The sequence below is a fragment of the Musca vetustissima genome, unplaced genomic scaffold (genome assembly GCF_032173495.1).
Source record: "Musca vetustissima isolate MV318-11 ecotype Yass unplaced genomic scaffold, APGP_CSIRO_Mvet_v1 utg7762, whole genome shotgun sequence".
NCBI classification, from domain to species: domain Eukaryota; kingdom Metazoa; phylum Arthropoda; class Insecta; order Diptera; family Muscidae; genus Musca; species Musca vetustissima.
Window position 1 is genome coordinate 125,114 of NW_026887718.1, and position 72,089 is coordinate 197,202.

The 72,089-nt window shown below is 34.6% G+C and overlaps 3 protein-coding genes across 3 annotated transcripts; 1 reads left to right on the top strand and 2 right to left on the bottom strand.

The window, feature by feature from the left end:
• Window positions 1-923: 923 nt before the first annotated feature.
• Window positions 924-16,192, bottom strand: LOC133335425 (ubiquitin-conjugating enzyme E2-17 kDa). Its single transcript, XM_061543696.1, has 5 exons — window positions 15,821-16,192; window positions 7,787-7,850; window positions 4,665-4,696; window positions 1,338-1,521; window positions 924-1,256 (listed from the first exon to the last, which is right to left on the bottom strand). Exons 1-5 carry the CDS (start codon window positions 15,842-15,844, stop codon window positions 1,117-1,119), a joined length of 444 nt encoding a protein of 147 aa, XP_061399680.1. The 5' UTR covers window positions 15,845-16,192; the 3' UTR covers window positions 924-1,116.
• Window positions 16,193-28,199: 12,007 nt separating this feature from the next.
• Window positions 28,200-30,723, bottom strand: LOC133335413 (phenoloxidase 2-like). The gene is made up of 7 exons (XM_061543684.1): window positions 30,544-30,723; window positions 30,299-30,474; window positions 30,048-30,228; window positions 29,532-29,981; window positions 28,837-29,464; window positions 28,493-28,748; window positions 28,200-28,407 (listed from the first exon to the last, which is right to left on the bottom strand). Exons 1-7 carry the CDS (start codon window positions 30,721-30,723, stop codon window positions 28,212-28,214), a joined length of 2,067 nt encoding a protein of 688 aa, XP_061399668.1. The 3' UTR covers window positions 28,200-28,211.
• Window positions 30,724-37,070: 6,347 nt separating this feature from the next.
• On the top strand, window positions 37,071-39,583 carry LOC133335417 (phenoloxidase 2-like). The gene is made up of 7 exons (XM_061543687.1): window positions 37,071-37,250; window positions 37,321-37,496; window positions 37,567-37,747; window positions 37,814-38,263; window positions 38,331-38,958; window positions 39,047-39,302; window positions 39,388-39,583. Exons 1-7 carry the CDS (start codon window positions 37,071-37,073, stop codon window positions 39,581-39,583), a joined length of 2,067 nt encoding a protein of 688 aa, XP_061399671.1.
• Window positions 39,584-72,089: the final 32,506 nt, after the last annotated feature.

A 72,089-nucleotide genomic window follows, 5' to 3' on the forward strand; every position in this document is an offset into this window, starting at 1 on the left:
TACAATAAAAAATGGGAATTGTAAAAAGTGTTGACTGCAAATCAATTGCTAGTCAACGCTGCTAGCTTGCATTCTGCACGGTATTGGTTTCTTAAAATTTTTTCTTTTTTACACATTTTCATTTACTTGCTTTTTCCTCTTCTCTTTCTTCTTTGTTTTTTTTTTCTTCTTGTAAATTGTTTAAACTGAATAAATGAATTTGTTTTTTATTTATTAATATCATTATTATTAATTGTTTAATTTTTGTTGTATTTTTTTCACATCATTATGCCATTGTTTTATTATTATTTTTTTTTTTAATTAATGATGTATTTTTAATCATTTTGCGTGTATGTGTATGGTTTTTTTGTTTTGTGTCTGTAATAAGAGGACCTTGGGGGTAGGGTATGTGTGGTATGCAATGTCGCTGTGTTTTTTGTTTGTTTTCTGTTTGGTAGTGTATTTGTATTTCTTTTCATTATAAGTAATATATGTTTACTTGTTGTTTTATCTTTTGTTTTTGTTTTCTTTTACTTTTAATTGTATTTCTTTTTAAGAGCGTTTACACATTACATAATTTTGTTTATTTTGTCGCTAAGTAAGTTGTTGTTGTTGTAGTGATAGTAGCAAAATTCTTTTATAATTTTTGTTTTTTTTTTTTGTTTCCTTTATTATTATTTTGTTTAATCCTTCAAATCATCTTTCTCTTTACAAAACACATTTCTTGTTGCTGTATTTATTCTCTCTTTAATATATTATATTGTTGTTGCTGCTGCGATTGTTGTTGTTGTTGTTATCATTGTTATTATTGTTGTTGTAGTAGTTGTAATAGTTGATCTTGTTGTTTTTATCATTATTGAATTGATTTAAATAGTTGCAGATGCTGTTGTTCTTCTTTATGTTGTTGTTGTAACCATTTGACGACGACAATAATATTATTATAATTAAGTTGAAATATAAGAATAATGATGATGACGACGACGGCGGCGACAACGTCGGCAACATTAATTTTGTCAACGACGACAACGATGATGGTAGTGATGATGATGATGTTGAAGACTGTAACGATGGCAACAACAACAACAACAACGACGACATCAACACCGACGACGATTCAATTATACAAACTGGAACGCATCACATAGCATACTTCCTAGTCCATTCTCGTGCCAATTCATTATATTTTTCCCGATCAGTTTTATATATTCTTGCAATCTCTGGAACAAGAGGATCATCTGGATTTGGATCACAGAGTAGAGAGCAAATTGATAATAAAACTGTAAGAAAACGAAAATAAATGCAATTAATTATTTGTGTGTTTAAAAAATATATTCATTTATTGTTTTTATTAAAACTACCTTTTGATATAGTTAGTGCTGGCGACCACTGAGATCTCAATATATCGAGGCAAATAGATCCATTACTGTTTATATTTGGATGGTATATGCGCGTTGTAAAAGCCACTTTTGGTGGTTTGAATGGATAATCTGTTGGAAAGTGAATTGTTAAGAAAAACACACCACCTTGATACGGGCTGTCAGGCTAAAGAGAAGGAAGAAATAAAGGAAAAAAAGGAAATTAATAAAGTCTACATAATATAATGTAATTAAATTTGTAAAAATTGCAAGAAACACTTTATATTTATAGGCCACGATACATTTATTAATATATAAGACTGTTCTAACAAACTACACTTTGTTATTGGGTGCAAGAACCCTCAAACGGAAAAAAAATTAACATAGGCTCTTATAGTTTCTGATCCAAATCTTAAATGAATAATTTTAAAGTAAAACAGAAGTCGATTTTTTCTTTAGCTTTATCCATTTCAGTGTCAAAAAAAATTTTTGTCGGAATAAAAATCTAAAATGTTGTATTTAAGAGCATATAAAGGCACAGAGTTTAGAAAAAATAGCAATGTTCATTTCAACCCTCGGCCAGGTTCGTCTGTTTTTCAGCAAAAACAAAAACATCAATAGTAACGGTACATAGGATAACCGAAAAATCGCAAAAAAAAGAGTACTTTTAAATGTCGAATATATTCGACAAAAACTCTGAAAGGATTAAACATAAACCTTATTTATAATTATAGTATATAAAAACCCTGGTTTAGAAATAAAAATGTTTAGGGTTTTTTATGTAGTGTATGTGTTTTATCTACACAAACAAAATTTAAATTTATATATAACGACTGTTGGTTAGGTATGAGTGTTATCATTTGTTGTAGTGATTGAAAGACATTAAACTCGTGTCATGGCTGATATGTCTGTTTCCAACAAACAGAAAATTATAACAATATACCTATCTTATCAATTATGGATTTTAAGACAATGTATTTAGAGATGACTTCAAAATATGTAATGCAATTTGCTAAAAAAAAACCTCCCCACATTGTTCCCTTCAAACATAAGATGAGTCACTGATAATTGGCTTACAAAACATTAGACATTTCTTATTAATTATTCTAAAGAAGTTTAGAACATTATTTTTCAATAATTAAGCTTTCAAAATATTATTCATTTAATTGAGTAAACAGAATCTAGTGATTCCCTAAAGCTGTGGGGTTACGTGACAATGTGCCCATCAAAATTCTTATGGTTTACAGTAAGATACCGACAGTTTTGGAATGAAACCCTGGCGCATCATATATTTTTACCATTAGTTGCTTTATCATCACTCTAAAAACAGTCCTTTTCAACGCAAATTTTGTTCTAGCTATAGCTATTATTGACAGTAAGTACTCCTTCTCCTCCTGTTGTAGGAAAACTGTGCAATCTGATATAGAACAAAAGAAGTGTCAGTGGGTGTTTGCCGACAGATAGCCGAGATCTACGTACATTTATTCAGTCAAAATTTTTGCATTTGGTCAATGAGGTTTGTCAACACCAGCGATAATTCATGTTTTTTAAGAGAAAATTGGTGGGTATGTCGATTTCAAAAGACTTGTAACTGTATTAAAATTTTATTTTTGTTCACAAGGATATTTTTCGTAGTTGTAAAGAACATAGAGGAGAATACTTTAGAATTTAAAATCATTAAAAAATATTTCCAATTATGCCGATGCCGCCCTTAGGAACAAAAAATGTTAAGGTTTTCCTATAGTCGGCATATGTGGGAAGGAATAAGAAGCACCTTCTCGATCATTTTGTCTCAAAATTAAATAAGGGCTCTAAATAACGATTTATTTATAAAAAATCAATTTTGAATGGTTTTACATAATGAAAGACATTGTTTTAATCTTAAATTTGTTAACCTCTGAAATGCCTTATTTAGCCATGCCGAGAATTGGATAACAGGTTCCCAAAGTTGGCACCATGTTTTATATTTGCAATATTTTAATAAATAATATTATATAACTTATTGCAAATAGCAGAAAAATCCACAACCCACAACAACGTCCAATTCCCTGTGATTTACTATTATTATGAATAACAAAATCACGAAGAACGAAATAAGAACCTCACAAAATTAAGCTTGCAAAGTTTGGACACAATTGGATACTCCATTCCATATGAGATTTACAAGTTTTCAAAATGTTGACCTGTTGTGGGAGTGGTACTAGAAGGAGTAGATCGATAAGTCACATTTTCTAACATTATACATAAAATATTAAATTTTGCAAAGTTTAGTTCAAATTGGATATCCAGTTCGTATATTATAAAAATAATTGTCATCAAAATTGTAACCATTTTGTGGGGGAGGTAACAGAAGGAGGGGACCGAACTTGAACTAAGTTTGGAAGTAATATTGTGATGAGAAATTGGTTACTCCTTTCGAGATTTATCGTGCACAACAGTCAGAGATTATTATGAATAACAAAATCCCGAAGAACGAAATAAGAACCTCACAAAATTGAGCTTGCAAAGTTTGGACGCAATTGGATACTCCATTCCATATGAGATTTACAAGTTTTCAAAATGTTGACCTGTTGTGGGAGTGGTACTAGAAGGAGTAGATCGATAAGTCACATTTTCTAACATTATACATAAAATATTAAGTTTTGCAAAGTTTAGTTCAAATTGGATAGCCAGTTCGTATATTATAAAAATAATTGTCATCAAAATTGTAACCATTTTGTGGGGGAGGTAACAGAAGGAGGGGACCGAACTTGAACTAAGTTTGGAAGTAATATTGTGATGAGAAATTGGTTACTCCTTTCGAGATTTATCGTGCACAACAGTCAGAGAGACACCAAATTATCTAAAATAGATTTTCTTCAAAGAAACATGGAAACATTAGCCATAAAGCTGAGGGTCTAATGACAAATCCAAAAAAAGTAGATATCTAATATTCTTTGAGTACAATGTAGGCATACACGGTCTCTATAATCAAGGATAATCCTAGGATTCGATACACATTTTTACTCATATAGGCATAATTACAATAATGATATGATTCACAATAATATACATTCGAAAATCAGATTTGTCCCACCCTCGTGGGACATTTTCTTAAGGCTACTATTCATCAATTTAATACCTAATTAAGAAAATAATTTAATAAATATTTGTCTAAACAATACTAATACTATCACTATAACATCGTAGTGGCGATGAGAAATTACAAATTGTAAACAAATTTAGTTTGAAATTTGATATCTTATCGAAATCATTTTAAATTAATGAACCTAATTATTGCGATTAATGGATCAAAAGCTTTGTATGTTACACAATATTATCATATCTTACCGGTCCCATTATTGTAGCTTGCCAGTGAAATACTGAAATAGAAAAAGAAACACAAATTAGTTACAAATATAAAATTTTTGCTATGTAAAGTGTAGCCTCAAATTGGACATATTACACCTCCCCACTATCTTTACATTTATTCTAAAATACTATAATATATTAAGCATTTTTCCTATAAATGTTTGCAACGTTTATAAGTTGTTGTTGTAACAGCCCTATTGTTTTTACACAATGGGCTGAGGTGACAGACGTTGGCCGAGTATAACTCGGGTCGTTTCGGATCGTAGACCCCTCTGTCGTGGAAACGACGTTTATAAGTAATACTATTTGATTGAATGTTAATATATATATATATATATATATATATATTCTAATTTCATCTTTATTTACTTTGTAATTGCAGCCAAAATGTTTTCAAATGTTTGTCGTTGCCGCAATGTCTTGATAGTATAAATTCCCAAGATAAACAGTTGTGCGGCGTTATGCCACCGGTACTTTACATTTTATGGTACCGGCAAACATTTAGTTTTTATACCATATAGGAAAACAGGTTGTGTGCCAACCGCATTGGTCGGTCCAACTACCATTTGGCGAAATACACAAATTTTGATTTGGTTGCCTTCTTATCATTTAGGCTAGCGGCAGACGGTAGCGATACGTTATCTATTTATATGGGTACCGAAATGAGATTATTGTTAATTTAAAATTTTGCTTGAGTACCATGGTAAAAAATATTTAACTGCCTGGCTAAATTTGTAACGTAGTCTACAAATTTAGCACAGCACAAATATTTCAAGCACATGTGTTAATAATCCTTATAAAGGATCATAGGGATTTTCACACTATCAATATATATTTTTTATCGAAGGACTGAATTGATCCGCCTGACTAAAGGACACATTTTTAAGCGTTAAACATTTTTTATGTCGATCAGACATATACCTTCTCGCAGAAAATGTTTAGTGATTTTTACATGCAATTATTATGAAGATCAATCTAAGATTTGGTTCAAAGTAACTCAAATAAATGCTTCTTCTATTAGAGGGTTAAAGGAATTCAATAATTGTATTCAGTATGAGAATTAAGTAATTTTGCGGTACAGTCCATAAACAGAGGCCGCTTGAAACTAAAATGGCCGATGACCGCACACGATTTGAAATTAAAGAAGCGGATTGAATTATCTATGTCACAAGTTTTAATTCTGTACTGCATAGCAGCACTTCAAACTCCTCTTCAGATTTTCTGGTCTCCTGACAGTGATCGCAAAGCACCCATTAGAATTTATTATAAAGGTATTTGAATACTTGGATGTCTTATTGAATAAGTTGTAAAGTGACATCTGCCATTTTATTTTGTTCAAGGCGAGATAAAAGGAAATGAAATAGTTGATGCTACCATTTGATAAAACAATCTTAAAAGGATCCTTAAAATGTACTTTAAGAAAGCTAGAATTAGTTGGCGAAGGGAACCTTAATGCAAATTCTAGAATTAAGTAATAGGGGTGCTACAATAACAACAACTTTATATTATTTTTTCAGGATAAACACAATGGACCACAGTTCTGCATCCATTAACCTAACATAGTGGTAAAGTCATTGTCAGTATCTGGATCTAGACCCCCAAGAGTTTGTAAAAAATAGAAGGGAATGATATTGCCGATGAGCTTGCTCGAGGGGGTTCACAGTCGTTCAACCTTCCGATAGAGAGATTTGTGCAACCGCCCGTTGACTATTTCATTGGCAGAATCCGTTTGATCTACGGCGAGGTAGTCGGTAACAGATGGTAAAGCGAACCAGGTTACAAAATATCGAAAGCTATCTGGGCAAAATTCTCTCGCCGAAATCAATATAATCATTGTGGGGATCATAACAGGTCACTGCAGGAATCGATCTCTCAACATCAACGGAGAGGATTACTGCCGTCTATGTGAGGACGAAGATGAGCTAGAAACAATTGAACATATCCTCTGTCGGTGTCCATCGCTGAGTGGCAGAAGACACAGTATGACAAATATGAAATTGATAACCTAACATTCTTCTCCAAAATAGACAACAAGCAGATCCTAGGCATTGTCAAGAATCTGACATGGCTAAATAACCATATCTTTCTAAGCTAATTAGCAACCTAATAGGATTCAAATATCGGGAAATATTGCCCAGGCTCAGAAGATAGAACCGCAGAAAGTTAGATTTTCGTGGTAGTTGCGTAGGATATCATATGGTCTGGCCTGTCCGACTATACTACTTTGCTCAATGTGTTTATTGTTGATTGACTTTACATTGTCAAGTTGTTTTGCTAGATAGTCATACCGTCTTATACCGTTCTGTTTCGGTACTAAGATCAACTGTCTAGTTCTAATAATATAAAGTCGTATCCATATATTTAGTATATATTCACCCTTATTACGGTTGGCGTAGTCGTGTTGAAAATTTGGCACATACGACTAATCGGTATTACGAAAGGCGTTAAATCTGTAATGAGAGATATTTTTTTGACGACAGCATACAAAAAAATATAAAAATGTGTTAAAATTGCATTTACTGATTAACTGCTACATTAGACTATATTTTGTTGCATTCCTCAATATTCATAAGAATTACAATTACCAGAAAATTAATTAGAAAAGAAACAAAATGACATAGTTTTTCCAATGCAATATAAAAAGAGTTCTAAAAGTAAAATTTTTGCTTTGGTTTCGTAACAGAGTAAAAGAAAAATCTATTACAAAATATGTCGTTGTCGTAAATTTTACATAATACCGAACAAAAACAACTACAACAACGCATTCGACTACGTCTACGAGAGCTGCCGTACGCCTACCGTAATAAGGGTGATTAATATTCTTTTAATAAATTAAAAATTAACGCGATGTTTTTATAAACGATTCTGATATAAAGAAATAAAAAGATTTGTTTCAGAAGAAACTCTGTCGAATTGATTCAAGTGGAGATACAACAAACTGCATTATTTGGGGAATTATTATTTTTAACCTTGTCTTATCTACAAAGTTCAAAACCTACGAAGCACCCTACAAAATCCTTTTTGTGAACTAAACATTGTCTTGCCCAGATTATCTTATGATTTATATTTTCATCAAATTTACTTTACAATTATATACTTACAATCGTCGCCAACTGGACCAGCCGAACATTGTGCAGGTGGATCTCTGCCCAAATCTTGTAATTCCTAAAACAGAAATAAATTTTAGTTAATACGAGTTTATTTTATTTTATTTTTTTTTTTTGGAAACGATACGAATAAAATTGAAATGCAAAAATTCACATATTCGTGTATTTGGAAATTCAAGGTGATAAATACAAAAAAAATGAACATGAACATGAAACAAACGTTTTACTTCAAGAACAGTTATTTCACTTTTTTAAAGTTGCGAAACTACAAGATTTCTTTAGCCAACAACAATCACCCATCATATATCGCCCTATGGTATGGGGGCGATGTGTCATAAATCGTTACAAAAAATGTATTTGCAGCAATGAAGGTAAAAATGCAACAGTAAAAAAATGAGAAACCGTAAAAACGACAATAAGCAAGCGTTTCACACGCACGTAATATTTGTTCCACACATCCCTCCCACACCACCCCACCGCAACTAAATATATAAAATTTAATACCCCCACCACCACCAACAAAAAGGCATGTAAAATTTCTGTATTAAAAAAGTTCATTGGCCCTGCCGACTGCTGAACACACACACACACACAAACAAACGCACAAATCTGCTAATGCAAGCAAAGTTTATTTTTTGGCAAGAGATGAAAAAAAATTGTTTGCCTAACAAAACCAAAATCTGATTGCAAAACCAAAAAAATGCATGTGATGCCATTTATGCACAGTGGATTGCGTAAAATTGAATTCGATTCTTTACAATTTTTAATATTAACAGAATTCTTTTAATATTAACATAATTATTTTATCTGTTAATTACCGAGTAGAACGTTATCCATACAAAAAGGTAATATGAAAATTGGAAATTAAAGATTATGACATTCTCACTTTGTTGGTATATTGACCAGTTAACTATTTCGGATGGAATGCTTTTCCTCTCCGTATTGCACACATTTGTAATTAAAGATTTATAATAGATCACCAAAGAACTTTTTGGAAACACCAAACTTCTTAAAATCTTGCCCCAATATTATCGCAATTTGTGCAGACGACTTTATACCAATATATTGAGGCAGCATTTTGTAAACCGAATTTGAGCAATGTCGACCAATATATTTATAGTTCCATATTTCCAACATCCATGTGTGATTTAATATTACTTTTTTATTCCGTCTACTTAGGTGAATCTGCAGTTAACTCTAACAATGTTTTTGGAGGACCATTGTAATCACTGGATTAAATCCTCATTTTGTTTTGAGCATACTTCTCTTTAGAGAATGATCAAAACCTGTGAGGCTTATTGACCTGTTATTTTATATTATCTTTCCATTTAATTTTCCATATACTGATAGTATTTTCCCAGTATATTAAAATAAAACCGAGAAACACAATAAAACACAAATTATATATGAAATGAATCATTTTGGAAGCATCGAGATATGCGTATTTTAAAATGAAATAAGAATTACATATTCACAAAATAATTTCATAGACCCACTGTACGAAAGAATTAAAAACTTTAGAACATGACAATTTTAAATAAACTAAACATTTTTTTATTTCATAAAACAAGTGTAACTTTTTACACTTTGTTTTCCAATGCGATTATGCGTTATAAGAATTGTGACGACATGAGTGCAAAGAAAGCACACAAGTCCACACTCTGGTCTTGCTGTTATGTTATGCCTGCCTGCCTGTCGTCTGTTTGTATTTCTTCCTTGACGTAGAAAGAAAACAAAAGCAAAAACACAATGACATACACACATTCTAATACGTACATATTTATATGAAAAAATATGCTACGTACATATAATGTAAGATCAGGAAGAGGTAGCACCATCGTCCCTCATAATACATAGGAGTATTTATATATATCAGCATCATGATTTAATATACACACACTGACATACACATTAATATATATGCATGGATGGTTTGCTGGTTGGCAGCCGGGGCTGTATAATATTCGTCCATCACAAAAACGATCAACGTTGACAAAACGTCAGCGCAGTGACCAAAATAAAAATAACATCACGAATAAAATCGAAAGAAAACAACAACAAAAATTTTAAATATAAAAATGTTGAGATTTTTTGATTCCTGAACAAATATTGAACAAATTTTCTAATACTAAATAATGATGGGATGACGATATTCCTTGAATTTTATTGGCCCAAAGTAATGTCAGATACTTTGTAATTTTCATGCCTGTCGATAAATGTCCTTAGTAAACGAAAATTAATAAAACAAAAGAACAAAACATTCCTGAATAATTAGTTTTATTTATAAAGAAACACTTTGACGTCAGTGTTTGTTATTAAAACTATATGTATAATACAATAAATAAAATAGCCCCACAAACATAGTATTTATACAAAAGAATTCACTGGGAAGCCATCCTCCACTGTAGAAATGATTACGTGTTGTTTGTTTCCAAAATGTTCAGCCGTATACGTATACAGTCGAATCCGCCTAATTGCAAATAGTTTAATTGAAAACTCCGGTTAATTGAAAAATAAAAATGTTTGAAACCTAATAATTCTTTAAATTTTTCACACATTTTTCATCGCGAGATATTAATTCCCCGTTTAAATCGTTAAATTTGCTGTTTCCAAAAGTTTCGAAAAAAAAACTGAATTTATACTTGGTATCCAATAGCCTCATCAAAGGCCGAAGCTACCCCGGGAAGGGGCACATTTGGCGAATTTGACTTTTTATACAAAACTGTAAAAAACTAAGCTAATACTAATTGGTGCTAATTTTTATAATTAAGTATCAGAAGACAATAACCAGCCATAAAGTTTTTATATCTGTAAAATAAGTACTTAGATAAAGAGCTCTAAAAAAGTCTCCCGTACTATCTTGTTTTTATCTTTTGATATAAAAAACTGCAAAAGAGCGGTCACTTACGCGACTTCAAATATACATGATTAGACATCATTGTCAAAAAACGAAAAACTCTTCTAATTGTGTGAACATTTTGAACTTTAAATAGTCTTAAATAAATAAGAAATATCAAGAACTTCGACCTTGGTCTACCTTTAGCCGGAAATCCCTATATATAAAGTATCGCATTACTGAATAACTCGGCGAATTGAAACAAACTAACTGCATGTGGCCACTATTAATTAATCGGATTTGACTGTATATGAACAGAACAAGTTTGTAAGTAGGGGTTCTACTACCCTAAGCCTATTGAATTTATACGCAGACCTTTGTATACTACCAGGAATTTTCAGATAATATTTATCAGTTATAGGTGTAGATTATTAATACGCAAAATTTTAGTTCTATCATCCGCCGCTTGAAAAAAACTATTGTCTAAGCAGTTGCTCAACTGATCGGTATAAGTTATATAAAGTTATATAATTCGACAATTGAGACCAACATAATTAACAATATCTGGATTATTTCAACCAAATTGTTATTCTTCTTCTTGTTATTTCAACACTTTTGCACTTTCTATATGTTGTGAGAAGTATGGTATAAAGGAATATGACATTTAAATTTTTATGATTTTAATTTTTTGTATGTCTTAATATCCATCTTCGGAGTTTAGATCAAATCCAATACACTCGAGGATACTGATAGGATTCATACGTTAGAGATGGCTCATATTCATATTTGTTTCTTCTACATTTCAAATTTGTCGTAGACCATCCATCACATTGCGAATTCCATATTCTTAACACGTTGACGGACCGTTGCGTCTATAGGCGTCAAGTTCAAGTTCACTATGTGACATGACGGCTGTAGCAGCACAAATGTGCATTTACCAGCGTACAAGTAGAAGCCTAGTGTCATGTTTTCCAATTTCATTTGTTTCTACTGTCCGTCAACGAGTTAATCTTTAGCAGCGACTTCTGATCAGGCAAAATTCTAAAATCGAGATGGTTCGACCTCCATTCACATTTTTTGCACATAGATTAGGGCCGCATATGATTCGTTGACTATAATTTAAACATTTAGATTCCTTTAGTTAAACAGGTGACTTAAAATCAGATATCGAATAATTACACATAGATTCTTAGTAACACAACTATCAACTATCAATTTTACTTAAATGATTTGTTGATATAATAAAACTGTTTCTATACAAAGTGATGATAAGTTCAATTCTACATTTATCTCAAATTGAAAAACGAATTAACTGAAATAAATAAGGAATAGTCACAATTATTAATGGTATATTCAAAAAATATAGATAATCATGTACATTATTTGTTTTCATAAAAAAAACTATACTGCAAACTCGCGTCATTTTAATTCCACTTCCATTTAAATTTCCAAAGTGGATGTAGAAGAGAAAATATTTTATTCCAACTTCAATGAGATATGAAAAAATCAATATAGGCGGTAATTTATTATTACAAAGTAATGACCTTGACTTGACCAACAGCAAATAACAGTAAAAGGCCGTTTAATAAATTTGTTGTTATCGCAATGGCATTTAATAAATGACATTAAAATACCAACAACATTTTCAAATCTGACATTTTATGATTATATAAAATCTCGACTTGCATTTGTTTATGAAATAAAAAGATAAACAACAGCAGAACAGTAAATTCTAAACAAATATGCTGTTTTAAAACAATTTAACAATATTAACAAAATTTGTCATATATTTTTCTCTACAACATGAAATAAAAATAATGAAGATGAAAAATGTATTATTATTACGATGACTCATCAAAAAACTTAATACAAAAGACAAAGAAAAACCTCCAACTACCGGTAAAACTAATATATGTGGAGAGGAGAACAGTCAAATGGCTATTTTACTATGCAAACACAACTATGCATACGTACAAAAACATATTTGAGTTTTTTGTTCGAGAAATCGCTGCTTTGAATATTAACCATTTTTCTGTGAAACAATAATTGACCCAACATAGAACATAAAGAAAAATAGTTTAGCTAATGAAACACTATGTTCTATGATGAAATTAATATTCTGCATACCTTTAAAAGGGTTAATGATGGTAGTGAAATAAAATGAGATGTAGATTTGGTCGCCCATGTTAATACCCTATATTTTAATATATAACGGCGTTGCTTTATACAAAACATTAGTACCGAAAATTAGGTCTTCAAATATCGTATAAAGTAGTACCAGCTCTACATTATTCTCCGGGTTAATTTTCTTCCTTCCAAATGAAATAGATACAAGGGAATTGATATACAAAGATATTCTTTAATTGTATGTTAAGCGTTTTTCAATATTAAATTATACGTTGTGGACCAAGAGAACCTATTAAACTTTGCAAGTCCATATAAAATTTCTCCTTATAAAAACTTCACGATATAACGATGTTTGGCTATAATGAATGGGCCAGGCAATATATCATTCGTTATACCGGGCGTTGATTGTATTACAAATTCTGGACTTTTGAATTTTTTCATATCATTGCTGGGTTTTGTCCCCCTGACCCCTAAATATATATTCTCGAAATGTTTGCCTCTGATGTTTAGAAAATACATATGCTCATAACATGGTTATTTATGTAACGATGAAGAAACCATAGGTATAGTTCCAGACAATAGAATAGTGGGTAATTATTTTAATGTAAGGTCATAACACATGCAACCAGCTGTTTATAAATTATTTATTACATATTTGCAAGATGTGTGTTGTCCTCTAAATTGCCAGTGACACACTCCTTCCAACTAGCTATTCTTTGTTTCGAAAGCCAAACAAAACATTCGTATGAATCACATGTACACTTGTCACTATGACGATGCCAGCCAACTGGCCCAGGCCAATCAGTTGAAATGTCCAATTAAATATTCAAACATCTGGTAACTCCTATTTACAAGGTCCTATTTTTTAATATATCATCTCAGATCTAAAGAAACACAAACCGCCGATAAGACGACTTCATTTGTGTACATTGTTTTCTTTTTGGATGAACACACACAAATATACAGAAATGAGCGTTTGTATGTGCGTTTGTGTCACGCATGAGTTTTTGCAAACTATAAATCAAAAAATACAACTCTGTGCGTTATAAAATTACCGAGTAACGTCAACGACGAAACGAAAACACAGAGAAACGCAAAAATAACTACGGGGAAGAAACACACACAAAGTAGAAGAAAGGGACAACAGCATCAGGGCAGAATAAATTAAACAGAAACAATTTTGCAAATATTTTTTTTTTTTTTTCAAAACACTTTGGAATACAATTTCACACAACTTCAAGCCTAACCGCCTCCCCTAAACCACCGCCCCCCTCCCGCAAACAAATAACACATTACAAAAACAATAGCATAAAAAATCCTATTGGATTTAAGCCGGCTTTACAAGACAACACAACAAACAAGGGCGTAAAACAGCTGCGACAACACACAAAGAGAGAGCGAACAAGGAGCTCACTCTCTCTCTCTGCATAAATGCTGCCACTGCTGGCTTTTCTGTCGTTTTGCCCGTCTACTGTTTGTGTCGTTCCGTCTGTCAAAAACAACAAAAAACAAAAGGGAGACAACACTATTTCAAGCAATTTGGCCTTTCAGAGAAAGCTATACGAATTGTGAGAAGAAAAGAAATAGAAAGTAGACCACCCGACAACGACGACGAAAAGCAAACGAAGAAATCAAAACAACAAAAAACAGCAGCTAACGTCCCTGTTAAATGTGACGTTTCCCTGCTAATGGTAATGTTGAGTTGTGCTTGCTTCGTTTTGGTTGTTGCAGTCGACGACTACGTAGTGGTCGCCACCGCCGCCGTTATTGCTGCTTATGATTGAACTATATTCTAGAAGTTTTGACTTTTTCCTTTCCCTCTCCCAGCACAGAAGCAATGGCACAAGCAAATCAATTAAAAAAAATTGCATTCAAAAATAAAATATCCTTGCACCACTCCATCCAGTAATGAGTAACACAACATCAACAGTGACAACTTGGTGTTTGCAATTTTAAGAGAAACAAATGTTAGGTTAGGTTCTTTTCATCATCTGGCAGCAGACTGTCGACTGACTGAGGCAACTTGTAGTGTCGTTCGTTCGTAGGTACCATGGCTGGCTGGCTAACTACTGGAGAGTATTCACTTTGTCTTTGCTTTGTGGTGTGTTGTTCTTGTGTTTTTGCTTTTGATAGCAACAGAACGTACGACGGACGGACAGGCGAAAAGACTGATAGCTATAATTGCTGTGTATACCACGAAAATTGGGTAACACCTTTTAGGAAAGAGCAGAAAAACCATTGCTATTGTACTTTTTCTATTTTTAATTGTGGCATAGATGGACGGGATGAATATTCCTTGTACACATCCACTTAAACCGGCTTCCTCATCTTTTGTTCAGACATCACGCTGTGGTGTAAATTCTTCTCTTCGTTACTTTCCTTCCCCATTATGAGAAAGAAGAAAAAAAAACACAAAAGTCCATCATCATCACCATCAGCGCGCACACACATACAGGAAATGAGGGGGTCCACATGCAGAAAAAATTTATAAATTCAATATTTCCCCCCTTTGTTCACCGCAGCACACTTTTTTTAACAAATTCGCACAGAATTTTTTTTTTTTGTCGGAAATCAATTCCATTTTACAAAGTAAAGATCATTGGACTTTTCACTGCATTATTTCTTTTTTTTTTTGTATCCAATCGTCACCACCAGCCAGCCACAATGTATCATTTTTCCCTTATTTGAATTGTCATTAATATATTTTTTAGCAAGCTTTAGCAGCAAAGCAAAAAATACCAAAAAAAAAAAAGAAAAAACTTCGTGCCGTGTGTGCGGTGTCTCATCGGTTGGGCTCTTCGGTCGGTCGCCCATCATTTTATTCGATCAATTTTCCCCGTCATTTTTATTCGCTTCTCATTTTTTTACACTCCGAGACGACGACGACGTTTCACATTTCTTGCATAAAATTTTTTTCTTATGCGAATTCAAAGCATTTTTTCAGATTATTTTCATCACCACATTTTTTGCATTTCAATTCAATTTTTTTTCTTTTCGTTTTCAGTTCGTCAGCTAGGAATGCATCGTTCATATTTGAGGGAGATACGTTCTCCAAAATCACATACCTTATTAATTCTTTTTAACGCCATTTTATGCTGTTAAAATTTGATTACAAATTTTCTGTGTATGATTTTTCTTTTTCCACGAGAGGTTGAAGCCGCCGCTGCTCCTCGCCAACTATTGTTGTGTAGCAAAGCTCACCAAACAATCCGAATCGAATATCAATAAAAAATTATTTAATTCTACTCAATATTTCTAATGGAAAATATTCAAAGAAAAAAAGAAACGTTGGAAATTTGTGAATTTGCTCTTTTGTCAGAATTCAGAGATTTGGCAAATGAATTCGATGTAGTAACGACGAATTCACAATTCTTTGCACCACACAAATCGCACTTGATTTTGACGACTGCCTTTACAAACGAACGTACAAAAGACTCGGTTAAACGACGAGTCGAATATACGATTGGCTCTTTTGCCAAAATATGCGGTTGTCTCGCTCCGTTAACGGATATGAATACCGATTACTAATTGAAAATTGTCGTCTAATAACCACATCATTGTTCAATTGTGAGGGCTTGACGAAGCTCGTTGAATAATGACAAGCTTTCTTACGCCAGCATGCCAAAGGGCGCATGGCGTATCTGACAAAGTGCAGTGGCAACACGTTGAGCTAATTCTTTTAGAAAACACAGCGTATGCTGAATACATTTTCAGCAACATTTTTTATGTCCAATAAGATAAAAATAGCATCCAGTAAACGGGTAGTGGTCACAAAAGCATAAAGGAAAAACTCAGTACATTTTTGTAATGTAAATAATCCGAATTAATTGCAGTATATACATCAAATTTATATTTATGTTGAGTGTTTTTTTTTTCTTTTTGAAATATTTGAATAAATAAACTAATTTAACAAAAGACCTCAAGCTCAAAGAATCTCATTACTGGAACATCAAATTTATATTTAAAAAAAAAAAATATTTGAAATTAGTTCAAAAACGTGCAATAAAAACTAATGTAGGAAGTATAAACTATATAATATTTCGTAATGAAATACGTTGATAGAAAAATGGTATTTTGTACATATTTTTGGAATTACATATCTTAAAACCTAATTAACGACGATATATATATATATAAAAGAAACATCTATAATATTAAAAGTTATGCGCTTTTCAATACATATTTGATCCTTTGAGCACCGATTTTTTTTTTTTGAGTGGCTACAGAACTATTTTTTTGCGTTCATAAAAATAGTCCAACAACTAGAAAATCAAATGTAATATCGACAAAAATATCACATTTGATTATTCTTTAGGTTCTTTTTTAAAATTTGTAGAGTCAATTCGAACATTTCGAATACGAAGCGATTTCAACAATTTGGACTATAAGACAATATGGTGCTGTACACATTTTTGCACTCAACTATGTATTGAAAAGGGCATAACTTGGTATTAAAACCTTGGTGTCTAAAACATATAAATACAAGTTGTAACCACCAGAGTTAAATGTTGAGAACAATGTGCGGTTTCAGAAATTATATATTTTTATTTTAGTTATGCCATGTTAAAAAAGAAATATTATGGAATCCCCAAATAAAATATGTAAATGCTGGAAATTGCGAGTTATTCCATGAGGAATAACCCTACAGGCATGTTAATCTTATATTAGTTTCTACTCTAACGTATTATATTGTGTTTAAGGCCCGTACCTAAATTCAGTGCGTTGCGTACTAAAATACCCACCTTCTCACCTTTATAGGGTTCGTTGAGCGTCCGTATTACCCAAATACGCAAGGACTTTATTTACTTGTGTGTCAATTGAAAACGGCGAAAATTATTGATAACATTTTCAAAATTAACCGAAAAACGTTTACGTTTATAGAAAAACAAAATTTTCAATGGCTGGAATTATATTTTCAAAAAATAAAAAAATTCAAAATACGCATTGTCAATGTTGAAATTTTTCAACTTTATATTTTTATACGCAATGCGTATTTGGGTAACATTCATTGAAATACATGTATTTAACTTTTGAGGTGAATAAAATCGTACGCATACGCATGCATTTAGGTACGACCCTAATTTTTTTAAGTAGTCCATGAGCCTTTATATTTATTTCATTTATAATAGTATTCTATGAAATAATTTGTATGTATCAAGGTAGATATATAAGGTAGCCGCCGATATGGTATATATAAAATGTTTGATTATTCCATATACTCGAATCTTGTTGTGATTGTTAGAGACTCAAATATCAGATAATTGTTGCAGGATTTTTGCACAATCAGGGTTAAGCTCCATAGAAAATTTAAGAGCAGTGGATCGTCCGAATACACCGCATTGCTCACAAATTGTTAAATATTTCATAAAATTGATTTCAAAATAATTTTATTAAATTTTTGTTTGAAATTTGTATTTTCCTACGTCGAATCCAAAATTATATTTGACATATAATGTTACCATCAGCTGCCTTGATACGGTTACCTTATTAATATACCTTTGAATGTATATAAAAGACAATCCTTTTATTTCGATTCATTCCGTTAGTTAAAATTGAAAGGGAAATAACAAATGTAAGTTCTTGTCATTGTTCTTGTCATTCTATATATATATATATATATATATTGTTACGAATATAACATTAGATTTAAGTTAATTTAGATGAATTCCGTTAATTTAAGAATTTGAATTGTAACGTAAATTTCTACTACGCAATTTATTCGAGTAACTTCACAACAACAACTACTGTATAGATTTTTCTACATCCGTCCATTTCCTCTTTCATTTTCTATTTTGTTAATGTCGTACAATTCTTGTTAAACGTCATCATTGATGATCGCTTAATTCCTCTTTCTTTGTTACCCCCTCGCCTGTATATGTGTTGTTGTTATTGTTCGCTCAATGTGTTGTTGTTATTGTTTACTCAATGTAAGTTTGTATGTGTGTTCGTTGCATTGGTAGATTGTTCGTGATCTAGGTGTTACCAGATCGTCTAGAAACTTCTGTAGCGACAAGCAAGGCTCATATAAATAGGGGAAATGGAAAGGCAGTGAGTCAGTTGTGAATCAGATCGCGAATTGAAACCGTCGAGTAAAGTAAAGTGCAAAGTAAAGTTGTGTGAATAAAATCATTGTAATAATCGTAATCCGAAAGAACCCGCGTTTTATTTGGTACGAATTGTATCGGGAAATAAAACAACGTCTACACGGGATTAAGCAAAATCCAAGAACGTAACAATTGGTGTCGGAAGTGAGATTACGATAGTACTACGATGAAGTTTAAGGATCTACGAGTGGAAGACTTGAAGAAGGAGCTGAATAAATTGGAATTGTCCTCTACTGGCAACAAGGCTGAACTCCAAAAACGTCTGTTGGATGAGTTCGAGCGCCGTGGTATGAACATCGATACATATGAGTTTGACAGTAAGGATGAAGTGGATTTATCGGAAATGGGCGAGTCCAACGGTGGGGAAGTCTCGTCAGTAGCTGCCAGGGGTGACGATTTAAGAGAAATGCTGGCTAAAATGTTTGAGGAAAATTCCAGAAGGAGCGAAGAGAATTCCAGAAAGTTAGAAGAAAACACGAGACGAATGTTCGAAGAGAATTCCAGAAAGTTAGATGAACTCAAGGCAGAGAATTGTAGAATGTTTGACGAAAATTCGAGAATAATGAACGAGAAACTCGAGAACATTACAGAAGTTATTGGAAGGAGAGTGGAAACCGTGGAGGTCCAAATTAAAGAGTTGGATAAGAAAGTGCAGTCGGTTGACGAGAAGATTCTATCTGTGGATGAGAAATTTCTGGCCCACGACCACAGGTTTACGAATCTGGGGAAGAAAATGTCGGAGCTGGAAATTAATGGTGGTCCGGTGCGAGTTCCTGATAACACACTAAAAATCAAACCTCCTGTATTCGACGGCTCTACGTCATTCAGTGTTTTCAAGTTACAGTTCGAGACAGTGGCTTCTAGAAATTCGTGGAACGACAGCGACAAAGCGGTTGCACTACTTCTGGCATTGAAGGGCAGTGCTGCTGATGTTATACAGAGTATTCCTGTCGCTTCTAGAAACAACTATGAAGATGTTATTGCTGCACTGGAACGTAAGTACGGAGGCGAACATAAACAAAACATATACCTTATGGAATTAAGGGGAAGAGTACAGAGGGCAAACGAGACGTTACAAGATTTTGCAGCTGAGGTGGAACGTTTGGTGCTAATGACGTATCCAGGAGAGAATCACCCATTGCTGGACCGTATGAAAATCGAAACCTTTGTGAATGGCATACGTGACCCTGAGATTAAATGTGCAACATATGCGTCACCAAAAGCGTCGTTTGCCGAAACTGTGTCGTTTGCCCTTGCCCAAGAGACGGCAAGAATGATTGTTAAGCCCCAGACCCACAAGATTAGCCAACTGGAGACCGAATGTTGCGAACACAAATATCTCGTTAACTTGATCAAGGACGCCATGAGGCGGGTAATAGAAGAAACAAAGTTAGTAGGGATGACTAAGCCCAGGGTTAGATGCTACAACTGCGATAAAGCAGGTCATATTGCGCGCGAATGCAGAGCTAAGCGCAAACGATCCAGGTCATCGTCACCACCTCCAACGAAAGATGGTAGAAGAATGGCTCAACAGTCCACCAATGAGTCACCGTTAAACAGAATCGAGCACAGAGAAGGCGGAAAACACGGTAATGCTGATGCCCTGTCTCGTCGGCCATGCAAGGTAGAATACAGGCACTGCTCAAAGGCCGAGTGCAAAGAGAATATCGTTGATGTCCGACTATTGCAGTTTGAGTCGGGTGAAGATTGGTCGACGGAACAACGAAGAGATCCCATTCTGGGCAAAATAATTTCGGCCATAGAAGCGGGCAAGCGACCTAGTCGCAAAGAAATTACCTCCGAAAGTCCTTATTTAAAATCATATTGGGCCCAGTGGGACAGTCTACTGATAATAGATGATTGCTTATATCGCAAATGGGAAGGTGAGGACGGTAAATCTCACCGGAACTTGATCGTCGTCCCAGACTCCAAAATAAGAGATGTCTTGTCGGAGTTTCACGATGGTCCAAGTGGAGGACATCTTGGCATAGCAAAGACCGCTGAAAAGGTAAAGCAGAGATTCTACTGGGTCGGCTGTCAAAAATCCATTGCCGACTGGATCGCCAATTGTGAAAGGTGCATAAGAGCTAAAGGTCCAACACGGAAGAGTCGAGGCTACATGCAGCAGTATAATTCAGGAGCCCCTTTTGAGAGAATCGCAATGGATGTAGCTGGACCGTTCCCCACAAGCGACTCTGGGAACCGGTATGTCTTAGTGGTCATGGATTACTTCAGTAAATGGCCAGAGGTTTATGCTATCCCGAATCAAGAAGCCAGGACAATTGTGGATGTGTTCAGCAAAAATTGGATTTGTCGCTATGGTGTTCCATCTGAGGTTCATTCCGATCAAGGTAGGAATTTTGAATCAGCGATCTTCAAGGAAATGTGCGACTCCTACGGAATCAAGAAAACCAGAACGACGCCCCTACATCCACAATCAGATGGCATGGTGGAAAGATTCAATCGCACCCTGGAAGAACATCTACGGAAAGTGGTGGACAGTGGCCAACGAGACTGGGATGAGCATATTCCAAAGTTTTTACTGGCTTATAGATCGGCCATTCATGATTCCACATCCCGGACCCCAGCCAAAGTTCTGTTCGGAAATGAATTAAAGCTACCTGGCGATTTGATATTCGGTGCTACCCCAAACGACGATGTGAACCAAGAAGAAGACAGTCAAAACTCTTTTAGTAAAGTCCACGATGCAGTCCGACATCGAATAAAAATGGTTAGCAACCGCATGAAGGCAAGGTACGATCGAGCGGCAAATACTGATGGGTTTCAAGAAGGGCAACTGGTACTATTGTTCAACCCACAACGAAAGAAAGGACTATGCCCCAAATTGCAAACGCACTGGGAAGGACCCTACAAGATTGTCACGAAAATAAATGACGTCGTTTATCGCATCCAGAGGAGCGACAGTCCCAGGTCGAAGATGAAAGTTGTACATTTGGAGCGGCTGACCCCCTACGGAACGGGAACTGTGCCTATTCGGGACGAACAGGCTTAAGCGGGGGGCAATGTTACGAATATAACATTAGATTTAAGTTAATTTAGATGAATTCCGTTAATTTAAGAATTTGAATTGTAACGTAAATTTCTACTACGCAATTTATTCGAGTAACTTCACAACAACAACTACTGTATAGATTTTTCTACATCCGTCCATTTCCTCTTTCATTTTCTATTTTGTTAATGTCGTACAATTCTTGTTAAACGTCATCATTGATGATCGCTTAATTCCTCTTTCTTTGTTACCCCCTCGCCTGTATATGTGTTGTTGTTATTGTTCGCTCAATGTGTTGTTGTTATTGTTTACTCAATGTAAGTTTGTATGTGTGTTCGTTGCATTGGTAGATTGTTCGTGATCTAGGTGTTACCAGATCGTCTAGAAACTTCTGTAGCGACAAGCAAGGCTCATATAAATAGGGGAAATGGAAAGGCAGTGAGTCAGTTGTGAATCAGATCGCGAATTGAAACCGTCGAGTAAAGTAAAGTGCAAAGTAAAGTTGTGTGAATAAAATCATTGTAATAATCGTAATCCGAAAGAACCCGCGTTTTATTTGGTACGAATTGTATCGGGAAATAAAACAACGTCTACACGGGATTAAGCAAAATCCAAGAACGTAACAATATATATATATGGGCAATATTGCCAATTTTTTAACATAGCTGAAGCGGAGGTTCACCCCTTTATAACTCGGGAATTACTTAAGTATATGAAAAAAAGTGAATAGTTTTGGGTAAATTGAACTGTCGTTGCAAACTGTTCATGATATTGACCTCCAAACTTTATTTTGGTGGAAGCTGTGTCTACTTTAATGTAGAAAAATGTGTAAAAACACGTTGAGGCGAACCAGTTTTTTTATGTTCTCTATCGATTTGTGACTAAGCCACTCATTGCACGGTCTTCGTGTCAAAATAAAACTAAAAGCCAACAAAATGGAGACTACGCCCCTTATATATCATTTTTCAAAATTTTCACTGCATCTACCTTTAAATGATGCTGACATTTTGAAGCTCGATTTTGAGTGTTTTTTTAATTTTACTTCTAGCTTTAATACGCAAACAGGAATTTATAAAAATCGATTATAAGATTATTGTAGTCGCGAATCTGCGTAATTTGATATGTATTTTGTGTATGTAGTATGCACAGCTTCAGAGTAATACTCATCCGAAGGTGCGAATTTTGTGCGATCAAATTTCTAAAAAACCTATTTTTCGGGCCAAATTTTTAGATCTGTCAATTGAATGACATGGGTACCCGCGATCAATAAGGTTTTTTACGTTTCGGATGATATAAAATCTTCTTCGTGAAAATCCATCTACTAGAATGGCGGGAACTGGCCTTCCAAAAACACGAAATTTGGAAAAAAATGTTTTTGAAAATATCGCGGATTTATTTGCGTTTTCTGTGTATCATTTCCGCTTCAATAAATGACCTCATACGGATTTTGATCTTTTTCGAAAAGATAACTTTAAAAACTTTAGCCGAAAGAGAGATGTACGCAATTTATCTCAAAAATAGATTGTGCTGGCACATCCATGGTTCTTAATGGACCACATTGAAATGGTATAGATCGATGTATTTTTTTAGGGTGCACACCGAAATCGGATGCGCGTTAATGGCATATGGAGTTTTCGGAAATTATTCGCGTTTTACGATTTTTTGGGTACTTCAATGTAACGTGCGGCACATCTTAGCCGTCAAATGAAATTTCGCAAAATATATATGGATTGGAAGATAAACTTCAGTACTTCCTGGAAACCGCATGCGCATCAAATGATTTTGAGAATTACGCGATTTAGACTCAATTTATCTCAAAAATAGTGTGAGCTGCCAAATCCATGGTTCTTAATGGACCACATTGAAATCGGTATAGATCGATGTATTTTTTTAGGGTGCACACCGAAATCGGATGCCCGTTAATGGCATATGGAGTTTTCGGAAATTATTCGCGTTTTACGATTTTTTAGGTACTTCAATGCAACGTGTGGCACATCTTAGCCGTCAAATGAAATTTCGCAAAATATACATGAAATGGAAGATAAACTTCAGTACATCCTGGAAACCGCATGCGCATCAAATGATTTTGAGAATTACGCGATTTACACGCAATTTAAAATGTATATTTCATAATATTATTTTATTTTAAGATTTATTCCTATTTATAGAATACTAAGATTTATCGGAAGGGTCTTGATATAATCCGCAAGGCGTATACTTATACACAAAAAGTTATTATTATAATATATGTGTAAATTTTTCGGCGAAATTCGGGTAAAATAGCAGAATAACCCCAACATTTTTTTCTGAAATTTCATGTATACAATTAAAAAAATAAATATGATGACATTATTTTTTCGAACCAAAAACAAATATTTTTCCTCAATATCTTGTTTTGTTGCCGCTGTGATTTAGAAACCGCTACACGGACTTGTGTGATTTTGATATCATTTGATTCATCATGGTGTTTAGATTATGTAGATATTTTTAAATTGATTTGTAGATGTGTGTATGTCATTAATATAATGAAAATATTGATGTAATCTGCTATATTTTTATTATTTTTCTCATATTTCGCGAAGATGTGCAACTATATCGTGATTATTATAATATATTCATATTCTTATTTTACGGAGGAAGATATATATCAGCGTTTTTGGTCAATATAATAAACGGCGTAATTTTAAGATTTTTTTCTTATGCCCAAAATTAAAACCTCAATAACTTTTGCGCGCATCAACCAAAAATTTGATCGCGAACGGTTTCGGAGTCAGAACATTTTTCTCTATATGTGTACCAAAAATCATTGATGTGCCACAAAAACAAAAAAGCTGATTTTTTGAAAATGGAATATTAAAAAATTGGCAATATTGCCCATATATATATATTAGATATTTATTGTTCCAGTGAATAAACAACGCCGTTTTATCAATATCCCGATTATTTCAATTTTAACAAGGCATATTCAGTAAATTGAATACGGGAGGACATCTAACCCTTTGGCGTCCAATGTTGCCCACAGGCAATAACATGTTTAAGAGCTTATATTTAATAAACAACTAGTAAATATTTATTTTTTTAAATACCTATAGACAACATATATAAAAAATATAGTAAAGATGGAACACATGTGCACAGTAGTAATTTGTGTGTAGAGTCCAAATGGTTTAAATCGCTTCGCATTAGAATAGTCCGAATTGCACCATCAGCATTATTTATGATTCTTGTAAAAAATACAATAGAGAATAATTTAAAACGATTTTTTCGTCGATCTTGCATTTGGTTATCTTGAAATTGGACTTTTAATTTCCAGAAAGAATTTACTGTATCTCCCGACATTTTGTCAAATTTTGTTCATATCCTCTTTAGGACAGTTGCATTAAACCTCTGTTTACCAATTTTTAACGAAAAAAAATTAAAATTAATTATATTAAAAATATAAAGTTTATGAATTACTCAACTAAATTTTAACTAAACTTTATTTTTTTACAAGAATCAAAAATAATTCTAATGATAGAATTCGTACAATTCGAATACGAAGCGATTTAAATATTTTGGACTGTGTACACAAATTAGTACTGTACACATTTTTGGCCTCTTCTCTATACTGAAAAGCTCATAACTTAACCAATAATAAGAATTTTTAAGATTTTTCTTTTGATATATGTTGTCTATAATCAGGTCTTGACATATGAAATCCAAATAATAGGTATCTACTTTCTACATATTAAATAGAGGCTCTAAAATATTTTGTTGCCTGTGGGCAACATTGGGCCACAAAGGGTTAAATATTTATTTACAAATGTAAAAATGTACTGTACCTTACATAACACATCTTCGATGAAGGACGTATGGCGTATTTGTCAAAGTGTTTTGGGAACACATCAAACTCGACTGCATTGCCAACACTCAATTTTCGTTTTATTCCGATTTACTTGACCAATTTATTGTCGGTAATTTTCAGTTTTTTTTTCATCGCATAATTATGGATGGTAGTCTCATTTGAGAAATTGGTAATGGCAACCCTTTTTAATTTGGAACTCATCTATCATTTTTAAATAATATGAAAAATAAATATCATAAAATTATTGGTCTGTTCCAGTACTTTTTTTAATAGTAAATCTAGTAAAAGGAAAACATTTCAAAATTGCTCTCAGAGTACAAAATAATTTGAAAAGTTCGGGAACACAAATCTAGTAAATATGTCAAAATTAGATGACAATACTTCAAAATCAACATAACAGCCAATCAGAAGTAGGCATTCCTGTTTACCATTTTTACTCGACCAAAGTTCTCGAGTTTACAAAGAGAACGCCATTTTGTTTTGTGCTCTCTTAAATTTGAGTCAATGTTTTACCAGTTTTGTTGGTTGAGGAACGGTTTTCGAGTAAAAAGTTGCAAAACATGTAAAATGAGTAGAATCTTTTAGGTTCTGGAACGGAACTTGTATGTATGTCGATTGGCATATTTTCAATAAATTTAACAAAATATATTTTCTAATGCTGAATATTGTTCTAAAGATTTAACCATGATTGTTACAACTTATATTATAAGTTTTAGAGGCCGGGAATTCAAAATATTTATAAATATAAATGAGCAATTCTTTCCACTGAACACATGATATGCGTACATTTCGAAGGAAGACATTTTCATTTAAATTTTGAAAGCTAATAGCCTGTTTTTGTAAAATTCCAAACGAACGAATTCGAGTGACTTACGACCAAACCTTTATTTATGTTTATAAAGGTTTTCTGATTCAAAACAAAAATACATGACATATTTTTCAAAACCAAGGAGTTTGGTCGTAAGTCACTCGAATTCGTTCGTTTGGAATTTTACAAAAACAGGCTGTAAGTGTTGTCAAAAACAAATTTACGAAAAAAAAAATGGAAACATATGACTGCATAAGACTACCTAGTTTAATTATATCCTGAGTTTTTTATTAGAGCATTTATTAAATTATTAAGTTAATATTTTTTTCTTTTTGTTACATATATTTCGTATTTTTTGTGTATAAAGACAAATCCTAAGACCCCAAAATTTCGATGACCTAAACTTTACACATCATAATATTTCATCCAAACTAGGTTAAGTTCGAAGATGGGACATATCGGCCCACTCCTTCTGGTCAAAATTGTGCTAAAATTTAATTTTATTATATCATGCGAACTGACTACCCGATTTGAACCAAATTTTGTGCAACATATTATCTTTACCACGTCTACATCAAATTCGAAGATGGTATCCATTGGTCCACTCCTTCTGGTACCTACCTCACAAATGGTGACATTTTTCAATGTTTATAAATCCGATATCAGGCGATTTGGACCAAACTTTGCACAACCTTTTATCTTTGCCGAGCCTAAATAACAACGTTACCTATAATCCGACGGAGCGGACAGAAAAATTCAACTTCCCCATTTTTGCAAAATGTTGTGTACGGCCGTAAATACGTCGAATCCATATCTTCAGGCGAATAATACAAACTGCCAAACAAAATTGAATATTTATTAAATTAATCCAAATATTTTATGTTCACATTCGAAATTTCATTTTTTCTGAATGTTTTGTTTTTATTTTCAACAAAAGAAAAAATCGAAAAATACGTTCTGTCAAAGTTGAAATTGTTCAACTTGGAATTTTGTACCCTCGACGTATTTCGGTAACATTCATATAAATATATGTGTTCTACTTCTGTGGTGAAAAACGTCGAACGAGCTAGTTGAATTTTAGGTAGGGCTGTAAAGTACAAAAATGGGACCAATTGAGCCACTCCTTCTGTTGCCTCCTCCATAAATAATTAAAAATTTCAATATTTATAAATTCAATATGAGGCGAATGCTTCGACCGATTTGGACCAAACTTTGCAAAGCATATTATCTTTACCAGCCTAGATCAAGTTCGAACGTGGGATCCGTCGGTCCCCTCATTCTGCCACCTCCCCCACAAAGCTTCAGTATTTTATAAACTTGAAAATTTAATTTGAAGCCAATTGAATAACCAATTTGATCAACATTACCATAGGCTGAGGGTACATACCTGTCGGCAAACCGACTGACTACGAAATCCACGCATACTCAAATTTAAATTCCCTAACGGATTTGAGTTGTCGTATACGTCATGGAATTTCCATTTGAGAATGAGTGGATTTCGTAGACTATTTTTAGCGTTGCCCCATCAGAATGAATATCATCCCATGAATATCATCCTGATGCTAATAAACGAAATCTATACATGAAAATAGAACTTTAGAATAATAAGACATACATATATGTATTGCATTTTAGAGTACTTTATTCATTATGTATATGATCCGAATAGAAAAAAAGAACAACAAACAAATTAAGTCCTATCAACAACCTGGTCATTGAAAATAATTTTCACATCAGTTTTCATCAAATTGGTGAACGATGATGTCAACGCTGTCAAAGTGTTGCCAGGCAAACGTCTATCGAATGGGAAGCCCATGGTACGTCTATCGGGATACAATTTATCCTTCAAACCACAGAACGAGTAGGCATCTCCACAGACATCGGGACTACAGAGAAAACAGACACACACAAATCAATCATAATCACATTCCAACAATAACTATTGGGAAGTGAATCTTCCCCTGTTCTTACCCGTTATTGGTTTGTTTCACAGCATCGTTGGCATAATCCGATATCATCACAAACAAATCGAATGTCATACCCTCAGGCCTGCCCTTGGGCAATAGAAGATGATCGGGCCATCCACAGCCACAGAATTGGAACGCAGCCAAAGCATTGGCTTCGGTTGGTTGAGCGCTGGGTCCAACACGACGCAGGGACCTCTCGAATGGAATTGTAACAGATGATTCATCAGAACGACGGCGGATTGTATTTTTTCCCGGGGTCACTGTGAATGGGAAAATGTGAATTCGTCGTCATTACACACTGTAATAATTGTTTCAAACTCCCACTCATCTCCAAAAATAAAAACTTACAATTTACAGTGAATTTATCCATTTCAATGGCCAAAGCACGTTGATCCTCCAGAGTAAGTTGTGTTCCACGTTCATCGGTTTTAGGGCAGAGGAAAATGCGACATGTACCCTTCTTGGGTGTGCCGTTGGAATTCGTCACATTGACAATGTATTCGAAGGGGGCGTGTTGCAAATGGGTGAATGTGGCGAACACACTACCATTGGGTCCAAAATCTAAACCAGCAGCCAAATCTACATTGGATTTTTGCCAATAAGTCAAGAGCACATTTGGTGCGGCCGTACGAGAATTGATTCTAGCCTCAACGTTGTTAATAGTAATGCCACTATAACTCAAATGACTTTGGTCGTAGGGTGGCAAAAGAGACTTATGCCTATTGAACATGACATCCAAGAAGCCATGCCATTTGTAGAACACTGGATCACGCATTGCCGTTGTAACATCGCCCATTACACCATAGTCTTCCAAGTGACGACCATCGGGATCATGAGCAAAGGCAATCATATCATGGACCGTGTTATGAAGACTGCCATAGTACTGGCTATTAATCGAGAGGCTAGAAGCCTCAACAATATCACCGAGAAGATCAATGCCCTTCACCTCATCCAAAGGATAACGTTTTCCAGCAGTCTACAAGGCAAAGGAAAATTATTAATTGGAAAATCTGTATCGAGCTATACAACAAAAAACAACTTACGTCTTGAACATATCCTTGGTCAATGGCGGCCATAATGCGATCACGCCATCTTTCAAGGTCAGCAACATCGACAACATTATTTGGCCGTTTCATGTCGCGTAGAACTGCGTTTGCTACACGACCGGGATATGTGCGATTGTTAACGCTGCTCAACAGTTTTGGGAAATAACCATCAGCAATGGGTGCCCGGAAGTTGTTGATAACTTCGACACGTTTTAGATGGTTGCAGAAACGTTCGACATTGTAGCGAGCAATAATCTGATGATGCATATAATAGAACAGTTCACCGCGGCGATCCTTTGCAACAATTTCGCGTGGTCCGCTTCCGGGGTATACCAAATGCCAGTGCCAATGATGCATGTTCACGCCGATATCCTCACGGAAATAGGCTAAACGTTGCTCATCTTCTGCATCGGTGGCGGTATAGTTCCTTGGAATTTCAATGAGAGACTATGGAGAGGAAAGGCGAGACTTAAAAATAGCCTAATTTGGAAAAGAAGGACGACCGTTACTTACACGTTTGCTGGGATCCGGTACAAGTGATGCTTCTTGACGTGCTTCCTGCAACAGTGAGGGTTCCACAAAGTTCGACGGGAATGTCTCTGCAATTGGTGGAACACGAATATTGCGAGTATCACGACGATGTTGAATTGCAACGGAATAACAATACTGGAATAGCATTGGATTGACACGATCCCTGTGGAAGAAAAAAAACGCAATTGGAATACATGAAATTGTAATGCGTTTGGTTTGCATTCTCCACTTACTTGGTATAGGCACAGAGAGCAACAAAGCTTTGTAGATCAGGACTATCCATAAACATGGTAATCAGTTGACTGGCTACCCTCTTATGTTGGTCTTGGAAAAGGGAGAATTGTTGTTTCCTTCCAATAACTTTGGTAAAATCCAAGTTGGGTTTCCTAGCCAAGTCGCGCAATGGAATCTACACACATTATTAAATTGAATGCTTGAGACGGCTAAATTTTAACTTCCACCACTTCGACTAGCTTACCTTAATTTCGACATTATCACCGTAACGGGTTTGGAGCTCTACATTGGAACTACTGTAACGATCGGTATAGTAACTGTCGGGCAAATCAAATGCGGTCTTGCCATTGTCACGTGACGTAAAAACTGGTTCCAAAGGACGTTGGAACAACAGTTCAAGGGCTTTAGTATCGCTCGAAGACATTTTAAATTCTCAATGGGGAATATTGTTGAAACAACGAAAACAGTCTTTCAACTGATGACCATTCCCAGTTCTCTACGGTTTTTATAGTGTCAAACTCAATGAAACTAACAGTGATAAGTGCTGGAAATCGCACTTTAGTGGTTTTCCATGTCACGCCCATGTCAAAAGAAATGTTTTGGGACACCGTGGTCTGGCCTGTAACCGCAGAAATTGATAATACATAGTGCGTTAGCTATTAATTGATAGCTAAAAAGATCACCATACTCGCACATGTCTATGCATGTACATACGAGTATGTTTAGTATTGATGATAGTGATAAATCGTCTAGAAAGGTTCACTTATCTAATTATGTTTAGTTTTCATGTGTAGATTCCTTAAAACCTACTTTTATTATTATTCGATCAACAAAATCCCGATTAATAATATTTTGTCTATTTATGCATCTGTCATTGTCTACCTATTCTATCATAAGGCCATTAAAATTAACTGAAAATAGCCGATTTGTAGATGAGGATGCCAATAATTGGGATTTCTCTAGAAATAATACAAGCGTATTTGTAATTGGGTACTAAGGGGAAATTGAGGATTTTCTCAGTAACATAAAAATCCAATATTGATTTTAAAACATGGTACAATTATAAAAGGTAACAGCAAGTCCCACCTGATTTGATTCCAACGTAATACTAGTGTCAATATGAATTTGACAAATTATGTTTTTAAAAATCACCCAACAGGAAAATTGGGAACGCATACAATTTGTAATTGTTCTTTATTAAATGTGCTCCGGTATTCAACTTATTCAATCTACCTGCTGGGAAAGTTTGAGGAAGCAAATCTTTCTTCAAGGAACAACTCGCTATTCCCTGCATTTTCATATGTGTTACACTTATATACACATAGAAGCGATAGAAATATAAATTTGTTTTTCAATTTTTATTTTGAGGATTCGAAAATTTTTCATTTTCAAAATAAAAATAATTTGATGATAATTTGTTTGTTTGTTTACATTTTTCTGTCAAATGAGTTGACACTAGTAGAACTTACAACAACCAATTTCCATGTGGTTGTTGTATCGTTTTTTGTACAACAACACTTGCTGTTACCTTCTATTATTATACCATGATTTTAAAACATAAATACCTATTTTTTAATCATGCCATAGTTTATAACAATAATGCCACGGAATTATAGAAAAACGAAAAACCAGAAATAAATAAGTAACAGAAATGTAGTAAAATAAATGTAGTTTTTTAATTATATTGACAATTTACAGTTATAAAAGTAAATTACAGTGATAGAGTGTTGATACAACGCGTATATGCAGATTTTTGAAAAATACCGATATTCCTAAATGATTTACCGAAGGTAATACGAGTATGACACACTTAATAAATAAATAAATTATTATTAATACTTGTGACCAAAACTACAGCAACAGAAATTGCAAATTTAAAAAAACTTATACTGAAATATTTTGGAAATTAATATGTAATTTATTCACTTAAAAAACAAACTCATAATTTGTTTTGAAATAAAAATACTCTATGGAAAACTAAATAGACCAAATTTTTGCTTGGTCAAAACTAAACCAACTTTTTGATTTTTTCTAATAAATAACAACATTTTGCTGCAATCGACAGTATAACCATTATTATTGATTACGTCAGCACACCTACGAGGTGTTGGATCTATAAGGTGCTCAATTTGATCCTTGGGTATACTATTCCTCGCTGAGTGAACCGTTGGGAAGAGGTTAAGTCTGTTTGTGAATCTCTTTTCATTTTGCTATCATTGTTATTTTCATGTGAAAACAACCAAACTAGTCATATATTTTTTCGGCGCTGGGGAACCATTCCGTTTTCCAATACATTCCGATTCATTCATCTCGTAAATAGATCGAACAACATAATAAGAAAGACAACCCAATACCATTGTTGACCCGCCTACATGCTTCCCAGTACCATTGCAATACTGAGGCATCAGCCTTTAATTTTTTTACCTTCTCACGGTAGTCCTAAATTAAACTTTAATTGGCTTTCCAATTCTTTTCAGAAATAAAAGGTCTTTCTTGATGGTTTCCGGGCTTGTTGGTCCACACTCTGTTCTTTGATATCCTACGACAAAATCGAAAAGAGACACATGTTTTTTGAAATATAATCATCTTGAAAATGATCTATAATAATCAAAATAGGTGTATAAAGGTAAAAACAACTAAAATTTCAGAGGTGCTCTGTTTGTACAGTAAAGTTGCTGTAGTTTTGTCCAAGCAAAAATCGAGTCAATTTCATTTCAAATCCAATATTTTTTTATTTTAACTTGAACTTTGCTTAGAAGTTGTTGTTTTTTATGATTTAAGTACTCGATATAAAACTGAAAAAAACCAAGACGATGTGTTTATGTTTAGTTTGGTATTTAAAGTTTCAATATATATATATATATATATATACTCGTTCGTGTTAATTTTTGACTATTTTTGCGGGATATACTAGAAGCAGTACACCGGTAGGCTACACATTCGGATTTGATCCTGTTGAAATGTCCTATATTGTCACATTTACACATAAATATTTCCAAGAGGTTGCTTTGTTTATTATAGTTTAATTATTTTATTAAATTAAATAAATATCGCGAAAAAAATAATAATATGTCAAATTTTTTGGTTGGGTTTCGATTTTACTTACAATAATAATTCTATACAAACCTCTAAAAGATGTTACTCTCGAATACTGTAATGTTGAATTTGAAAATAAACAAGTGGGAAATTACAAAATCTTTTAAATTCCATAAAAAAAAATCTTGAAAAATATTTTGCGAGCACATTTTGGTACTATATTTGGTACAAATTTAATTTGGAGGTAATTTATTTATTTTATTTTGATGTTAGGATCATTGTAGGGATGTAGGTTTAGGGTCAGGATTCAGTTTAACAAATTAAGACTGGTACTAAATTTGGTACATTTTTATTTTAGGTGAACCAATAGAGCTAGAATCATGAAATTTGGAATCAGGATCACTGTTGAGCTCTAAGATTGAAATATGTAGGAAGTTTTAGAAATTTGTACTAATGTGTACTAAATTTGGTAGAATTCAAATTGTGGGTGAAGCGATAGAGTTGAAATCATTAACTTTTGATTTAGGATCACTGTGGAGGTGTAGGATTGGGGTATGTAGGAAGTTTTGGAAATTGTTACTATTGTGTACTAAATTTTGTACAATTTAAATTGTGGGTGAACCGATAGTGTTGGAATCCTGATACCTGGATTTTGGATCACTGTAGGGATGTTGGTTTGGGGTAAGAAGGGGGTTCAAACCAAAGGGGGTACACTTTGAATTGTGGGTCAACCGGTAAAGTTGAAATCCTGAAACTTGGATTTTGGATCACTGTGGGGGTTTAGGATTGGGGTATGTAGGAAGTTTTGGAAATTGGTACAACTAGGATGACTGTGGGAGTGTAGGTTTTGGAAATAAGTATTACTGTGTACTAAATTTGGTACAATTTAAATTGTGGGTAAACCGATAGAGTTAGAATCCTGAAACTTGGATTTAGGATCACTGTGGGGGTGTAGGATGGGGTATATAGGAAGTTTTGGAACTGGTACTACTGTGTACAAAATTTGGTACAATTTGAATTGTGGGTGAACCTATGGAGTTGAAATCATGAAACTTGGGTTTAGAATCACTGTCGGGGTGTAGGATTGGGGTATTTATGAAGTTTTGGAATTTCGTACTACTGTGTACTAAATTTGGTACTATTTAAATTGTGGGTGAACCAATAGAGTTGGAATCCTGAAATTTGAATCTGGAATCATTGTGGGGGTGTAGGATCGGGATATACATGAAGTTTTGTTGAATGGTTGAACAGGGTACTTATGGAAATAATGTGTGCTAAATGGAAAATTTGGATTTGGGTGAACCTTTAGAGCTCGAATCATGAAATTTGGTACTAAATGGTACTCAAATTTAATTTATGGTCGATGTTAATACACGTTTAAATATATATATATATATATATATATATATATATATATATTGAAACTCTAAATACCAAACTAAACATAAACACATCGTCTTGGTTTTTTTCAGTTTTATATCGAGTACTTAAATCATAAAAAATAACAACTTCTAAGCAAAGTTCAAGTTAAAATAAAAAAATGTTGGATTTGAAATGAAATTGACTCGATTTTTGCTTGGACAAAACTACAGCAACTTTACTGTACAAACAGAGCACCTCTGAAATTTTAGTTGTTTTTACCTTTATACGCCTATTTTGATTATTATACATCATTTTCAAGATGATTATATTTCAACAAACATGTGTCTCTTTTCGATTTTGTCGTGGGATATCAAAGAACAGAGTGTCGACCAACAAGCCCGGAAATCATCAAGAAAGACCTTTTATTTCTGAAAAGAATTGGAAAACCAATTAAAGTTTAATTTAGGACTACCGTGAGAAGGTAAAAAAATTAAAGGCTGATGCCTCAGTATTGCAATGGTACTGGGAGGCATGTAGGCGGGTCAACAATGGTATTGGGTTGTCTTTCTTATTATGTTGTTCGATCTATTTACAAGATGAATGAATCGGAATGTATTGGAAAACGGAATGGTTCCCCAGCGCCGAAAAAATATATGACTAGTTTGGTTGTTTTCACATGAAAAGAACAATGATAGCAAAATGAAAAGAGATTCACAAACAGACTTAACCTCTTCCCAACGGTTCACTCAGCGAGGAATAGTATACCCAAGGATCAAATTGAGCACCTTATAGATCCAACACCTCGTAGGTGTGCTGACGTAATCAATAATAATGGTTATACTGTCGATTGCAGCAAAATGTTGTTATTTATTAGAAAAAATCAAAAAGTTGGTTTAGTTTTGACCAGGCAAAAATTTGGTCTATTTAGTCTATTTAGCAATTTCTGTTGCTGTAGTTTTGGTCACCAGTATTAAGAAAAATTTATTTATTTATTAAGTGTGTCATACTCTTATTACCTTCGGTAAATCATTTAGGAATATCGGTATTTTTCAAACATCTGCATATACGCGTTGTATTAACACTCTATCACTGTAATTTACTTTTATAACTGTAAATTGTCAATATAATTAAAAAACTACATTTATTTTACTACATTTCTGTTACTTATTTATTTCTGGTTTTTCGTTTTTCTATAATTCCGTGGCATTATTGTTATAAACTATGGCATGATTAAAAATATATGTATTTATGTTTTAAAATCATGGTATAATAATAGAAGGTAACATCAAGTGTTGTTGTACAAAAAACGATACAACAACCACATGGAAATTGGTTGTTGTAAGTTCTACTAGTGTCAACTCATTTGACAGAAAAATGTAAACAAACAAACAAATTATCATCAAATTATTTTTATTTTGAAAATGAAAAATTTTCGAATCCTCAAAATAAAAATTGAAAAACAAATTTATATTTCTATCGCTTCTATGTGTAACACATATGAAAATGCAGGGAATAGCGAGTTGTTCCTTGAAGAAAGATTTGCTTCCTCAAACTTTCCCAGCAGGCAGGTTGAATAAGTTGAATACCGGAGCACATTTAATAAAGAACAATTACAAATTGTATGCGTTCCCAATTTTCCTGTTGGGTGATTTTTAAAAACATAATTTGTCAAATTCATATTGACACTAGTATTACGTTGGAATCAAATCAGGTGGGACTTGCTGTTACCTTTTATAATTGTACCATGTTTTAAAATCAATATTGGATTTTTATGTTACTGAGAAAATCCTCAATTTCCCCTTAGTACCCAATTACAAATACGCTTGTATTATTTCTAGAGAAATCCCAATTATTGGCATCCTCATCTACAAATCGGCTATTTTCAGTTAATTTTAATGGCCTTATGATAGAATAGGCAGACAAAGACAGATGCATAAATGGACAAAATATTATTAATCGGGATTTTGTTGATCGAATAATAATAAAAGTAGGTTTTAAGGAATCTACACATGAAAACTAAACATAATTAGATAAGTGAACCTTTCTAGGCGATTTATCACTATCATCTATACTAAACATACTCGTATGTACATGCATAGACATGTGCGAGTATGGTGATCTTTTTAGCTATCAATTAATAGCTAACGCACTATGTATTATCAATTTCTGCGGTTACAGGCCAGACCACGGTGTCCCAAAACATTTCTTTTGACATGGGCGTGACATGGAAAACCACTAAAGTGCGATTTCCAGCACTTATCACTGTTAGTTTCATTGAGTTTGACACTATAAAAACCGTAGAGAACTGGGAATGGTCATCAGTTGAAAGACTGTTTTCGTTGTTTCAACAATATTCCCCATTGAGAATTTAAAATGTCTTCGAGCGATACTAAAGCCCTTGAACTGTTGTTCCAACGTCCTTTGGAACCAGTTTTTACGTCACGTGACAATGGCAAGACCGCATTTGATTTGCCCGACAGTTACTATACCGATCGTTACAGTAGTTCCAATGTAGAGCTCCAAACCCGTTACGGTGATAATGTCGAAATTAAGGTAAGCTAGTCGAAGTGGTGGAAGTTAAAATTTAGCCGTCTCAAGCATTCAATTTAATAATTGTGTGTAGATTCCATTGCGCGACTTGGCTAGGAAACCCAACTTGGATTTTACCAAAGTTATTGGAAGGAAACAACAATTCTCCCTTTTCCAAGACCAACATAAGAGGGTAGCCAGTCAACTGATTACCATGTTTATGGATAGTCCTGATCTACAAAGCTTTGTTGCTCTCTGTGCCTATACCAAGTAAGTGGAGAATGCAAACCAAACGCATTACAATTTCATGTATTCCAATTGCGTTTTTTTTCTTCCACAGGGATCGTGTCAATCCAATGCTATTCCAGTATTGTTATTCCGTTGCAATTCAACATCGTCGTGATACTCGCAATATTCGTGTTCCACCAATTGCAGAGACATTCCCGTCGAACTTTGTGGAACCCTCACTGTTGCAGGAAGCACGTCAAGAAGCATCACTTGTACCGGATCCCAGCAAACGTGTAAGTAACGGTCGTCCTTCTTTTCCAAATTAGGCTATTTTTAAGTCTCGCCTTTCCTCTCCATAGTCTCTCATTGAAATTCCAAGGAACTATACCGCCACCGATGCAGAAGATGAGCAACGTTTAGCCTATTTCCGTGAGGATATCGGCGTGAACATGCATCATTGGCACTGGCATTTGGTATACCCCGGAAGCGGACCACGCGAAATTGTTGCAAAGGATCGCCGCGGTGAACTGTTCTATTATATGCATCATCAGATTATTGCTCGCTACAATGTCGAACGTTTCTGCAACCATCTAAAACGTGTCGAAGTTATCAACAACTTCCGGGCACCCATTGCTGATGGTTATTTCCCAAAACTGTTGAGCAGCGTTAACAATCGCACATATCCCGGTCGTGTAGCAAACGCAGTTCTACGCGACATGAAACGGCCAAATAATGTTGTCGATGTTGCTGACCTTGAAAGATGGCGTGATCGCATTATGGCCGCCATTGACCAAGGATATGTTCAAGACGTAAGTTGTTTTTTGTTGTATAGCTCGATACAGATTTTCCAATTAATAATTTTCCTTTGCCTTGTAGACTGCTGGAAAACGTTATCCTTTGGATGAGGTGAAGGGCATTGATCTTCTCGGTGATATTGTTGAGGCTTCTAGCCTCTCGATTAATAGCCAGTACTATGGCAGTCTTCATAACACGGTCCATGATATGATTGCCTTTGCTCATGATCCCGATGGTCGTCACTTGGAAGACTATGGTGTAATGGGCGATGTTACAACGGCAATGCGTGATCCAGTGTTCTACAAATGGCATGGCTTCTTGGATGTCATGTTCAATAGGCATAAGTCTCTTTTGCCACCCTACGACCAAAGTCATTTGAGTTATAGTGGCATTACTATTAACAACGTTGAGGCTAGAATCAATTCTCGTACGGCCGCACCAAATGTGCTCTTGACTTATTGGCAAAAATCCAATGTAGATTTGGCAGCTGGTTTAGATTTTGGACCCAATGGTAGTGTGTTCGCCACATTCACCCATTTGCAACACGCCCCCTTCGAATATATTGTCAATGTGACGAATTCCAACGGTACACCCAAGAAGGGTACATGTCGCATTTTCCTCTGCCCTAAAACCGATGAACGTGGAACACAACTTACTCTGGAGGATCAACGTGCTTTGGCCATTGAAATGGATAAATTCACTGTAAATTGTAAGTTTTTATTTTTGGAGATGAGTGGGAGTTTGAAACAATTATTACAGTGTGTAATGACGACGAATTCACATTTTCCCATTCACAGTGACCCCGGGAAAAAATACAATCCGCCGTCGTTCTGATGAATCGTCTGTTACAATTCCATTCGAGAGGTCCCTGCGTCGTGTTGGACCCAGCGCTCAACCAACTGAAGCCAATGCTTTGGCTGCGTTCCAATTCTGTGGCTGTGGATGGCCCGATCATCTTCTATTGCCCAAGGGCAGGCCTGAGGGTATGACATTCGATTTGTTTGTGATGATATCGGATTATGCCAACGATGCTGTGAAACAAACCAATAACGGGTAAGGACAGGGGAAGATTTACTTCCCAATAGTTAATGTTGGAATATGATTATGATTGATTTGTGTGTGTCTGTTTTCTCTGTAGTCCCGATGTCTGTGGAGATGCCTACTCGTTCTGTGGTTTGAAGGATAAATTGTATCCCGATAGACGTACCATGGGCTTCCCATTCGATAGACGTTTGCCTGGCAACACTTTGACAGCGTTGACATCATCGTTTACCAATTTGATGAAAACTGATGTGAAAATTATTTTCAATGACCAGGTTGTTGATAGGACTTAAATTTTTACTAACCAGACAGTCGAACAAAATGCAAAATGTCAAATTGTGTTATTCGTAATTGCCAATACCTCTAATATTAAACCTAAATAATTGTTTTCCATTTCAATAAAAATTGATCAATAAAACCGTATTGTGAACAAAATCTATATTATTTGATAAACATTTGAATCAAAAGCTATAATACAAATCCATATATGTAATGACTAAAAATCCAAATAAAATTTCAATTGATATCAAAATATTTCTGTTTATTTGTACCTCAATAAATAAATATTGCAATAGCGCCATCTACTTGCTGGTAGAATATTCGAGTTCCGTTGATAATACTGTTCCTCCCATTACAGACTACCGAATCTAGAAAACAATTGCCAAAGACATAAAATATATAAGATGGGACATTTGATAGTCGCCAATGAAATATAGATGTCGGTGCGGTATAAGAATATGTAATGTCACGAACATAGACTAATGAAAATATAGACGACGAAATGCTCTCACCAGTCCTCTCTGAATTGAGTCTGCTGAATGCGCTACTCAATTTTAAATGCTGATTTACTTAAATGTTTGAACTTTTTAATTCGGAATGCCACTAAATATAGTTAGTTTTAAACAAACACTATATCCTCAGATAAAAACATTAAAGAAAAATAGGCCATTTTCCACAAAAAACGTCTTTAAAAATTTTTGAGTTTTTTATTTTGAGTCACTTGACTGCGCATTTTTTGAGTATTTCGTCGTCTATATTTTCATTAGTCTATGTCACGAATATGAATATGTAACATAATGTTAAATTTTGAGTGAAATGATTTTTATCATGGCATAGACTAATGAAAATATAGACGACGAAATACTCAAAAAATGCGCAGTCAAGTGACTCAAAATAAAAAACTCAAAAATTTTTAAAGACGTTTTTTGTGGAAAATGGCCTATTTTTCTTTAATGTTTTTATCTGAGGATATAGTTTTTGTTTAAAACTAACTATATTTAGTGGCATTCCGAATTAAAAAGTTCAAACATTTATGTAAATCAGCATTTAAAATTGAGTAGCGCATTCAGCAGACTCAATTCAGAGAGGACTGGTGAGAGCATTTCGTCGTCTATATTTTCATTAGTCTATGATCATGGTAGATATACAAGGCATAGACTAATGAAGATATAGACGACGAAATACTCAAAAAATGCGCGGTCAAGTGACTCAAAATAAAAAACTCAAAAATGTTTAATGACATTTTTTGGGGAAAATTGTCTATTTTTCTTTAATCTTTTTATCTGAAGATATAGTTTTTGCTTAACACTAACTATATTTAGTGGAATTTCAAATTAAAAGGTTCAAATATTTAAGTAAATCAGCATTTGAAATTGAGTAGCGCATTCAGCAGACTCAATTCAGAGAGGACTGGTAAGAGCATTTCGTCGTCTATACATTCATTAGTCTATGTACAAGGTAGCGGCATCGGCGAATTGGGAACATGATATGTCAAAACGGCAAACAAAGCGAATTTAAATTAATTCGCTTTGACATATCAATTTTGAAGCAAATTATTTTCTACCAATCAGAACACCGAATTTTGAATTTCGATTACATATGTATCTCTCTTGCTCTGAAGTGCACTGGAATTTTGACAAAAAGGCAATTTCGAAGAGACTGTCATAGCAAAGTTGAGCAGTATTTTGTTTGGAAAAAACAACAATTTTTTATGATGAACATTATAACTCACTTAAGGGCCCCATACACTATACATCATGCCGTACAGCATTTATCATAGTATGTGTTATTTTTTGAAAGTTTATTTATGTATGTGTGACACACACAATGCATGAAGAAAATCAAAATAGTTTTGATTTTGAAAATGAACCCCTATCAATCTGGTGAATAATATTCATTTTGAAAGTTGTCAGTAAATAATTTTGTGTACAAAAATAATAAAATTGTGACGGAATAAAAACAACTGAATTTACGACTAAAAAAGCAAATTTTTGCGGCAAAAATCGATTTTTTGAAATAGTGATTGAAGAGTTTGCCATACAATAGTCAATCTCACATATACAAAAAGGGGTTCATCGGCATGACGGCATGATTTATAGTGTATGGGGCCCTTTATAATTTTGTTTATTTCAAATTGTCATGTTCGACGTTGTTAAAGCCAAATACAAGAAAAATCAGATAAAGAAGGAAGGCATAACAGTGCAATTCTTTGAAATATTTTGTGACACATTCTTCCACCACGCTAAGACGACATATGTGGGAATTTAGAAAAACGTATTCGAATCAATTGAACTTTCACAGGAGTTCGATGATGCGGTTGGACTTTCTTTGGGTGTTACTAGGAACTATTGTTCAAAATTAGTCGTTGAAAAAGCTTTACAATGCACATGTCTACCGCTGAGACTGTCAACGAATCAAAGCTCATTATTCCAGCTATGCGTTACAAATTTGTTTGTGAAACTTCGTAAATTCGTTTAAATTATCATCAGAATCACTACCAACCCAAAAAGTCTCTAATACTTCTCGATAAGCTGAACTATATGTGCCGATAATGTAAGGATTTGCAATATTTGTACTAAATCCAGATAGAATCCCATTGCATGTGGGATTTATCGGGATGTTTTCTTCCCGAATTGAATTTGTTATACGCATTAGAAAACGTAAACAATAAATTTAAACTGTTTATATACGTTGAAGTCCTTGAAATATCTTTATCCATTAATTTCATCATTATGTGTCATATGGATTTCTAAAAAATATAATATTTATAATAATAATATGTTTACATATTTTTTATAAGACAAACTCGTTTTGATTGCTATACCTCGAAATAACTTGGCTGTAATTTGGCTTTTTGGGTATAGCGAACCTCCGTAACAAAAATTATTAATATTGATCCAAGCTTCGGGGTAGCCCCCATATAACGGTACTCCCAATATTCGGTATTTTTGGCTTATTTTTCATCGGAATATATTGTAATTTGGTATTACGTTTTCTCCTAAAAGATTCTATCGGATTCAGGCATTTTGAATATCCATTCAGGCATATTCAGACATTTTTAATAAAAAGGGACATGAACACGATACCATTCTGATGGTATATCATTTCCGCCTAGTGCATATTTTTGCCATCATATACGATTTGGGCATATCGTCATAGACTAATGAAAACATAGACGACGAAATACTCTCACCAGTCCTCTCTGAATTGAGTCTGCTGAATGCGCTACTCAATTTTAAATGCTGATTTACTTAAATGTTTGAACTTTTTAATTTGGAATGTCACTAAATATAGTTAGTGAAAAACATTAAACAAAAATAGGCCATTTTCTCCAAAAAACGTATTTATCAAATTTTGAGTTTTTGTTTTGAGTCACTTCACCGCGCATTTTTTGAGTATTTCGTCGTCTATATTTTCATTAGTCTTTGATATCGTCGTTCCTAGCTCTAATTATCCGCTTGAGCAGTATTTAATATACCAACGCCATAGACTAATGAAAATATAGACATAGACTAATGAAAATATAGACGACGAAATACTCAAAAAATGCGCAGTCAAGTGACTCAAAATAAAAAACTCAAAAATTTTTAAAGACGTTTTTTGTGGAAAATGGCCTATTTTTCTTTAATGTTTTTATCTGAGGATATAGTTTTTGTTTAAAACTAACTATATTTAGTGGCATTCCGAATTAAAAAGTTCAAACATTTAAGTAAATCAGCATTTAAAATTGAGTAGCGCATTCAGCAGACTCAATTCAGAGAGGACTGGTGAGAGCATTTCGTCGTCTATATTTTCATTAGTCTATGATATATATATATATATATAGTTAGTTTTAAACAAAAACTATATCCTCAGATAAAAACATTAAAGAAAAATAGGCCATTTTCCACAAAAAACGTCTTTAAAAATTTTTGAGTTTTTTATTTTGAGTCACTTGACTGCGCATTTTTTGAGTATTTCGTCGTCTATATTTTCATTAGTCTATGCCAACGCCGTTGTAAAAACAATTCATCTACTATGTCTCTATTTTGACAAATCCAAATTAAGCTTTTTATTTTTGAAAAAAGGCAAGCATTTTTTGAGACAATCTATAACATTACACTCAGTCGACTTCAACACCATCTATATAGAAAAATTTAAATTTTTCTGGAAAATGCATTTTGTCTAGTCTTTATTTTTTTAGGTCTATGTGAGTATTTTGAATACTCAATTTTAGATTTTCGTGGTGAATTTTAATTTCTACTGGAAACCAAATTTACGGCATATTCGAGAAAGAAATTAAATACGTGGTACACTAATACAAGGTAGGGTATATTTTTGCAAAGAAGGATTTTTTTCTGTCACGATAAATAAAAGGGATTGTTCTACTGCTTAATGGATTTTTGTTACTATTTACTAAAACCACGAAAAAATTATTGGAATGCCAGGACTTTCTTCCAAAATCGGGTAGTGAAATTAATAAAATATTTGTTTCATTCCAAAATTGAACAGTGTAATTTTTAATTGTATTATTTACGCAATCATAAAGTTAGTCTCATTTGAGAAATATACAATGACAGCCTTTTTAAAATTGTCACTCAACTGTCAATTTACAAAAACCTAAAAACATAACTCCATTAAATGACTTATTACAGCCCATGGCACAATGAATAGGTAGTCCATTTAGAGCAGCTGATGTCTCGATTAACTGTCAAAGTGCGTAACTTTTACTTGAATTCGATGTGCAATGTTGCCAACCATGTTGAATATTATATGGAAAAAATTGACAGATAATCGAGACAAAAACAAATGTTTTTGTTGTGATACATCACCTTATTATTGCATCATGTTGCAGCCATATATTAGTCTGTTCCCGTACTGCGAAAATTTACTACTTTTTACTAAGATAACGAATTTTCCTTTGTGCTATCGAAGAAAACAGTAAGATGGAGTAGATTCTTGCAGTACGGGAAAAGACCATATGTGTATACTGGCGTGCAACAACTTTAGTACCTAAATTAAAGCGAATTTACATATAACATCAAATCATGATTAAAGGGTGAATCAGGGTTTATTTTCTTAATCAAGCAGAATTTACCATGATTTATCATACAAATCTAAATCATCGTGCATCAGTATTGCAAAAACATTTTCATTGTGGTAATTATTATATTCTTTTTCAAATTGCAAACAAATACTAACAAACATCAGCTGATCGACATTTAGATCATGTGTATGTGTAACAACTGGGTGTATTTCTGGATTTCATTAATCGAGTCGATTTAAAATCGTATATGTAAATGTACTTTTAGTTTAAAGTTAATTTAAAACTGGTTCATTTCCCTACAGGGTAGATACTGTCTTGAATTTTTCATTGACAGTAAATATAGACAATTTTTGTAATTTTCAAACGCACTTTGACAGTTAATCGAGACATCAGCTGCGCTAAATGGACTACCATGGAACAGATCATCAGTTATTAGCTAGCTCATGGCACAATGAATAGGTAGTCCATTTAGAGCAGCTGATGTCTTGATTAACTGTCAAAGTGGTCAAATTTAGTTGAATTCGATGTGCAATGCTGCCAAATTTTTGAAATATTATAAGGAAAAATTTGACAGATAATCGAGACAAAAAATGTTTTTGTTTTGATACATCACCTTATTATTGCATCATGGGTAGTCCATTTAGAACAGCTGATGTCTTGATTAGCTGTCAAAGTGCGTAATTTCTACTTGAATTCGATGTGCAATGCTGCCAAGTTTTTGAAATATTATATGGACAAATTTGAGAAATAATCGAGACAAAAACAATGGTTTTCGTTTTGATACATCACCTTATTATTGCATCATGAGCTAGCTAATCGCACTACTGCTCATGTTCAGTTTTCGGCCAAAAAATCGATTTTTTTTCGTTACCATATCAAATCGATTGTTAGATCCCAACCACCTGATGTTCGGGGTGTATAGTGTTACCGGCGTTGTATGATATTGACATCGACTACGAGTTCTGTATTAAAGATACATAGTCGTGAGCATGATCCAATAAACAGGTCGAGTCTGAAGCAATCGTTATCGACAAAAATTTTAGTAAAATCCTTCATACTGTCAAATATTTTGTTTACGTTTTCACACAATCGAAAGCATTTTGACAGCTCGGGTGAAATCATCTGGCCTTATCGGGCAATCTTATTATTGGATCATGGCCGAGAGTATCGACCACGGTATTTTATTTAACAATTTTTACTTTTTATTGTTATTTAAAATTTATAACAATACAAATGTGAAATATCAAGAATCCGCTGTATAACTGCTTTGTAATTAAAAGAAAATGTATAAAAGTTTGAAAATATGGCAACATACAATATGGCATGTGAAACAGCTGATTATTTATTGTTTTGATGCAATTAGGTGCAACAACTACAACAGTTTACAAATAGAAGAACATTTTTTATGATGGCAAAAACCGCAACGAACTATGTCAAAGACACAACGAATAAGGGGAGAAATCTGCGATTGAGTTAATTAATTCACAGCTTGTTATTTCACTACATAATCGTGTGCCTTTTTATTTAATTTTTGCTATTACTCTTTATTTCTTCCTTCAAATCATGCACACGATAATTTTGAAAAATATTTTTTGTAGATTTATTATTAGGTGTGTCTGGTTACTTTTCCAGTAACATTTATTCAGTAAGTTCTAGATCAGAGAGTAAGCCGTTTTTACTCTCTTTTGCGATAGTACTGAGAAAAGTAAACATTTAGTAAGATTTAGCAAATATTTGTGAATTTGTGCCAAAATAAACCAAAAAAAAAAAAAAAAACAAAGAACAAACACAATTATTTGTATTGCATTACTTACAAATTTTCTGTAATTTTTATAAAAATTATTTTTAAAAAGAACTTTGCAAATTAAAAAAAATGTTTTGAATAATTTGTTTGTTTGGTAATAAAACAGCTGATCAATAAATGGCTGAGTTTGCAAAATCTTACTGCATAAAATTCTTTCAGTAAACTCTAGTAAGTTTGTTGTTGTTGGACTGTCAAACATGCTCTCTCACTTGACTCTCTTTTACTGGATTTTTGGGTAAACAGACATTTCGTAACATTTGGTAACAATTGTTACCAAATATCGAGTAAACAGACAGAGCTACTGTTTTTTTCTAAGTCTGCTTTTTCACAGGCAGATTTTTATTTGGCAAACTTTTTGTTTTCTCTTTTGAAATTTTCGCTTGCTTTTCCATTAGCAAATTTTTCTTTGCCAAATTTGCGAATCAAAATACAAAAGAAAGAAAAAAAAAGTCAAAAGTGTTTGCATTTTAAAGATTTTTTTAATATATTATTTATTTTTTATATATTTTATTATATAAATTGCAAAAATTAAAAATTAAATTTCATTTGCACAAATTAAAGCAACAGGTTTGTAAACAAAAGCCGGCTGTGTGTCAGTAAAGCGAATAGGTCCAAAGGGAAATGTCAACAAAATTGTTTTCAACGAACAGAGCAAAGCAGAATTTGCGTGTACGGCAAATTCTGAACAGGCAAATTTTTGTTTTTGTTCCTCGCACCCCTCTCGCCAACAAACTCAGTATTTGCCAAATAAAAGTTTGCCTGTGGAAAAGCAGACTAAGCGAGCGAGTAGATTCACGTGGAATTAACATCCAGAATAAGGCTGCAAGTATTTATAAGGAATATCGAAAATCGACTTTCCGATTTCTTCAAAGATCAAAAGTCGATTACGACTTTTTGACTTTTCAATACAAAAATTCGATTACTCGATTAGTCGAAAGTCGATTTACTTATCCCTATTCGGTATTGCAAATTGAAAGTTATAACTATATTAAAAATAACAAAAATACAAGAAATAGACTAATCAAAGTACATTCACTCTACAAAGAAATAATTATTGAAACCTATTTTTATATTACGGAATACAAAAGTCAGAAATCTGGCAAAAAGTGATAAATGTTCACGATGACAAGTTGTATCTATTTCGGTCGTATGAAGTGAAGCATAAAACAATGTTTTCATTGCATTAAATGTGTTTAAAAGTTATTAACAATTACAATAGTTCGATGTTATAGCGAGACGATTCTATTTAAAGTGGCAAATCCGAAAATACAACACTTGAAAGCTGTCAATTGTGTGTGAAAAAGCCCAGTCTCGCAGACTCTTCCTCCTGCTGCAAAAGTGTCGTTTTTTGTTGGTTGCTTTGCTTTGTTTGTTCTTTCGCCTTTGCAATTTTCGTCGTTTAGTTCAATTTGTTGTTGTGCCTTGGCAAAACAAGACAAGAAGAAGAAGAGTTGGAGTCTATCTTTTTTTTTTTGGTCGGTCGGTCGAACCCAGAAGTGGAGAAGTGGCTTCTCGTATAGAAAGAAGTTTTGTGAAGGAATAAATTTGCAATAGACAAAATACAAGAGGTGACACTGAACATCAGTGTAAAGTGCAAAGAAGAATTGAAGAAGAATAAAAATAAAAAATAGAAGCTCAAGGTGGTTAAACAAATACTAATGTTTTTATGACGCATGTTTGAACCACCACAACATGCCACAACAACAAAAGCGGCAACAGAAGCAGGAACATACCGTCCATCAACAACAACAGCAACTACCATTCAATAACAAAAGCAATACAAAATCTCCCCAAAATCTGCAAGTATCCAAGAAATTAGGCTCCGGGGCCACTTCGGTTTTATAGTGAATTCCATTGTTTGCTTTGCAGTACATTCTCAGTTGTTGTTTTTATTTTTTTGTATCGATTTGTTTGTGTTCTGGTGATTTTGGAACGCGTCTACATAAACTTGCCCCCTGCTACCGCTGGCGAAAAGCGGTTGTTGGCGTGAATTTCTATGGCAACATTCGCAGACTATGATGCTCATGAAGAAGGTGGAGATGACAACTCAAGTGTTACCATATGCCCAGATGTCGATGGGGATGCCGCCGATACGAGCCACAGCAGCCCCAGTCATGTTAGTCACAATGGAACACAGACGAACGCCTCCACCACCATCACCACCACAGCCATCAACAACGGTTCTGAGACAACACAGAAATTGGTTTGTAAATCAAAATCATCTCCTCCTCATCATAACGGTTCTAGAGCTGCTAACCAAAATCATAATGGCAGCAACAATAAAGAGCCAAACGTTGATGGCTCTGTTGATGATACCGACGATGTGACTGTTGTTGGCGATGAGGGCATGGAAGAGAGTGGGCCAGAAATCAGGAGGTGCGGCTCGATTAAATGTGATGTGAATAATGTGGGCTTAAATGCATCTGCCACAAACTTGAGTTTTTCGGAGACGCACCAACAACAACAACAACAGCAGCATCGACAACCGGAACCATTGGCAAACACCTCTAGCAGTACCACCAACACCACCGCGAATGGAACGTCACCATCGAGTGCCCAGAATTTGTTATTGTGTCGCCGATTTAAGGATTCGGGTGATACGTTGCGCAACTTTACCTCATTGCCACTATTCATTTATGCCACTTCGCCATCAACACATGCCACCTCAGCCGATGGTGTAGGTGTTGCCCAAGTGGCCGTTAAAGCAGCCGAAGAAGCCGCTGCAGCTGCAAATAAGAAAAAGGTAAGTTGTGCTGTTGTTGTTATTATTAGCTTATTGACTGAATGAATGAATGAAAAAATCATCCATTGCGGCGAAAAAATTAATGAACTGCATTCATATCCTGAAGAGATTTATTTTAATTAAAAAATACCTATATCATAAATATTGTGGGAAGAGGGCGACGTATAAATGTATCTACTTATTGCGGAGATCAACACTTGCACATTAGTTGTGGGTGTAGTTAAGAGTTTTCTTTGTTGTTTATTTGATTTCAGAAAAAAGGAAATAATGAGGCAAATTTAACACTCCGTTCCTGTAATCTCCATTCCAATTCGATTAATTAATTAACAAATTTAGAACTTGTTGAGACTAGGGGTTCATATCGAAATGTTTTGAAATTTTTACCACAGGTAGAATGATTTTTTTTTTTTTTGGGCGAAGTCAATACTTCACGAGAATATGGTCCTCTGGTGTTTCGAAATTAATATGCTCATAACTACATCATTTATGGACCGATGAATATGGGTATGGCTGTAAAGCATGCACATTATATTTTCACATTAAAGTCATTTTAAGAGGGGATTTAAGACTTTCTCTTATGGACAGCTGGAAAATTCGGCTACGCTATCGAGAATTTGTTTTTTATTAACATGTTTTTTTAAATAGCCTTCAATAGCACATAAATGACGAAGGTTTGAGCATATATTTTCGTCATCAGTGAGACGAGAATTAAATGTGGTAAAAATGTCACAAAATGCTCTCAAATTTTTATAATTTTTTATCAGACTTTATATTAAATATCGGTATACGAAAATCCCTACTGCATAGGAAATTTTTCTATATAAGAAATAGTCTGATTTTCTTACTGATAGCTATTGACCATCTTTTAAACAGTGGAGTCTACGTTTCGAAAGGACTTCGTCTGTCTGGCGATTCACAGCATATTTAAGGCGTTTAGCCTAGCGACAGAACCAATGCCGAATACACAAACTAAATCTAACTTAATCTCTAAATACGAGATTTGATGTCAGTTCTTATTTTTTAAAAAAAGGAGACTAGAAAGTCCATATATCTGTTATTAGTGATTGAAATTTTATTTCCAACCAAGGTTAGGTTAGATATGTACGGTTGCTCTGCTTCCACTTCGTATCTTGTGGACTTCAGCTGTTAATAGTCTTCTTAAGAAAGTCCACAGACTCCTTAGGATTACAATTAACAACATTGACACCTTTTTACGAGGTGATCTTGCGCCGGTGTAAGTTTCTAGGCTACCTGCTCCGAGACAGCGTGTTTGACTTTCATTACACCCTTGCCGCTTTTGTCAGGTTTCTCCATCGACACTACCGGCGCGAAGCAGAACTACGTGCAACTGTGTGGGTCTCTTAGCAGCAGGTTGTTGTTCGTCCGAGGACCTCATTCTCTTTACTGCTATGGGCTGTGGTCAAGATTCGGCTCCCAGGGTTACAATTGCTGAAGAGATAGACCCAGCTAACGCTGGCACCTGCTTCGCGCTCGATAGTTTTTGTGTATCTACCAACAACTGCCTAACCTAACCTAGATTTCGGTTTCGACCCTTCGGCAAAGGGTGGATTTCCAGAGGGAGGTTGGGCGTTATTAGCCTTTTTACGGGTTCCCCTTCGACATGACATCGACCTTCCCTTACCCTCCGTTTTCTTGGATGCTGGTGTCAGGGATGTCTCAGTGCTTCTTCTTTTTGGAGGGACTACCGTGGTGGTCTTCGCACTTGGTTTAGGAATGCTTTCAATCAAGAAGTCCCTCGCAATGTCGTTCGAATAGTTCCTGGAGAACTTCCGAATGAATTTGAGGTATCTCTTAATCAAAATGAATTCCTTATCTGTTATGAAGTTACTGTCCCGTCCAATGATTCGGCTCCATAGAATTTGATTTAAGTGAGGATTTGAGGTTAAACATGGCATAGCCTCTTACCATGGCAAGGACTCGGCAACTAAGCCTGAATGAACTTGTTGAGGCGCCCAGGTATCAACAAGGCTCCGTTCTAATACAGTCGGGACCCTGACTGCAATTCGTAGAACAGCGTTAACCAAGATTGGTTCGCTATGAAAATGTTCAAAAACTGATTATGTTAGAATTCTCTATGTTGAATATGTTTTACAATTTATGGATTTCAATGAAGAGACTTAACAAGGGCCCGGTCGAATTAACGACTTTTTATACTATGTTGCGCCCCGAAATATTGGTTCTAGACCCACCTGTTATTATGCCGCCCGTCATATTTCGATTAGCTGAGTCGATCTAAACATGTGTGTCCGATCTAAACATGTGTGTGTTTTTGATAATGATCTGTTAGGTATTAGGGCATGAAATGGATCAAAAACTTTATGTTTGTCTTTTTTCTGACCCGGACATCACGAAAGGAGATATGGTTTAACTGCCAATTCAATCTGAACTACATTAGAGCTATCTGAGAATCAACATAACTGATGGAAATCAAATTTGTTAATATCGTTCTAGTTATCCAACCGATGTCATTCTTAACTCCTACCGCAATTTTATTCACATTTAGCTATGACTAACATTTTTATGGAGTTTAAAATCATTTAAGGTTTTGTGAAGGTCTCCAATGATTTTGGTCTCTTAATGATTTTGACAACTCATTGTGTCGACTCTTTTAAACGAGGAAGGTTTCCTTTTCTTCGAAGGACGTAATCTTCAATGTTAATTACGTGGAAAGAAAAGATTTAATAAAAAAATTATTTCTTTTTAATTACTGCAGTTTTCTAAAAAACACATTTCCAATCTACCCTTCCAAACAGTTTACAACGCAAAAACTTTAAAATTTTGTTAATATTTTCTAGTGCGTAAAATCATTGTAACAGCTCTCTATACACCAGGTGCATGTGTCAGAACGTCGTAATTAGAAAATCATTAAAAATTCTTTGGAAAAAAAAACAAAAAAAGTCGACAACAAAAAAGAAGATAATTGATAGATTTGAAATAGTGCGAGCAAAGAATATGACGGAAAAAATAAACGTGAACTATCATGTGCTACTGCTGCTGCCGCCATACTTCCTCCTTCATCCATAATCGGGCTCATTTCACATTATTAGTATGCCATTTCTACATATTTTGATGAACCCCTTTTTTTGTTTTTCATTTGCTTTATTCATTCATCCACCCATCCGCCTATCTTTTGATACGCCAGTTAAGTTTTTGGAATATTCCGTTGCATTTCATAGACAACGATGAGGAGGAGGACGTTTAGCCATCCATCCATCCACTCACTCATTCACTCTATTTCTGCTTACCCCACCACCGATGATGATGGTTGCCGCTTTTATTCATACATAAATGTTCGGCTTCGTTGCTCACCTGTCTCATGTTGGCAAGTTGCATTATTATTATTTTGTTTTTGTTTGGTGCTGTTGATATTATTTTCGGTTTTAGCTTTTTGTCGGGACACATGTGCCTCCTCTTCTTTAGTGTGAGTGCTTCTGTTTGTCTAAAATTGTTTTTTTTTTGTGTTTAGTAGACCATTCCTCCCCCTCTGTTATTTATTGCAGTTACTATTATTTTCATTTCATCGTTTAGCTTTAGCTACTTCGTATTTTTTGTTTCTGTATTTCTAAGCTTTTTACAATGAACGTTAAACTCGACAATAACAACAAAAGAAATTAATAAATAAATTTTGTGTTTGTGGTTACTCTAGTGATGGAAAATTACATTAATTTTCGAGTATGTACCATGAAAGTAGAGGGTTGTTCGAAATTTTGGTTTCAAAAGGCAAAAAAACAAAACAATTATAAACCACCACATATTTCAATGGCATTTGAATGAAAAATTTTTGGGTTTTGAAATTTTAATTTTTATAAAAATGATGTCGGTGCATATTTTGTCGACATTTGCAACTATTCTTTGATTCAGCAAGATTAATTTGCGACAATTTTAGTTGTTAATAAAATTCCTGTCTTTATAGAAGGCTATCTTAGTTTCGGGAGATAATTTATATTAACCAAAATTCCATTCTTAAAATTATCCGTCACCGTGAACATTCGCATTAAGTTCTGGTCCCATTGACATGGCTGATTGTTAGTCTGAAATGGTTGTGAAATGTCCTTTCCCAAATTATACCGCAACAGTTTATGTCCCGAAGGCTCCTCAGAGAAGGTGATTTACAAAGAAGAAAACAGATACCACCTTTTTAAGATCTCGGAACGGCAGAAGAGATGGGAACCAGACAGCCTGTGGCAAATTATTATTCTACACTGCCATGTTGTTCCAGAAGTAATATGGAATAAAAATGTAATTTAGCCTTAAGACTCTCCTCGTGACATTGTTTATTTTTAATATCTAAAACTTGCACTTGCGGAAATGTTATTTATGGTTAGGTAATCCTTAATGTAAGGCACATTGAGGAAATGATGAATATTCGTTGTATATTTCGCAAAATTGGGGTCTCTCACTTTTAGGTACGAGGTAACTATCCTAATAGAGGGATTGTTCTCCTTTCCTTCGCATATAATGTGCTATCCAGCATGCTGTGTAAATGACTGAAGCCAATGGATTTTACCAATGCGGTTTCAGACCTCGCAAAATTCATTGTAGAACTGATTTTAATCTGCACCAGGAAAATTTCCACGAAAAACACATCGACACATTCCACCTATTCGTTGACTATAAAACTGTATTCTGCGTTCGGCATTCCTGCAAAATTAATACAGCTATGCAGGACAACTTTAACTGACACAAGGTCAGTAGTTAAAGTCGGAAATGACCGACTTTAAGTAACTAATTTCGACGTAGTCAGACGTATCGAACTACAGCAAATACGGTGTCTAGGTCATGTTGTGAGAATGGATGAGGCCGCCTCAGCACAAAAGGCATATAAAAGAGAGCCAACTGATGGTTCACCCAGAAGGGGAAGGCTACGAATTCCGAATGAATTTGAGGTTCCTCTTTATTACAAGGACCTCCTTGTCCGTAATCGAGTCTCTGTCCCGTCCGATAAACCGAATAACCATTCTACGGAAATCTTTTTGTAAGATATCTCTTTGGCGCCGACTCTTTTCGTTGTTCCTGGTTCCGATGATTCATTCATCTTTACGATGGGAAGCTCGACGGCCAACGTCCTTCACTACAGGCCGTGGAGATGGAGTTTGGATCCTCTTCCTCGCCAGGGTCTACGTCTCTACTCCATAGAAAAAGGATTTGAGGTCGGCCATGGCATAGCCTCTTACGATAGTAAGGACTCGGCGACTAAACCTAAAAACTTGGCGCCCAGGAATGAAGAAGGTTCTAATACAGTCCGAAGCCTGACTGTAACCCGTAGAACACTGATGGCATGAGGTCGCTTAACACTCCAGCGTTAGGTCACTTTGAAGGGTACATGTAAAGGCAATAACTCCATATTTTATAATTTTACAGGAGAGATAAAAACAGCCAGCGACAAGTTATAAGTTAGACTTAATGCCTTTATTCATCACTACAAAACAACAATTCAGATAATTGCAGATTTTTTAGTTTTAAATCGATGTATTTTTTCTTATTGAACATGACTGTATAAAAATCTCAATTTCATCAGCTGTACACATTTGAGATCTTGAAATTGGAGATTTCTATGATATTGTATTTCCTATTTTATACTAAAAAATTAATCATTGTTGTAGCCAATGTTTTGCCATCTCTGAGGCAGAACTTTATCGAATTATACAGAGTATTCGGGTTTACTTTGTCGTTGTTCGATTCGAGTCATATAAATCTAGATTTTAGTTGTTAATGTAACTGTTGGTTAAAATTGCCCATGAGTTGGCGGACTAAAGAAGTGTTTGTTTGTGTGTGTGTGTGTGAGTGACTATATAAATTTATAGTCAATTGACGGACGACGGAATGCACAAAAGTAGGGGGAGTGGATACCGGCTTTTTTACATTGCGCTCATTTCTGTTGTTATTGTTCTGGTTCGATGATCACCGCAGCACAGTTAGTGGCAGTGGTGGTAATACCAAAAGTACGATCACCCGATGTGTTGTTATTATTTTTGTTGTTGTTTACTTGTGCAAAGTCTATTCCTCTGCCTGCTGTATGTGAGTGCTACAAGCCAATAGTTTCATTCATGTTAATGTTGCGCTCTTGTTGTTGTTATTGTCATTATTTTTATTGCTGTTTGATTAAAACATAAAAATTTATGTACGGTAGTTGTTTTTGTAAGTAGTAGCAATGATTATGTTTTTTTTTTGCCAGATGACAGAAGAAGATACCAAGTTTTGTGGGTTTCATTGATTAGACGGATGGAAAATCGGTTCAAAAACCAATTTGGCTGTCTAGTTCCTAGACCCAAAGATTTACAATAAATTAAGTTATTTTCAATTGAAATGCTACATAAAAGCATGCTCTCTATGGGTTCTTTCGTTATTTTCATACTCTGGAGCATGCATGTGCCGGTCGGTCTTTCTCCATTATAATGGTGTATGTTGTGTTACATCAACCATATCGAAATTATTTATAATGTCCATCATAACTGTTCTAGAAAAGGTGGAGGTATTGCTTAGTTGAAAACAGGTGGTACGTTTACAAACCATACTAGCCGTTGCACCCAAAAACAAGTAGAAGAGGGAGTTATAACAGTAATGGAGTTGCCGGCCAAAAACCACATCTATTGTAATAAGGTTTTATTAAAAAAATCCCTAAAAAATTGTGGTATGGGAATAATGACAGCAACAACAGCCCATTAAAAGTGATAGTGGTTGCTGCCTGGTCGGTTGCTGGGTTAAACAAAGACCTGCTACCGGATGATTATTAATGAATTTTGTCATTAACCGGGAGTGATTTAAATTCGCCTAAAATATTAAAAAAACGATTTAGTATTGCTCGCGACACACTGGGAACATATTTTATAATATAAAAAAATTAAATTGGAAATATGGGTCATTATATTTTGGGGTTTTCACTTAAATGTGTCCACTTATCCATATATATATATATAAAAGGTTCTATAAAATAGACTAAAATGTTTACTTCAGGAATTTAATTCGGCTTTTTATATTATAGCGAGTGGGATTAATTTGTCTCATGCTGCTAGCGTGAGATCACACATTTTATTTTTTTTTGTGGTAGAATTGTGGAAATCCATATTTTTTTAGATGAAGCAACTTGTTGTCCAGCAACTGCTTGAATTTTGAGATCATCGTGAGTATGCGAAAAGGAGAAGTTAGATATTTTATCTACCCGATGTCAAAAGTCTGTTTCAGACAATTTGGAGCCGATTTACAAACGCTCGTCTGTCGGTCCTGCTGATGTTCACGATAACTCTCCAAGGGAGTATAAGACATATTGGCCGTCCTGCTGCAGAAAACCGAACTGAATTAGAATTGAAGCTTATAGCGTTGTGATCAGTGTTACCGCTGAGCCATTGAAAAAAGTTGCAAATAGAGTTACAGGACATCAAAAAGGTTGCAAATTGCAAGTTTAGTCGCACAACGGTAACCCTGATTGCGATGGTTAAGTTTGCAGTAAAGATAGCAATAGAAGTAATGGTGATATATGGATATTACACCACACTGTTCAGTACAGATCTATATCTAGTCTCAAAAGACATATACAATCGTATGTGGAACTGACGAATTGTTGCTGTCTTTTTTTACACAGCGGGATTGTAAACTCCACTGTATTGGAAACGAACTGACGAGGAAACGACATCCGCCGTACGTAAAAATGCTGCCGATTACTAGCTGCTTCTCCAATCATATCGATCACAAAGTCAGAGAACAAGCTCAAGAACGAGGACAAAAATAATGATAGGAACATAGTCACGTTCATTCGCACAACAGTAATTTACCAGATTTATATAAATTTATAATTTCAAAAGCGGTTCATGTCTGCAAAGTCACTTACGATGGGTCGCTTCGGTTGGGGAAAAAGAAATCCATTGGTTTAAAGCAGTTTTATGGTCGATTTTTAGCTCCTGGGCGATGTTACGACAGCTAATATGCCGGCCAACTTTCTCCTATTTTATCGACATTTTCGAGGACCGGCCTACCTGTGCGAGGTTCATCTTTAACATCAAAAATTCCTGAACGGAATCTACGAAACCAAAATTGCGCAGTATCTGAACCATAAACACCATTCACAATTTTAGTTCACTTCTATTTTCAACACCCTGTACCTCACAATTGAATGCACCAAACAAAAAACAGCGAAATAATTTTTTTACTGCGAAATGTCACCCTTCCAACGAAAATAAATTTGAAATTGTTTGATCGATACTTTACGAGAAATCTATCAGTACAGCCATCTGCAGAAAAAGTAATGGATTTTTTGTTCCCCAAACTAATATTTACAACGGGACGGAAACATTTTGTATTCTGTGAGCATGGAAATAGAGTTTCTTTTGTTGTCGAAAGTTTTCTAAAGAGGAAAGTGCTACTCAGCAGCAAATGTGTGTCTATAATATGAAGAAGGGGGCCTAGGAGGATATCAAAACGAATTTATTCTCGGCTGAGGGAATTTTTTGCTCTCTACCACGAGATGGGTGTTCCGTTTAAAGATATTGATCTATATTGCAATTTGGAAAATGAGCCTATATTCGAACATGGGTTGATATTAAATTTATTTAGAATATACCGAACTACAAATTTATAAATGAGGACAATTTTTGTAATTAACTCTACATTTTGGTATGTGGACTTACGATCTGTTCCAGGTTTTAGCTTAGATTCTGTGACAAATTACAGTAATAACTTCACGCCACTTCCCCACAAATTCAAATCAACAAGTATAACGCATCGTCCATTGAAATGACCATAACATATCAATGGTAAAATTTTTGACAGGACAAGGTCAATTTCATATTTTAAAACCAGTTGAAAGCAGAGGAAGTGGGGGCTACATATCAATTGACCTAACCTTAAATATTTTGCTACAGCAACAAATGCAATTACTGTTGTAATTATTTTTCTTTTTTTTCCTTTTTGCAACTGGGAGTGTATTCAATGGAATCGTTGGTGTGGTCATTCCTGTTAAACCTTCGAATAGCAAAAAATTAGTACTTTGTTTGGCTTTGAAGTGAAATGCGTTTCTACCACACCCGACAGAGGCATGACAGACAAGTTGAACGAAATTACCAATTGCTTTTCGGTTTTACTTCACAATCTTTAAGCCAAAGAAGAGCAGCTAACCATGTAATACGCTTTACTTTAAAATATTAATCACATATTTACAATTAGTTCGACCCGAAACCCTTTTGCGTGCAATGGTTTTTTCATGGTGCTCTTGTTGTTGATGTTGCTGCTAAATTAATTAAAAAAAGGCCTTCCACCGGAAGATAATTACACACGAACTTAGCCAACAATTGCCCTATTCTGATATCATCTCATCATTTGAACTTAACCTTATTTTATGCATGCTATTTCATTCATCTCAACACACACACATACACACACACATTATACCGGAATGAAGATTGCGATGACGATGCTGAAGATCATGAAGGAAATTAAGTCGACGATGCTACTTCTGATGCTCCAATGGCTTACTATTTACATGTGGCAAACTCTTGTCCTATCATACCGCATTATAGTTTATGCTCCCAGGGTGATGTTGTTGTTGTTGTTATTGCATACCGCCACACTCACTCACCAGCCAGCCAGCCGACATTTGAAGTATGTTTTGAAGTTGTTGCAACATGACAACAAACAACAACAGCAACAATAACGGCAGCAACAGCACCAACATGATTTCCTCACCGTCTTGACATTGTATGTAAGCTTTTGACATTCCATGTACACTTAAGGTCGTTTGTTTGTTTGTTGCTTGGACGCTTTATTGACAGCGTTTGTCTAGTTTTACATAAATTCAATCTTGAAGTAACCAAGACAAAAAATGCACACATTGCTGGGCTTATATACAGATAGGCCACATAAAATGTGACTATTTCACATTGTAGGTTATTTGGACCAACAACTCATAAACGTTGGCCATTATTTAGTGCACTACTAAAGGATGTCTCCTTTTTACATTTTGCATTATCAATGAGTCGGAAAATAATTAGTTATTACTAGGAGTAAACCGATTGCTGTCTTCGGTCTTGATCCAGGTTTCGTAACATCTATTACCTTGATGAACATTGAAGCACATCGAATATTCCGTTCGCATGAAATTTGGATCAAATTTTACGCACCAGCCAGCTAGAAAGAAGGGCGGTTGAACGGGGTTTTAGAAATCGGCTCCAAATTGTCTTAAAACTGATATGAATCAAAGTCACTTGGGATCTCATATTGTGATGGGTATAATTTATACAGGTTAGAAGTATACAAGCGACCCGTATTGCAAACTATAGGGGACATAAGCTGGGAAATTTTTCAATAAGTGACACTAATTTTAAGAAGGTGATTGATTGACAGACTAAACGATTCATCAACGCAAATCGCCGAACCGGTAGAGCTATAATTGTTAATTTGAAATGAGGGGAATGAAGGTTTGTTTGGAAACTCGAATTATAAGTACACGAAAAGTAGGGGAGAGGGGGGCACCTTTGAACGTGGGGCAGCTTTGAACAGCGCTCATAAAATCTTGGTTTAATATTTTTCCGACCCGCAACCACATTTTTGTATATGGCAATCCTATTCTCTATATGCGTAAACCACTTTGGCTTGCTTTTTCAGTTGTCGAAAAATTGTGCATGGGTGACCATGTTTTCTCAGTGTAATTGTAAACTTTTATTCATTTGGTTTCAAGGGCGCAGGAAGAGTTCTGTGATAGTTTTCTTTCGTCAAACAAATTTTTTGCATTCCAACAATCATTTCAAACATAACTAATGTAATTTCTTTCATATATATTTATTACAAAAAAAGTTATTTTAAATTTCCGTAAAATGCCATGGGTGGGGCACCTTTGAACATGCCTATTAAACTCGAGTAAAAAAAGGAGTTTTTAACATTTGGCTTCGATTTCTCAAAATTTCAAATGGGCTAATATGATTACGAAATTAACCGTATTTTTAACCATATTAATTTTTGTTTTTAAGTCATTTTATGTTTTAATAACTTTTGATCTAAATTTTTTAAATTTTGAACATTTTTATATATTTTTTAATGAATTAATGCATTTCTGATATGTATGAATAAAATACATACATATTTGAACATAAACACAGTAAAAAACCATGTCGTTCAAAAATGCCAACCCCTGTTCAAAGGTGACCCCCCTGGGGGGCAGTTTTGAACACTTTGAGTTCGTCCATTAAAACAGTAATAAAATATATTTATCAAGCTTATAGTATGTCATATGTATACTCATTTTAAAGGTTACATATGTACCTATTAGTTAAAATTTATAAGACACCAAAAATTATAAAATAAAAAATGTTATAAGGCTTGAAAGCAAAAAGTGTTCAAAGGTGCCCCCCTCTCCCCTACTAAAATGTACTAAATTTGGATAATTTCGTAGCATGTGAACGAATAGAGCTAAAAACTTGAAATTTGGAATGCGAATCAAGGTTGAGAAGTAGGCTCGATATAAGGAATGGTTCTGGAAGTGTGTACTTATGTATGCGAAAAGTACCAAACAGTACTAAATTTGGTACAACTTTAATTTGGAAGAATGGATGGAGCTGGAACCCTGAACATTTTATATTAACATTACATTTGGAGTGTAGAATTGCGATATTTAGGTAGTTTTTGACATTATGTGAACAAAAAGTACTATGTTTGGTACAATTTGGATTTGGTTGAACCCATAGATCTGAACACTGAAATTTCAATTAACATTATAGTTGGAGTGCTGAATTGATGTATGTTTATTTGAAATTTTTACTTACGTGTACTAAATTTGGAACAATTTGAATTGAGGTAAACCTATAGAGCTTGAATCCTGAAATTTGGAAATAAAAGTACTGTTGTAGTGTATGGATGTAGTTTCGAAAATTTGTACTTATGGGTACAAATGGTACTAAATTTGATCCAATTTGGATTTATGTGAACCGATAGATCTCGAATCCTGCTATTTGGAATTAAGATTAATATTGTTGTTATGGAAATTAAAATTAATGTATTCTAAATGGTACAAAATTTGTGTACTAAATGGTATAAAATAGGATTTGGGTGAATCAATAGAGTTCGATTCATGAAATTTGGTATTAGTATTTCCAACGTATTACAAGAGTATATAGGGTAATAACTGGTACCAAAGATGATACTCGCTTAATGCCATATCCAGACTGTATGGCGGATGCAGTAAAACTTCCCAACCAAGCTCCCGAAGATTCTCGCGAGTCACTGTAGATGTGTGTGGCTTAGCATTGTCCTGGTGGAACACGACCCTCTCCTGTTGACCAATTCTGGCTGATTCTGGTCCATTGCTATCTTAAAACGGTCCAGTTGTTGACAATAGAGATCAGAATTTTGCGTTTGACCATATGGAAGCAAATGCATAGCAGAACCTTCCTGGCCGTTAATTCTAGTTTGGCCAGCGTTTGAGGTGCTTCACCGCTCTTTGACCAAGATAGTTTTCGCACAGGGTTATTGTATGTGATCCATTTCTCATCTCAAGCCACCATCTGTTTAAGAAATGGATCTATCTCATTCCGTTTGGTTAAAGCTTCGAAGATTGAAGTTCGATCCATCCAATTTTTTCTGTTAATTCGAGCTTTTTGTAAATGTTTTAAAGCAGTTTTATGGTTGATTTTTAGCTCCTGGACGATGTTACGACTGCTAACATACTGCTCAACTTCGACCATTTAAGATTAAGATTAAAAATTCCTGAACGGAATCTACGAAAGCAAAATTACAAATAATTGGATGTTACAGTATCGGAACCATAAACACCATTCACAAAATGTAACCGCTTGGCTTGCATTTTCGCCTTAGTCAAAGACAAACTGTAAAATGTACCATTTATAATATTTTGATAATATTTGCCATATTTTCAAATATATTTTTAATACTCAATGAGCCGTTGAACTGCTCATTCCAATATAGGGACTCGTTTAGCATCAGGTCCCTTCTAACGTGCAGCCAATATTTGAAGATCCAATTTACATTTTCAAACTGATTATATCCTCAATTTGAGATACATAATAACTCCCGTTGATGTCATTAGTCTAAACAGTTCTTAGAGGCAAGAAGTTTTAAGGGCGCAAAAAATCTCCTCGCACTATTTTTATTTTCAATATAGGTTTATTTTTGATGAGGTGCTTAGGGATTTCGTAGGTCTCAAACGTCAAGTTAAGTGGCTTTAATTTGACATTTTATGTTATAAACAGATTAAAAACATATCCGTGTTTTATCTATCTATCTTCAAAAAATAAAACGTGTTTTGTTAGAGGGTCAGACGATAACCACGAGATTTCAAGGTTTCTGTCGATCGAATTGGTTATATTTTGCAATTCGAGTTATCGAAGAGAGGACTTGAATAAGTCCGTACTTCCAAAATGGACATTTTGTTAATCAGAAATGCGACATTTCGAGAATTGAGAAAAATAATCCCTTTCATAATTCCATTTTTTTTAGCGTTGGTATAGCTGTGATATATATTTTGTAATATTTTCCCTACAATTTTTCTCACTAATTATGTTCGTTGAGACCTACCCGTAAACACATTATAAATGTAAAAAAGTAATAATTCTACATGCAAATAATAACAATACTGGTGGTGGTATGGCAATGATATACATCTTCGGAGATATTCGAGATACACTGAGTGACACCAATGTGTCGATGTGTTGTGATCTGTCAGTTTACATTTTTTACAACATGGATTCCCCTCTCTGTTCCCCAACATCGTTTGTTAAATTGGTGTTACAGAGATATGCCATGCAAACATCTCTGGCCCTGCTGCGCTGCACACAACAATTAGATCGAATATGAATAACATGACATGAACACAAGTACTTACATACAATGACACATGCATACACAAACACAAACACAAACATGTTTGTATGTAAGTTAATTTATGCATTAAATATTAGATATCGAATTCAACTGAAATAAATAGCAAATTGTCTTGTTTTGGGTCAAATATAGTTTTTCTATATTTCTCTCTCTCTCTCTCCTTTATACCCGCTTCCCAACTTAGCCCTTAGTTTTGTCCTATATTTACCACAGATGTGGTTTTCTAGAGTTGATATCTTTGGTTTTTATTTCGTTGTTATTTATTTTTAAATACTACTACTGTTACTCATCATTTGATGTCTCCTTGTTGTTGTTGTTTGTGTTATTGTTATTGGTGTTGTTGCTATCGTAATAAATTTTGTGTTATTATCTGCAAGTATTGTTTACATATTTACGTATTATCTGGGCTGTGATTTAACCACAATATTTATTTATATGTTCTATATCATTATGTTTTTGATCTAAATTCCATTACGTTTACACATATTTGAATTTGATTATTTTGTATTTTTTGTTGTGATACAGAAAAATGTGATGGGTATTAGGAATTAATCAAATACTTTGAGTAAAAATATATTTCTATATACTCAAAATTTCAAATTATAGCCAAATTATTTGAGTATATTTTTCTTCAATTTTGACCAAACTGGACATGCTTTCTCGGTTTTGTCTCTTCGGGACGTTACCATTGGTGTGATTGGTTTGGTTATATATATATATATATATATATAAACCCGTAATTCGCTACTAGTTATGACCTTTTTGACGTAATCTGAATCGTCGTTGATGATATTTTACAGCTCCTGAGCGATGCTCACGATATTTTGCTCAAACTTTAAATAAACAAGTGAAATGAAAATATAGTAACATAACATGAAAATATAGGTAAATCGACTAGATCGGAGACGGAGACAACCCAAAACGCGGTAAAAATCAGTTAACTATTTTAATAAAAAAAGGGGTTATATGGGGACTACCCCCAAAAGTAGGCGAATATAAATAATTTTTGAAAGAGAGATTTGTTACCAAATACGACTACAAAATACGAAATTACAGCGAATTCGATTGAAAAACATCAAAACCCTCAAACACGGCTATGTCGTCATAGAATTTTACCCTGATCAAGAATATATATGGGCAATATTGCCAATTTTTTAATATTCCATTTTCAAAAAATCAAAAAATCATATAGAGAAAAATGTTCTGACTCTGTAACCGTTCGCGATCAAATTTTTGGTTGATGCGCGCAAAAGTTATCGAGGCTTTAATTTTGGGCATAAGAAAAAAATCTTAAAATTACGCCGTTTATTATATTGACCAAAAACGCTGATATATATCTTCCTCCGTAAAATAAGAATATGAATACATTATAACAATCGCGATAAAGTTTCACATCTTCGCGAAATATGAGAAAAATAATAAAAATGTAGGGGATTACGTTAATATTTTCATTATATTAATGACATACACACACCTAAAAATTAATTTAAAAATATCTACATAATCTAAACACCATCATGAATCAAATGATATCAAAATCACACAAGTCCGTGTAGCGGTTTGTAAATCACAGCGACAATAAAGCAAGATATTGAGGAAAAATATTTGTTTTTGGTTCGAAAAAATAATGTCATCATATTTATTTTTTTAATTGTATACAAGAAATTTCAGAAAAAAATGTTGGGGTTATTCTGCTATTTTACCCGAATTTCGCCGAAAAATTGACATATATAAAAATAATTCAATTTTTTTTACAAGTATACACCTAGCGGATTATAGCAAGACCCTTCCGATAAATCTAAGGGTTTTATAAATAGGAATAAATCTTAAAATAAAATAATATTATGAAATATACATTTTAAATTGCGTGTAAATCGCGTAATTCTCAAAATCATTTGATGCGCATGCGGTTTCCAGGAAGTACTGAAGTTTATCTTCCAATCCATATATATTTAGCGAAATTTCATTTGACGGCTAAGATGTGCCGCACGTTACATTGAAGTACCCAAAAAATTGTAAAACGCGAATAATTTCCGAAAACTCCAGATGCCATTATCGCGCATCCGATTTCGGTGTGCACCCTAAAAAAATACATCGATCTATACCGATTTCAATGTGGTCCATTAAGAACCATGGATGTGCCAGCTCACACTATTTTTGAGATACATTGCGTCTAAATCGCGTAATTCTCAAAATCATTTGATGCGCATGCGGTTTCCAGGAAGTACTGAAGTTTATCTTCCAATCCATATATATTTTGCGAAATTTCATTTGACGGCTAAGATGTGCCGCACGTTACATTGAAGTACCCAAAAAACCGTAAAACGCGAATAATTTCCGAAAACTCCATATGCCATTAACGCGCATCCGATTTCGGTGTGCACCCTAAAAAAATACATCGATCTATACCGATTTCAATGTGGTCCATTAAGAACCATGGATGTGCCAGCACAATCTATTTTTGAGATAAATTGCGTACATCTCTCTTTCGGCTGAAGTTTTTAAAGTTCTCTTTTCGAAAAAGATCAAAATCCGTATGAGGTCATTTATTGAAGCGGAAATGATACACAGAAAACGCAAATAAATCCGCGATATTTTCAAAAACATTTTTTGCCAAATTTCGTGTTTTTGGAAGGCCAGTTCCCGCCGTTCTAGTAGATGGATTTTCACGAACAAGATTTTATATCATTCGAAACGTAAAAGACCTTATTGATCGCGGGTACCCATATCATTCAGTTGACAGATCTAAAAATTTGGCCCGAAAAATAGGTTTTTTAGAAATTTGATAGCACAAAATTCGCACTTTCGGATGAGTATTACTCTGAAGCTGTGCATACTACATACATATCAAATTACGCAGATTCGCGACTACAATAATCTTATAATCGATTTTTATAAATTCCTGTTGGCGTATTAAAGCTAGAAGTAAAATTAAAAAAACACTCAAAATCGAGCTTCAAAATGTCAGCATCATTTAAAGGTAGATGCAGTTAAAATTTTGAAAAATGATACATAAGGGGCGTAGTCCCCATTTTGTTGGCTTCTAGTTTTATTTTGACACGAAGACCGTGCAATGAGTGGCTTAGTCACAAATCGATAGAGAACATAAAAAAACTGGTTCGCCTCAACCTGTTTTTACACATTTTTTTACATTAAAGTAGACACAGCTTCCACCAAAATAAAGTTTGGAGGTCAATATCATGAACAGTTTGCAACGACAGATCAATTAACCCAAAACTATTCACTTTTTTTCATATACTTAAGTAGTTCCCGAGGTATAAAGGGGCGAACCTCCGCTTCAGCTATGTTAAAAAATTGGCAATATTGCCCATATACTTTATAGGGTCGGAAATGAATATTTCGATGAGTTACAAACGGAATGACAAATGATGAGATTCGAAAATAAATAAATATTTATTTGACCACCGCTTTAGCTGTTTGAATTGTATCCTCCACGTAGTTTAGATCAACTCGAATATATATTAATAAAAGAGTAAAGTGATTGACTGACTGAATAGAATCTTGAAATTTTGGGTGAGGGTCACTCATAGTCCGAAGGTGTCAGATAAGGCTGGGTGTTTGGAAATTCGTACTAGAACGGAACGAAAAGGACTAAGTATGGTACCATTTGTATTTGGCGGTGGAGCTCGAACTCTTAAATCTGCAATGAGGATCACTAATGGAGTGTAGGATAGATGTACTAAAGGGTTTTTGGAAATTCGAACTATAAGTATCCGAAATGTACTAAAATATACTAAATTTTGTACAATTTCGTAGAATGGGAACGGATAGTGCTATAAGCTTAAAATTTGGAATACGAATTTAAGTTCAGAATTGGATCGATATAAGGAGGTGGTTTTGGTTTTGGAAATGTGTACTCATATATACAAAAAGTACTGAATAGTACTAAAATTTGGTACAATTTGAATTTGGAGGAACGGGTGGAGCTCGAAATTTGAAATTTACATTGCCGTCAGAGTTTTGAATTGGGATATGTAGGTAGTTATGGGCATTTGTATTTATGTGTAGGTAATGTACTATATTTGGTACAATTTGGATTTGGTTGAACCTATGGAGGTGGAACACTGAAATCTGGAAATAAGATTACAACTGCAATGTGGAATGTGGTAAGTAGGTAGTTTTGGAAATTCAATCACATATTTACTAAATGGTACTAAATTTCGTACAATTTGAATTTCGAATGAAACGACAGAGCTATAATCCTGAAATTTGGAGTTAGGATCACTGTTGTGATATAGAATTGTGGTATTTAGGATGTTTTGGAAATTCGCTCTAATGTATACCAAATGGTTCTAAATTTGGATTTGGGCGAACCGATAGAGCTGGAATTCAGAAATCGTGAAAAATTATTTCCATTGGTTTTAAAATACAGGTATTTTTGGAAATTTGTAATGATGTGTACTAAATGGTACTAAATGTAGTTCATTTTGGATTTGTGTGAACCGATAGGGCTGGAACCCTGAAATTTGAATACTTGCTTTTTATTGGATTGTTGAGGTGTGTACTTATGGAAATATAAAATAAAGGGATGCTTAATGGTACTTAATTGGGTACAATTTGGATTTGGGTAAACATAAAGAACATGAAATTTGGAATTAGATTTTGTGATATAAATACTACAAGAGTACAAAAGGTAATAAATGGTACCAAATTCCATAGAGAGCTAGATTTCTGCTGCGGTCAGGATTGGCCTGTGTGTTGAAATATGGAGGTAGTTTTGGTAGAACGTACTATTAGAGAACAAAGGTACTAAGCGGTATTCAAATTTTAATTATGGTCAATATGCAGTGTCATTAGTTTTTCGGACATTTTCGGCAGTTTTCGGCGAAAACAACATAATATACATGTTTAAATATTTCCCACATTCGCTAACGAAGTACCGGTCATATACTAGTAACCTGATAAAAATGTCATGCTAGTAATGTTATTACAGAGTAGTTAAGTTGTAGACATTATCTGCGCCTGCTGAGGAGGAGAGCTATTTTAAATTAACTAACATTTAAATGAACTAACAATAATTTATTTTCGCGCCATGTTTGACCGTGTCGATTTTTTTTATAATTTGCTATATCCTTCTGAGGTGGCTATGTCAAAAATTGACTTATATTGAAATTTAAAAATACAGAAATTTTAAGTGGAAAATCGTCTAGAACCTTCGAAAATACCTAAATGGGAAGGGAACTGTATTGACTCATCATCAGCAACAGACCACTCTACATTTAGACATCTGAACGCAGCACTTTTTCTGAAACATGCTAGAAAATTGTCCAATAACCGCCTCAAAGAACTGTCCACTCCGTCAGAGAGGACTACTGAGTTAAAGATCAAACTTCTCAGTAGACTCGAAGGTATTGCTCAATGAACATGATAAGTCTCGTCGTACGACTCCTCCAGACCCATCTTACTCCTCCAGATGTCTTATAAAACAATTATCCGGTCAGTGGTAAACTATGTGGTGCCAGTATGATAGGTTAATGGAAATAGTACGCAGTAGAAAAACATTTAGACCTATCAAAACTGTTAAAACATTATTGGAAGGGACATATATTGATTTCCAGTCCACAGGTATTTTATCCTTTAGAAACTTTGAAATGTCTAATTATAGTCAAGCCTGTTGGACCATGAATATAATTAAAATAGAGCGGTATCTTCATATTGGGGCAATATCAGACCAAGAACTTAGATTGCTAGATTATAACCATTTCGGTAGATAAAACCGACTAAATATCGAAAACAAATCCACTTCTTGAGATATTTGCCAAGACCTTAGGCTTAGCTCTGTATTTTCCCTTAATTTTATACATTTATGTTTATCAACGATTAGTTGTTGAACTCAAAGCGTATATCCACTAATATAGTCCATGTAATTTTCTTAACGATTACATACATTCATGAGGCAAACAGAACAATATCACTTCTTCTTCTTCTTTTACGAATAGTATAAACCGCAAAATGTGTAATATTTGTAAAGCTGCTATTGGTGTTAAACTTTTCTTATCTGTTCAAAAGCGTTGTGCATGGGAACTTTTTCCACCAAGTTCTACTATCTTTATTTGTCTTTTTAGTTAGTTGGTTAGTTAGGTGAGTCAAGGTCATTGCAATGTATTTTCATTGGCATTTGTGTGTATGCGTTGGGCGCCACAAAAAGGGGGCTGGGTGGTTACTAAATGTTTGCTGTGTTATTAACACATGAAAAGTTTCACATTTAAATTTTTCATTTCGTAGAAAAATAAACGGAATTTTCAAATGAACTTATTTTACTAAGACTTGTGTGGAATTACTTTAAGAAAAAAAACATATATTAATGAAGATATGGACTTTAGTAAAGTATATTTAAAAAATAATTTAAATTGCAAAATTCATTACATTTACCTACATTGTTTCTTACCAATACGTATGTTTCCTTCTTTTCTATAATTTTAATTTTATAAAAAATAGAAACCTCCATCTACTACTTTTACTGACACTCAAAAGAAGATGAATTTCATCTACTTCGGGGTATTGTTAATTTTCGAGTAGATTACTGACGAAGAAGAACAAACGAACGAACAACACTTACCCGCCGGCATGGATTTAACTTTATAACCTGAATCGATTAAGGTGAAGTAAAGCAGGCTGAAGTGTAGTTGCAAAAATCTCAAGCACACATACATACACACTCACACACTTCATATTCGCGTTCTAATTTTCACTTTTTTTGCACTTTGTCTGCAACAACTGGGCTATGAGATGTATGCGTCTGCTTGTGAGGCTGCATAAAACTAAATTGGATCCAAATGATGAATATAGTTTTTGCTGCTGTGTACTCGCGTTCCAGATTTCATTGTTTATTTAGCAGATGCTTTTCTATTTTCCCATTGCTATTGATTTACTTCAATATTGATTGGTGGGTCCAAACAATGTTTAAATAGCGTATTTAGATTGGCATATGGGTATTTGGTTTATTTCTTGTTCATAAAATATGGATTAATTATTGATAATGCCGATTAAAAGGAGGCTAACACCTCAACAAATTTTACATGCAAGTGAACGTTATTTTTGCCATGAACGTTACTTTTGTGTCCGTGTCGGAATAGAAAGAAACCCCAGACTTCGGTTCTGTCGAGTTAGCCAGACATATATATATCGGTAAGATGCAATGGTTTCACATAACCTGGCAACTCTTGAATCAGACCAGACTCTCTATCATCGTCAATAGACCACTCAACTAGATTTCCATCGTGTTTCCAGGTCGAACGAATCACGTGTATTGGCAACTCGTCATTTCATTGGTGTCAGATCACCTTCCTATATCATATCCATCAACAGACCACCCGACTTCATAACTTTTGAACGCCGTACTTTCTTTAAACATGGGAAAGCCAATTGACAAGAATTCAGAAATGATCCCAATCGCCGCTTCAGAAAACTGCCCAATGGAATTGCCCAGAAAGGAATTTCCGGGTCATCATAATTGCCGCTCGCTATAAACATGGGGTTCGTATACATGAATTGAGACCAAACTTCCCAGCAGAGGCAGTGGGCTTAGCTAATGAGCGTGATGAGTTTCGTCGTACTAACCCTACTAAAGGATGAAAGGACATCTGTCTTATTAAACGGCAGTTTGTAGAGCACCCCGAGAGTGACAAGGCGAAGACAGGAGAATTGTGCTGAATTCGATCTCTTCAAGTGGAGGATGAACCACCACAATTTACGTTGGAGGATGTTGCAAGTGCCATCAGAAGCGCAAAATCATCCAAGGCGCTTGCTCCGAATGGATGTTGAAGCAGCTTGAGGAGCCAGGAGTAGATTAACTAACTAAAGTTCTAAACTTGTCGTTAGCCGCCCTAACAGTTCCCGATGCCTGGAAAATGGGCAGGGTGACCTGCTACTGAAGCCAGGCAAGGATGCTAACAAAGTTGAATCATATATGTCGATCTCACTTTTGTCCCCAGTAGCTAAGATACTTGAGGCATTGCTATTCCTTAGCATTAGTGAGTGCTACTCAGTTGCTGGCCATCAGCATGGATTCTGGAAGCAGCACAGCCCGATAACAGCTTTGTACGCCATTTCTACGAATAAAACGAAAGGACTCAACCAGAACAGGCCGTTTAATAGAACAGATATGATGCGCTGGACCTATCAAAGGCACCAGTCACGCCAAACTGTTCGAGACGTCGAAAGAACAGCACTCCAGCCAAGTTTGAAACGTTGGATCATAAATTGTATGTGTGGACGCCAGTCGTACGTGGAATTCAGTAATAGGAAATCGAAAGTCGGAAGAATTTAACAGGGAGTTCCCTAAACAGGGTTGATATCTCCGGAACCGCTTAATCTCTACCACGCCCACCGGAAGGCATAAAGATTGTAACGCAGGCGGATGATTGTACGATCATGGCGCCAGGACCCAAAATTGATAACATATAGCTGATTGAAATATCCTCTAAGCGAGGAAGGACCTTCATTATCTGAGAGAGAGAGAGAGAGAGCTATAAAAGAACAAAAGGGAGCCCTTAGATCAGCAGGCCTATCAAGGAATACAATCCTCGGAGATCACTCGCCTACGATAACAGCAGCTACTACGACGTAGTCTTGCCACAACTGAGATCTGGATGGTGTAGCCACCTCAATTCATAATGGGCACGAATTGACACAGAGATGAGTGATCGACTACGACCCATGAACACATGTTCGTATGTTAGGTTTTGACATTTCGTTTACAAAACCTTGGAATATCCATGGGAGATCCAATAAAAATATATATTCTGTGTTACACTAAAATATACATCTCACTCTGTCTCCTGAAATCACAATAAGACTCGCAAAATTTATGATAGAGTTTTAAACATTTAAACATATATTGCTGCAACTGGAATATAAAGTTCCGAATCATTTAATGTCCAAGCGGTATTTTCTATTTTGGAATTTCGAGTACTTGGACAATTTTCAATATAGGTCCATGTTTTGACATATCTCACATATGTGAAGACACCACGTGATTCAAGGTATTTGTAAGGTCGTAGAGACATTTTCAGAACGTAAGTAAGTTCACGTTTCCGACCCAATACACTTTTTTGAGAGGAATATTAAAACTAGTTAAATATT

Excerpts from the sequence above, each read along its gene's own strand:
- LOC133335413 (XM_061543684.1), bottom strand. The coding sequence starts at position 30,723 with ATGTCTTCGAGCGATACTAAAGCCCTTGAACTGTTGTTCCAACGTCCT. Across the intron at positions 29,982-30,047 it reads TACCGGATCCCAGCAAACGT|TCTCTCATTGAAATTCCAAG; the intron begins GTAAGTAACGGT and ends TCCTCTCCATAG. Across the intron at positions 28,408-28,492 it reads GTGAAACAAACCAATAACGG|TCCCGATGTCTGTGGAGATG; the intron begins GTAAGAACAGGG and ends TTTTCTCTGTAG.
- LOC133335417 (XM_061543687.1), top strand. The coding sequence starts at position 37,071 with ATGTCTTCGAGCGATACTAAAGCCCTTGAACTGTTGTTCCAACGTCCT. Across the intron at positions 37,748-37,813 it reads TACCGGATCCCAGCAAACGT|TCTCTCATTGAAATTCCAAG; the intron begins GTAAGTAACGGT and ends TCCTCTCCATAG. Across the intron at positions 39,303-39,387 it reads GTGAAACAAACCAATAACGG|TCCCGATGTCTGTGGAGATG; the intron begins GTAAGGACAGGG and ends TTTTCTCTGTAG.
- LOC133335425 (XM_061543696.1), bottom strand. The coding sequence starts at position 15,844 with ATGGCGTTAAAAAGAATTAATAAG. Across the intron at positions 4,697-7,786 it reads TGGTCCAGTTGGCGACGATT|TATTTCACTGGCAAGCTACA; the intron begins GTAAGTATATAA and ends TTTCTATTTCAG. Across the intron at positions 1,257-1,337 it reads AGCACTAACTATATCAAAAG|TTTTATTATCAATTTGCTCT; the intron begins GTAGTTTTAATA and ends GTTTTCTTACAG.